Here is a 72,089-nt window from a genome sequence, read left to right as displayed (position 1 = left end):
GCTTAATTTCACAAAGCAGTTTATGCACATCCTTGTCGGTATGCAAATGAGGAGACTGATGACATCATCCACTCACTATTTCTTTTGTATTTTATTAGATACTGAATATTCTAATTTTAACCTCATTGTCAGGTGAAACAAAGATTTATTCCTCAAGTTGGCCCTTGTTGTCAAATCTGTAAGAAATGAAAAATTGTATAATTCAGACAATAGTGAGTGAGTGACATCATCGACTCACTCATTTTCATGTCACTAAGTTGTGCATATATTTATAACTGTTTTGTGAAAAATAAGCGAAACTTTAAAATGCCATAACTTTCTTATTTTACATTTTACATTTTGATCAAATTTTCAGCATTATGCTACATGTAGTTTGATTTTTCTCTCTTTATTCAAATCAACATTTTTCTAGGATGGACTTGACCTTTAACTTTCAGGCCACTCTTTCCTTCTCTTCTTGTTTCATTCGTTTTGGTGATGAAGTTGCTAGATTATTAGTCATTGTCTTTACCACTCCAAAGAGACTGAATCAGAAGACATTTTGTTTTCACCTGCACATACTTGAAACTAAACTTCTCTTTTACACAGGGCTGGCCTCTTAGGTTAGACCTGAGAAATAAGAAGATTAGACTGAGGAACTGGCAATTTTTTGTAATGTAAATTGATGCAACTGCATCAGAATCGTCACAAATAAAAACCAATAATAAATAACCAATCCTTTTTCATTGGTTTTAAAACAAAACACTACCTAGATTTGTATATAGTTTTTCACCAACTGTGAACAAGCACACACAAAAAGATGAGAAATCCCTTTTCCCCTGGACATGTTGCAGGGGCCTGCCTATACATTGATGTGCTTGTGTGATGATGAGATTAAGCGGAGCCGAAACATTGCCCTTTCGGCGATGGCGCTTGTGGGATGGGGCAGTTGGATTAATGCGCCTTTTCTTTGTGTGTGTGGTTAGGAGTGTTCATGTACACGTATACTGTGTGACACACTGAATGTATAATGAGGGGAAAGACAGGTGGAAAAACAAGATTAGTCAACCTGATGCATACTGTACTGAACATGAATTATTCAGTTATGCTTCATACAACACAATGAAGACTTTTTTTTTTTTTGAAGATAATGCCAGTTGTGGTGAAGATTTCAAAATGAGTTCATTTAGAATCCAATGAAATGAAAAATACTTTGTGGTGGGCTGATAAAACCGATATCTCAAAATTTAAAAATTTTAAGGGCAGCTTTATAGATAAGGCTATATTCTAAGAATTTAGCAATGGTGGCAGTCTCTTGTCTGAATAAAGTCTCCTGATACCTGTGAAGAACTCTTTCGAGGCAAAAGAAGGTTGCTACCCATTTCTTAACTATAAAATCTTGCTTATCATGATCTCTGTCTTTAAAATATTTAAATTTTGAGATATGAGGTTTTATCAGGCTCCCAGCCATGTATGTGCAAGAGGATTCTGGAAGATATTGTGTAAATTGCTGAGAAATTTGCAAAATAAGCTTGATATTCCGGCCAGATTTCAGGGCTGGTATTACAAGTATTTTACTTGGCTATTAAAGCAAAGTGCTAACCCTTTTTTTCTACTGGTCCGACCGAACCTAAAATTTACTGGTCTCAAAATAAGGAAAAATATGAAAAAGACTTCAAGTTTATTTTGCTGTCTTTTATTGCTTATTGTATACCCTCCCCCCCAAAAAACAGTACACACACACAACATAATTCACGAGAGCCATTTTTTGAGAAGCAGTTTGATCGTGATCATTTAAAACTCTTGTCAACAAATCAGAATTTTTAAAATATACATGTAGGTGTAAATAGTTGTAAAGCATGCACATGTATCTAGAGTTTTTTGTCAAGTGTAATACAGTATGACTACATGTGTACACTTGCTGCCTGAAGTTTTGAAAGTATTTATATTGTATACCCCTAAAACCCTTTCTCCAGAATGTTATGAGGTATTTCTGAGCAGTATTTGACTTGCAAGGGGTTGATTCTGCTAACCTCATTACCCATGATTCACTCTGATAAACTTGGGGTCAATGAACTGACTGCAAGTGAAACTATTATAGATTCAAAGGCAGGAAGCGATGATTACCTTGGATTCAAACCTATCACGTTTTCTATTTTGGTACAAGGTGCTTTCGTAATGTACAAAATATACTCTGATATAGGGCAACCTCCAAGTAGTCTGCAAGCGCAGACTCGTATTTGACACTTTAACCAATAACAGGTCTAGTGTAAAGACTACATGTAGATGCCAAAGGCTTGCCTCTGTCTGTGTCAGCCAGCCACAGTACATTGAATCTAGTCTCACTACTTCAAACTCATCATTATGCAGTATGTGATTTGAGAAAACAAAGGGTCTGTGCCTGCAGACTAGCCTCAAAGCACATACAGAATGACATCGTTCTCAATATACTTTCTTAAACTGGTTTACTGGAAACCGGTTCAGGAAACCAGTTTGGAAGATCGCTTTGCTAGCGTTCCCATATGATCACCTGTAAGTGGTTTTCAAAACCATTTCACGTACAATAAAGCGGACTTGTTGCTATACCTGGGAACACTCTTAGTGGGGCGTTATGTTCGCACAAAATTTGAAACCGCAGCGTAAACATTTCACATACAGTGTGGAGTAGCGCGCCGGCCCGTGCCCCCCCCCTTTTGAGAGGCACAGTTAAAATTTGTAATGTAAAAATGCCGTTAAAACAGAAGTGTGTCCCCCCTTTCGAAAGTGAAGACCTTTTTTTTTTGGCTTGTCACATTTTTCCTCGGTCAATGTGCCCCTACCCCTTCGAAAAATCCTGGATCCGCCCCTGACTGTACTGTACATGTATGAGCAAGTGATGTTCTCATCTGTATACCCTTTAAAGTGGAATTTTTGACAGCAGTGAAGGCTGTTTCTCACACAGTATTCTCATTGCAGATTTGTAAATTAATTACAATGGGTAGTAGCAAAGGCCTTATTCCAATCACCCAGTCACCCAGGCACAGCATTCTCCCTGACTACAGGCCTACATTACATGTACACTGTAGCACTATACTTCAATGCATCAGTATTTGAAAACTAAATGTGTCACTGACTCACCGTAAAGGAATATCTGTCTGTAATATAAAAGTGGAATGAAGCCCTGAAAAAAAATGGGACAGAAAATAATTGTTTAGTGTTTAAAAGAAATTACAGTACATGGAAAAAAAAGAAAGTATGTTTTTGTTAAGATCCAACCCTCAACGGGCTATCCTGTTTAGCATGTCTGAATTTTTCTCACGCAAGTCTTTTAATTCATAATTCCATGTAATAACATACAAAAAAAGTATTTACACTGTAAGTAGGGCATATGAAATCATCAGCTTGCCTATTAATTTCATTAAGACATTTATAAATAGAACTGTTTTAATACCGAAATAATGCAAAACTTGAAAATGTCATAACTTTGAACTGTTATTCCTTGTCCAATGTTGATGAAACTTTCAGGATTTTCTCTGTCCGATTTTACTTAAATCTGTTCAAATCATTATTTTAAGCCTGGAGTACCCCTTATGTGCTCAAAATGCACACATGGTCTGTATTGAATTCCTTGTCTGTTCTCTATCAGAGTGTGACAGTGAAAGGTCTTGATGGATTTTCTCAGCAAGATTCTCAAGATTTATATTGTCACAGTCTAGGACAAGATTGCAAAGTTTGTGATGAGTACCATAATTTATCATAATTTTGATTCAGTGCCACAGTAATAAGCTGATGATCATGCCTATGTCAAATTGCTTTCTGTTCTCATACTGTATTAGTATCAGGTTTCAGTTTGAAATGCTGTCAACTCTTTCCACAATGTACAGTATATAAATAATAGACAGCTCTTGTTGTAGCGCATATCATATGAATAACGTCTCTATGCACTTCCAAAGGACTTGGATATTATTACCCCGGCTGTAGCTCAAGCAGCCTTCCAGCGCTCAGTGCATTTCAAGGAATTAATTCCTGCCAGGTACACATTCACCTCACCTGAGTTTAGTGCGGCACAATGTGGATAAATTTCTTTTCCTGAAGGAAACTAAGCCATGGCTGGGATTTGAACCCACGACCCTCGCTTTCAAAGTGCGGAGACTAATCCAGTGGGCCACACCGCTCCACTGGTTTTAAAATTGTTTAGATTCCTTGCATTCTGCTCACAAACTGCAACAGACACCCAGCATGCCATAGCCTGATCAAGACAATTAAAAATTGCTTTAAAAATGAAATTCTAAAGGCAAGATTTTGTTTTTGCAGGATAAACAAGGTGAATAAAAAAAAGATAAGAACATACAAGTTTGTCTGTGCCATATACATGTCTACTTGCCATACAAAGGCAAACATCCGAACAAAGTTTAAGTCCATACATGTACATGTACCTGTATGTGTGTTGATATCAGGAAGAAATAAACAATTGCAAAAAATATATTATTTAAAATAATACATGGCAAACAGTTGCATATATTGTAATATTTTTAAGGTCTACACAAGTCAACCTTCTACAAGTTGAAGAATACATTACCAGAAGTAAACAAGCAAATTTTCAGTCCATTTCTGTATGTCTGCAGGTATTTGCTTTATAGAATTTCTATAATTTTTTCAAACAACTTTGGAACAGAAATTTTGAATCTCTGAATATTTTTACGCCAAAAAAATGACCAGCCCTGGATTCATGTTTTGTTTGTGTATAAAGAAACCATTCATTTTCCCACTCTTGATTAATAGTACTTGATTACGTAGAAAGTGTGTTTTCAAGATCCAATTTAATTTGCATGCATAGATCTCCGTTTCAAGGGATGAGAGTTGAGAACTACTTCCAGACTGCTGCTTCATCTCTTAATCTTGGTCTCCGCTCCAATATGAGTCATGGATGAGGAGTGTGGTGGACTGCATGAGCTGGTATCTTGTCATTGACAATAATACAGAATCCATAGACCAGGCACTTTCATCTCAATAGGGCCGTCTGCACCATCCCAAGTTTTCAAATTAGCGCGCTATTTCTGATCCGGCAAATTATCCCGATCTGAACAATCTCGAGATTATTTGTAATGGAGACGCAATTATCGCGCTAGTTCGTAGGATTAATCTCTAGATTGCAATCCCAAGTCAACTTGGGATTATTTGCAAAATAGCGCGCTATTTCACGAATTATCGCGCTAATTCGTAGGTGCAGACGCACTCGGGATTATTTATTCACGGCGTCAGACCATAATGCATCGATGCCTCGCTCGAGCAGGAATTGCTCTTCTTGCGATGGTGGAGACGGGGTTTCTTGAATCTCGAGATTAATCGCGAAGAGGGCCGATCGGGCTAAAATATCGAGATAGAGCAAACTCGGGATGGTGCAGCACCGCCTATGATTCAGACTATAGAAAACCCCCCAAAACTGTACGATATGTAGGCCCAATTGTACATGTACATTACTGAACAAGAACTTTCTCTTTTAGAGTGAATGTACAGGTATAGTGTATAATCATAATATCAGGTTGTCTCTTTAATATCTTTTTGTTTGCCTGGAGGTACATCAGGGGAGTGTTTCATGAAAGGACATGTCGGACGTTTTATCCGACAAGTCCCATTTTATCCGACAGTTACCATAGTTGCAGTGCTTGTCAGCCAATCAGAATAAAGGAAAGATGTCAGATCTGACAACTTGTCAGACAAAAATGTTGATGAAACGCTCCCCTGGGGTGTGAGAGTTCAGATTTTTATCTGATTTCAGTTTATTTTTTTCCAGCTTTATAATTCCAGCTTATTTTTGGCCTTCCTCTGTACAAAAAGTATGGGAGCTCTTTCTATTTCAGACTTTTTCAACACTCTTCAGCTTTTTTCAGATCTTTTTATTTGTGACCACTCACACCCCTGAGGTACATGTAGATGTAAAAAAAGCAAACATAATCACTGCAATACTTGCCCCCTGGCATCTGTATTAACTGGTTGGGAATTAATGTTATGCAGGGAGATTGCAACAGGATTTAAACAAAAGGTTTAAATCCTGTTGCAGTACTGTTGCTGTTGTAGTACTGTCTTTAGTCCTACATTTAGAGTGAGCAGAGGTGTTGATTATCCTCTCCAATTGGCCTCTATTTCACATCCTATCCAAAAGATATTGTGCAGACTATTATATATGTACATGTGCCCAGTACTGTATTCCTTAATAGTGTGAATACATGTACATGTGATCAGTACTGTATTCCTTAATACTAGTGTGAATACATGCACATGTAGGCTACTGGCTACATGGGATTAATGAAAATGGGCCTGGCTGTCATATTAGTTGATCTCTCGTGCTATGGTTATTCCGTCATCTTTGATGGATGATGTGACGGGTTGACTGCATGCATCAGCCATCATGTGCATCAATGTTTAAGTGTAGATTATACCACGCACTTCTATGATGTAACGCTCGCATGATGTTGCTACTGACTGGATAGAAAAATGTTTGAAATGTGGATCGGGACCAGTTCAGAATACATGTATACAAGTACAAGGAGCAAATTATTGAGGAACATCGAACTTGTATCTTTTACACTTGACAGCATGTATATCCTGTCTGGGGATTCCCCATCGTTACGAATGGCCAGGGGCCTGCCCCACAAAGAGTTGCGGTTGATCCAATGAATTATTTATAACTCGAGATCCACTAGATATTAAGGCATATATCTTGTAAAATCAATTTACTGCATAATTTTTTTTCAACATCCTGATTTTCATCATTCTGTCTATGAAAGGCTGCATCTTATAGATATGCTGCAAGCATAGCATTTCAGGAAGATTACACATCTATCCATTAATCACTTTACAAAAAAATCTAAAGCTTTCTCCTCCCTTTCCCGACAAGAGCAGCCGTTGACTATACAGTATGCGAGTTATGCTAGGCAGGCAATATTGAGATGCAGGTCGCGCTACCGTGACGAGTGACATATTGATTGATGTGATGTGATTGATTATTCTCCTTGCCGTGACCTCATCGGGGAAAGGTCAAGATTGTTTATGTCTCATGTTACTGTCTGCTATGTGAGGGACGGCAAGCTTGCCATTGAGGAATGATGCCTTAGCCGGGAATGATGACTAATGCATTAGTATTACCCCCTCCCTATGAGTTACATGTACATGTACTTACATAAGTTGTAGGCAGCAGAGGAAATTAGTTAGGGCAATGCCGCGATGGGCCATTTGGCCCTCATGACAGCCAAAATTGCCCCTAAAATTTGCAAAATTTTGATTTGGGGTGATCATCTTTCTAAATTTGCCCCACTATATATGCCACAAACATAAAACATTCAAAAAATCAATTTTCTATGCTCAGAATCCTCAGATACATGTACATGTACAGCAGAATTATGGGATGTGTTTTTACAGCATTATTGGTCGCTAAGCAAAGAAAGAAGTAGCCCTTGAAAAAGCCCCCTACAATCACCCCAATGTGTAAAAAATCAACCTCTTAAAAATAAAACCAATTTCCTACCTGGCTTGTTATTGTAGCCATGTACGTACATGTACATGTAGACCCCATTTCATATTCACTGCTGAAATGGGGTCATATCCATGAAGCACATGCTTCTTATACATGTAGTTTATAGCGTTCATATTTAAAGAACCAGCCATGTTGTATGGTCCATGGTGTTGGTGTTCACATCCAATGTGGTCTACATAACATAGATCAAGGGAAACTACTGTACTGTACATACACAGGAGGTTAGGTGTACTTGGAGGCTTTTAATGTCATGTGTATTAAACTTTGTGATTTGGACTGTAATGCTGCCGCTTGAATTATTAAAGCTTTCATTAAAATTCGTTTTCCTTGTGGACGCAAAAAGTTATTGGATACCTACGGGGAAAAGTTGATGCACCAATTTTTTTTTTTGGGGGAGGGGGGATAAGGAGATCTAAAAATATATGTTGGGTGGTATTCCTCTAAAATTGCATTAAGAGCTCCTTTAAATTACATTCATGTGTACAAGGATGTTCCAAATAAGTGGCTGTTTTGAGGCGATATATCATGCAAAAAAAAAGGAGATCACTTTTCATTTTGCAAAAATATTGCATTCACCACGAGTGTGTGTTGGATCCTGGCACCTGCCTCTGGTTTTATCATGTTAAACATCCGAATTGAAAGGTTTGCTGATAGTCATTGCTAGTCTAATATCAACAAAGCTTTATTTATGGAAGTTTGGTAGTGAGTCATTTCTCCCTTTCAGGACAGGCAACTTTCAGTGGTGTTGACAGTTAATCAACTGTACACAAACACACATTTGTTTTCATGATGAAAGAATGATCAATGATTTACATGTACATACAGGGACAACATACATGTACATGTATACTTGGGAAGAGAAATATTGGTTGAATCATGTACAATTATCATTACATGTAGCCATTCCAGTTTTGACTTGCATGACAATATGAAAATGATACAGGTTCATTATTTGAAAAGTAAACTAGATAGATTGGAAAATTTTGGAAAATTGATGGCTACTTCATGGATGTAAAGATATGAAATGTGACATTTCAGCAACTTTTGGGAAAGGTTTTACTTTATCTTTTTTAAATAACGTTTATATGTTTTTCAAAATAAACATAATGACTCTGGGCCTAGGGTATATATATTTCTTATTGAAGATTATTCACTTAATTTCATTGTGATTCATGTGATACAATCATGCAGTACAGGAATCCTGACCTTTCACTCGACTGGGTGTTTTGGAAAAAACTGGCCATATTGGCTGACAATATTCTGGGTTGATTTTCAGACAATCAGACAACATACTGTACTAAAAAACAAATTCTTCTTGGATTCTACAAATACAATCCAAGTGAATGATTGCCCCCCCCCCCATTTAAAGTGTGACTTGCAATGATATTTTAGTGTCAATTATCTTGATTATGGTAATGATGATTTTACACGTTCATTGAAGCATCAGAACAAGTTTTCATATTTTGAAGGAGTTATTTTAAGTTTAAAAAAGACACCATTCTCACTACCCTCCTAAAACTAGTTTACTGGAAACTAGTTTAACGTGTAGTGAGAAGGGTCGAAGCGATCTTGGAAGCGATCTTCCAAACCTGTTCAGAAAACCACCACGCGATGTACATGTAGTTTTCAGGATCGCTTTGCCTTGTTAAACTGGTTTTAACGTAAGTGAGGACATCAACCGTTCTTCCGGAAGTGATCTTCACACATTTTGAGCGCGCTACTCCACACGACAGGTGTAGAATGCCTACGCTGCGTTTTTGAATTTCGCGCGAAACGTGTCACCCCACATAGCAACAAGATCACTTTACATGAAGTGATGTTGAAAACCACTTTCGTGTGATCAAGCGGGAACGCTAGCAAAGCGATCTTCCAAACTGGTTTCCTGAATCGGTTGCCAGTAAAATAATTGTAGAGAGCGTAATTGAGAAAGGCCTCAAATACTACATACATGGAGGCCTTACTGTAAAACAGGAGAAATAGAATCATTGAGACTATGACGTCAGCAATTCCCTAGTTTACCCACTATCACAAGTTTTGTGTGTGTATCCTTGTTTTATTTTTTCTCCATTCATTCCAAGCAAGTCTTTGTTGCAGTGAACCTGACATACATGTAGACATTGTTTCTATACATGTAGGTCCAGATGCCTTCTGTGTAGGTCGACTTACAAGTGGTCAATTCCAGCGTAACGGACATGACGTTCAGACAAATTTTTGTAATTCAAAGGTTTATACAGTAGAATTAGCAGTCTTTTGATAATCGCTACTGAGCTTATCAGACACATTTAAGTATCAGTTACATACACATGAAATTTCAAATCATTTCGTTGAACAGTTGCGGAGAAATTGCACTCTTTGTGAGCGTAACGGACATGACACGAAATGGACGAAGCATTTTTACCTCCTATTGGTTATCAAAATTCCTGTGAATTCTTAGATTGCATGCACCTGATGTTGGTGTTAACTTAACCTTCAGATCATGCTCTATCCATAAAATGGTATTTAACAACAGTTTTGCAGTGCATTCTGTATTCATAGCTCAAAATGTAGCGTAACGGACATGACACATGACGTGTAACGGACATGACAGTTTCGTCCACTTTTTGTAAGCGAATATAATTATTTTATTACAAGATATGGTACAAGTCTAATTGTTTACATGTTAAGGCTAGAGGTTGGAGACACACATCATAACTGGTAATCTGTAATATCTCCTATTATTTTGCAATTTGAGAGAGGGGCTTTTCGTACAATATTTATAAAATCAAAAAATATGTAGAAAAATTTATTTTACACCAGTTAACAACAGTTAATGAGTATTTTCCAGTTACACCATCCGCCACACCTAATTAAAAGAGAAAAAGTTGATTGTAAAGATGATTTTTTATTCATGGCTTACTATATGACAATATACACTAGCGTAACGGACATGACACCCTTACGAAGTGAACTTCATCAGCACTTCTTAGTATCAAAATGAAAGAAATATGAATAATGAATGTAGTTATGTAACAGCAAAGTACCTTTTCTAACATTCTTAGGAAAAACATGTATATATTATTAGCAGTATTATTAATTTAATAGCTATATCCTACATGATAATTTTATATAGAATACAATGCTTATAGTACCACTACGGCACACTGAGAAGACCAAATCTCATTTTTTGTGAGAAGAAAACAAAATGTACCAGACCTGTATAAAAATCCAAGATGAACATATGAAATGTACTTTATGATAAAGAATATGTACTTAGTATTAATGTCAGTTTTAAGATTTTAAAAAATAATATTAAAAAGTATTTTTAAATTCAATAGCAGTACCTGGAAACCAGTTATTCATTATAGATTATGTATAAGTTAAAAGGTAATCGGAATGTTTGTAAATCGACTCTGAGATTTTTTTTCATTCAAAATAAATATCCTGAGTATAAATTTATAATCATCCTTTCATCAAATCTTGGATGTTCTAAATCTTACGATTTTGCATGCTGACAAATGTGGCTGTATCTAATTTCGTTGCATTGTCCGCGCTGCTTGTGTACAAATGAAGATACATGTACATCATTCAAATCGTGATTATGGCTGACCAAAATACTATGATGACATAATTTATTGATCGTGCCACATTCCTTCCACAGCCCCTTTGCTTTGTGATATTGCAAAGAAGTGCCACTGTAGATTCATGGATTCATAGAGCTACATCATGTAACACAGATATCTGAATACAAACTTATTTTTAAATGCCATCACTGAAGAAGTTGAGGTTGGTGATCTGACTACTTTGAAGCAATATCATCAATGATCTCATGAATTCACAAGTTGGAATTTTATCATGCTCCAAAGTGTCAGTGCAAGCACCTAGATAATCAATTGTATTGTTCAAACACAAATGATGCAGATTGTGATCTGAGTATGTTGCCAGATCTAGCTGCATCTTATCCTAATATTATATGGCATACCGTTAATTCTCAGAAAAATATACCAGAACAAGAGCTGAACTTTCATCATTCACCAACTTCTAAAAATAGCTTGAATGACATGCAAATTCTAGGAGTTATTACATCCAGCTATCCTCAAGCATTTGAGAGTGACCTCAGTCTGTGACACTGAGCCTAATATTTTGTTTTTGTGAATGCTGCCTTTTGTTATATATAAGGCGTCATGTCCGTTACGCAAAGTGTCATGTCCGTTACGCCATTTTTATGAAAATGAGAAGTGGTAAGGGAAAATGATTGCTACACATGGTAGGGGGTTTAATTCTAACATAGAATCTGAATCTGCAGTACCTTCAGACAAATTTCCTGTAAGCTGTGAAAACTTTAAGTGAAAAACGTAACGGACATGACATTGATAATGGTAAAGAAATCACACAAACCTGAAGATCAATTTCTCTAAAATTGATGAATGGCATAAAATTTAACTATGATTTTCTGTTAATGTAAACATTAATCAACTATTCAAAAGTTAAAAGAGACCTCTGGGACCTTATTTGCTTTTAGTAGAGACAGGAAAGACAAGTTGTTTAAAAATAGCCACATTTTTTAGATTTTGCAATTTACTGTTATATTTTTTTTATGATGGAAAAAACTACAAAATTTTATCAATATTGCGATTTTTCTATTGGAAATTGAAACTTTATAGAATACTTTTTCAGAAAATTTGACTGCCTAAGTGAAATCTGAAACTTCATTTTTTCTCTAAAGTGAACATTTTCCATGGAATTGCCCAAGTACCTTTACGTGTATGTTGGCTGGTAAATTCAAAGTTGTTGATTGTGCTGCCTCTATTTTTGTCCTTCATTTGCATGGATATATGTATGTCTTAACCCCCTCCCTCTCATCATTTCAAAATATTCAGTATTATATGGTGGTATACCAAAGCTTGAATTTATTATTCAAAATGAATATTTATTTTCCTCTGCAGCTAATGAACCTACAAGGTCACTAAGCGGTCTTATCCTCAAAAACAATGTGAAGGCTCACTTCCACAACTTCCCGAAAGAGGTCACGGAATTCATCAAGTCGGAATGTCTCGCAAACATCGGCGACCCATCACCCCTCATCAGGGCGACCATTGGTATCCTCATCACTACCATAGCAACCAGAGGCGAGCTACAGAACTGGCCCATCCTCCTCCCGACGCTCTGCCAACTCCTGGACTCGGAAGACTACAACACCTGTGAGGTATGGCAAACTTGAAGTTCTTGTTGAAACATCTTTGTCGTTGAAACATCTTTGTCGTATTAGTATTACTACATGTAGATGTAATAAATCTGGTTCCCAACTGTTTCCGTTTGGACATGTTTGGAAATGATATGATTATGTCAGAACTGGTGCAAAAAAAAGGAAATCTAAATCAGTTTGAGCTAATTAATTTACACTATTAACATTAAAATGCTCATATATAAAAATGAACTAGTACCGCTGTAAATAAACTGTGGCCCAATCTTAGAATTTACATACAAGTTTACACTTCTCAGCATGCTGTACATGTACATGTATATGTATGAAGATAAATTGACCAACTGGGGCAACTTAATTCTTTTTTAGATTCTGGAGGTCTGGGTGAGATGGTCGTGATTTGTGTTATTTAAAAAGCTAAATGTGATATCAAAATATGTGATTCAGATAAAGCTCCGCCCTCCACACACGTTTAGTTGTTTTTAAAGACCAGTTAAGTATAATCTCGAAGGAATGATTGGAAGCACTACAGGACCACCTACTTCTTCCGTACAACGATGATGATGATATGTAGACTGCATTTTCACAAAAAACTGCTGCCCATATACTGTACTGTTTTGCTATTATCCAAAGATATTTCAGTTATCTGTTCTTCTACATTAGCTACATGTACATGCTCATTAATGCATGGGCATTGAGGTTGGGACAGATAGAAAAAAAAATGCATTTCTCAAAGTCCTGCTATAGAGAGAGCGAGAGAGACAGAAGGTGGTTTCAAACCATCTCTATCACAAGAATCCCTGTTAAATTACAAGAACTCTTTAAGGCAAGGAAATACCTGTTAGTTATTCCCACATTCACACCGCCCCGAAACATACCCTTCGGGATAGGTTCCTGAAGTTACGAGCATGCGCAGTATACAGTCTGATAAGCAAGCAAGGTGCGAGATTCAAAATCGCTAGCTCAGCAGCCACCCACGGCAAGTACCTACTATTTAGGGGGTATTTTCTTTCGGGGAGATTACGCGTAAAGTGCTTTCACATTTCCAAAATAACCTGGTATTTTCTGATCGGGATAAATTTCCTGATCAGAAAATACCTGGAACTGACGAACTTCGAGACGGTCTGAAACCACCTAGAGAGAGTGTGAGTGCACTGCTAAAGGCTAAAGCTTTCAAGATATTTTGATATCTCCTAAACTCCCCGGTGGGCTGAAGGGTGGTTTGAGTAAGTGATCAGTCTGTGATGGTTCACATCTTTAAGAGTGCTTTTCAGTAAACTGCTGGAGGCAATTTGAAGATGACAATGGCCAGTGGTAGCCTGAAATCATTGCAGATCGTCTTGAGATTGAGAATTGATGATCAACCCAAATCATTTTATGTACAAGTAGAACTCTTTAAATTTTGATTCCAGAACCATCTTTGATTTAATCAGGATAGGTATCGTGAAAGGAGGTAAAAGTATAAATAAAATGAAGTATTTGCAATGACCAAGTTTTGGTGGAGACTTTATATCTTCAATCAAGCCCAGCTGTGTTCTGAAGATTTGAAAGCACTATCAAAATAATAAATTCAATACAATACCTGCTATCAATGCTTGTCTTGTGATAAAGGCTAATAGCATTTCTGAAGCACTAATTCTTTATTTATTCCTAGATGTATCAGACCTTCATTTTTGAGGAGCACGGTCGCGCCGGCGCTCAAAAAAAAAAATAAGGAGAACAAAAAATCGCGCTCCTAAAAAAAAAAAAAAAAAAAAAAAGCTAAAATTTCACATTTTACATCTTTAAATCCATGAAATGGCCATCTATTTTCTATAATTCCTTGAAATTATTTTGATTTACTTGAAAACTATCACAAAAATGAAGAATATTCACCTCTTTCCCGACTCTGATTTGAACTTACACTCGGTAAATATTGTAGACTTCAGTGGTGTTGCCATGAAAATCTACATACATATGGGACTACAACATTTACCGAGTTTAAATTCAAATCAGAGTCAGGAAAGAGGTGAATATTCTTCATTTTTGTGATAGTTTTCAACTAAATCAAAATAATTTCAAGGAATTATGGAAATAGATGGCCATTTCTTGGATTTAAAGATGTAAAATGTGAAATTATAGCAATTTTTTTAAAAAAAATTTAAATTTTTTTTAGCAGTAGCACGATATTTTGTAAACGTATTGACCCAGGCCTACTTTCACCACAGATTAATTAATAGCTACAAAGCTATTGCATATACGATGTTAAGAAAAATCTACAATTTATCATACATGTACATGTATTGTATCGAATTGATTTGAGCTCCTCAAGGAGAGCCATTCTGAGGAGCTCAATTGAGCTCCTCAAAAAAATAAGGAGAGCGATTTATTGAGCTCCACGAAATTATAAACGTGAAGGACTGATGTATTAAAAAAATGTACAGAAATGTAGGCAATACATGGAATATTCAGGACAGCAGTGTACCTTGAAATCTTGAGTACTGCTGATTCTACATGTATTTCCGAAGCACTAATTCCTTTATTTTTTCTTAGATGTAAAAAAAAATGTACAGAAATGTAGGCAATACATGGAATATTCAGGGGCCCGTAACACAAAGATTAGCAATGATCGTAGAACATTTTTCTACGATTGATTCCATTGGCTACAATGTACAATCAATCGTAGAAATCAAGCGTATGATTATCGCTAACCTTTGTGTTACGGGACCCTGGACAGCAGTGTACCCTGAAATCCTTAGTACTGCTGATTCTATTGCATATCCTGCATGCATATGCACCAAGGAAGTGTTGTCAAATCAGTTTATTTTGCAGATGAATCAACAATGTAGATACAAGAAAAACATGAATTACACATATTGCTCATGCATTTGTGCTTTTGACAACTAATGAATTTTCAGCCTGGGGTACGGGATAGGAAGATCATAGACTGTCCTATCAATTATTTACATGTATGTATTTGTAGGGTTCTTGAGGGTTTTCTGTTTTTGCCCCTTCTTGCTTCTTGATCGACGGCAGGTGGAATTGTTACTGAGCACAATGCAAGTGTGTGCGTTGACCTACGTGTGTAATAATCTCTGCCGACTTTACAACTTCTAATGCAAGAACAGAACCATGGAGTGAATTGATTAAGATACATACATGTACTATTAAGTGAGGGCAGTGTCCTGTCTTACAAGGAGTTGTGATTGATCTGGACAATGAACCTAAACTGTATGGAAATCCATAATTGTCATGTTTTTTCATACAAGAAATGTGCACATTGTCCTTTTGTAAACAAAGAGGAGCATACTGCATTGTCAAAAACAAATGAATTTATATCATATCTAGAAAACAATCTGAACAAACATGCATTTGATGTGTTGATGGTTGCTGGCTTTCAATAGTTGTGGTTGATCGGATCAGTTACAAGACGGGGCCTTGTATCTTAAAATAATAGAAATGGAAGAAAATAATGTATGAATGAATGAATGAAAAAAGATTTAGCTCAAATAAGGTGAATTCTTTACATTATCATTTACAGAATTTTCTAATACAATACATGTGTATGCAAGGAGATATTCCCATAATGCCAACTTAAAGATAAATTCCAGTTTTGGTAACGATCTAAAAATGACTTTTTACAGAATCTAATATAATGACCACCTAAGTGTCTGTTTGTATGAATAAAAAATATGTGCCAAAGGATTCTGGAAGAAATTGTGTGATTGCTGAGAAATAAGCAAAATAAGCGCGGATTCGGTCACTTCCGTCGGGTCTTTATTTTAGCAATAATAATACACTGTCCCACGTGTGCCTATCTGTGTTGGTGATCTTCAGTGTGAACATTTTTCAGCGTAGATTTCAAGATTTCACAAAGTTCAGTTTATGTAACTGTACCAGATCTAGATCCTCGATGATATACTGACAATTAAGCCTTGTTTTACAGACTTTCTCATGAAATCAGTGTTTACTGCAAATACTGGAATTTCTCTTTAAATTTATCATGATGGCCATTACAATTTTGGTTTCATCAAGCTTAAATTGGAAAACAAAACAATTTTTTTTTCAACTACAGTGAAGAGTTTACTGACCTATATTTTCTTTGAATACATAAGTTTTGACGAAAATCAAGATGAAACGGCTGTATAGAAGAATAAAATCAAAATGCATTGAAGGGTTAATGTGTAATCAAGGTTTCAAGTGAAGAGCAGTGATCTCCACTCCCATGTTGATGACACCAGCTCCCCCTTCTGGTAATGCATTGGTTGTGCAATATAACGAGGATGGGATGGAATATTGGAAGCAGTAAATGTCAAAGTTCATTCTCTGCCTGTAGGCCGGTGTGTGCCGAATGGAGTTTCAACATCCTCTGTGGCACTTCTCCGAGGCAGTACATTCATTAGCTAGTCGAGGAGGAGGAGGCAGATGAAATAGAATTACCCAAAGACACTGACAGTCTCCTAAAGCTACATGCGCTTTACCATAAGGATGTACTTGTATAATTTATCCATGTAATTCATGGCAAGGTTTAATAGGGGAAAGGTTTGTTGTTTTTGACAGAGAGAGGGGGAGGGAAGAGAGAGAGAGAGATTTTGGATGGGGGGGGGGGGATGGGAGAGAGAGGAGATGGGGAAGAGGGAGGTGTGGGGGAGGGGGTGGTTATAGTCTGACACTGTTGAATGTTACAAGTTTTCGTCACAGATTTGCAGAGAGGGAGGAAGAAATTAGGGGAGGGGTGGTGAGCGAGGGAGGGAGAGGGTTAAAAGTCTTACACTGTTGAATATTCGAAGAAGTATTCATCTCAGATTCACTGACAGATTGAGAGAGATGGGGGAAGGAAGGGAGGGAGGGGGAGGGATAGAGCCTAACTTTGTTGAATGTTTTGAAGAAGTATTCATGGCAGATTCACAGAGCGATTGAGAGATTCCATCCATCCATATTTTATTGTTCGAAATAGACCTGAAATGAAATACTCAGCAGCCGTTGTGCAGCGCCAGATCGAAGAGGCTCTATCCCTATACCATAATCAGAACACCAAACAGTATAGCAGCAACTCCCATTTTTAACGTCTTATGGTCTGATGCGGCCGGGGCTTGAACTCCCGACCTCTCGGTTGTGAGACGGACACTCAACAAACTGAGCCAACACACCAGTTAGGTTACTGGATGGGGAGTAAGGGAGGTAGGGGAGAGATAAAGCCTAACACTGTTGAATATTAAAAGAAGTATTCATCAAAGATTCACAGAGCATGAAATGCAAGAAGCTGAATCCCATAGGAGATGCAAGTGTGAATCTTGGATTAATAATTTCTGAGAGGGAGTCGGTCAGATTAAGTTTTCAGAGCATACTGAATACCATGGACGTGAATGGCACATGCAGCAAACATTCAACTCTTTACATGTACATACTCTGCTTGATTCTATATGGTGAAATAATTTCATTTCAAATGTTAATCACTTTTTTAGGCCTTATAATTCTAGGGCACAGTCACATTCCGAAAGGCAGCGCGCGACACTGGCACTGGTCCGATGGTCCCAGTTCAGTAAAAATTAGTGTCGGGCCAGTAACTTTTCAGAAAAAGCCGGATTTACTGGTCCGACATGACCAGTAAGATTATGTCTAACTGATACAATATATATTTTCTTCTCTTTAGTAAATTATTAAAATGGCTCTGGCATCTAAAAAAATGGCTCTCATGAATTATGTCGTATGTGTATACTCTTTGTTTGTTGGTTTTTTTTTTTTTTGGGGGGGGGGGGTAACAATAAGCAATAAAAGACAGCAAAATAAACTCAAGTCTTTTTGATATTTTTCTTTATTTTTGGGGACCAGTAAATTTTAGGTTCGGTCCAGTAAAAAATGGAAAAACTGGTTATGTACTGGTCCGACATGATCAGGTCCGACCAGTAGAAAAAAAGGATTAGTGTGGAGCCCTGCGAAAGGGTACACTTGAAATTATTTAGTGCAAACAAAAATTATATAAAAAATTGAAAAGGGAACAAAAAATAACCAAGGCCTATGAAAGGCATAATGAGGTCAGTTTAATACTAGCCATCCATGACCATGGCTGCAGAAGGCCTTGGATTAATATATGCCCTGCTTTTGTTTGTATATCCTATAATCCAGTTTAGAAATGACATATTATTTGAACTCCAATATTTTTGTTCAAACATTAAAAAACATTGAATAAAAGTAGAGATTTCTGAAATAGGGCTTGTATTTTGAGCCCTTTTAAATGTTTTATCATAAACCCCTATTGGCCATGTTGGTTCCTATTAAATGAGAAGAAACTGATCAGACAGTACCTCGCAGGCAACTGGATACATAGTCACCTGACTCATGAATTCATTTGCATTTTCTCTGTGTCAGGAACAGTTTCCTACTCCGTGCACCTGTCTCATTCGCCACCGGTTGATTGATACATACTTGATGTGAAGACGAGAGTGTTAACTCTTTTTATGCCAAACTACTCTAACACCGTTCTCACTACAATCCTAAACCTAGTTTACTGGAAACTAGTTTTGTGGGAACTAGTTAAACATGTAATGAGAACGGTCGAAGAGGTCTTTGAAGCAATCTTCCAAACCGGTTCAGAAAACCACCTCGCTATGTAGTTTTCAAGATCGCTTTGCCTTGTAAAACTGGTTTTAGCGTACATGTGAGGACACAACTCTTCTTCTGGAAGCGATCTTCGCACATTTCGAGCATGCTACTCTACACACTGTGTGTGGAATGCCTACGCTGCGGTTTCAAATTTTGCACGAAATATTTCACCCCACTGAGAGTGTTCCCATAGCAACAAGATCGCTTTACGTGAAGTGGTTATGAAAAACACGTGGGTTATCAAATGAATGCTAGCAATGCGATCTTCAAACTGGTTTCCTGAACCGGTTTCCAGTAAACCAGTTATAGAAAGTGGTATGAGAATGTTGTCTATTTCTCAGTCTTTTTGGGATTCATGTATTTCATGAGAGGTTCAGATTGTCAGCTTTATGAAAGACATGCATACAGAAGAGAAAATTTATATATTTTCTTTCCATGGCTACTTTTTGAGTTTACAAGCCAGATTTGCTAGATTATATAACATACATGTAATGGACTGGAAGAAAATTTTAGGGGCTTTTTTTTCCTCCAGATTTCCAGGGCTTTGAGGGAATTTAGGAAGTGAAAGTGCCCCTCTAATTTTCCCTGATTGTATGACCATTTAAAATTGGTTTAAAGATAAATAAAATGAAAGTAGTTTTTATACATAACACTGATTTTATGAGAAAGCTAGAAAAACCAAGGTTAATTGTCATCATATCATCTTAATAGATCTAGTACGACTTTTCATATACATTGAACTTTGTGTAATCATGAAATCTAGACTGAAAAATTATCACACTGAATATCACCAACACAGATAAGCACATCTGGGACAGTGTTTTTTTATTTCATTGCTTTGAAATAGACATTTAGATGGAATACCATACTTAAAACTCAGCAATTACAAATATTCTTCCAGTATCCTTTGATGCATACATTCTTTTATTCAAACATCTGACACTTGGATTTGTCATTTAACTATATTCTGTACAAAACTCATTTTGAAATCATTACCACATCTGGCATTCATTCTTTATAAATCAAGCTGAATAGTGACAGAAGCAGATTTATGAAGATGTTGTGAAAATCATCAAGAATAACAGAGTTCTGGAATTTTCAAGTTTTGGTTTTGTGATGTCACTTTGCATGCAGCTTCCCTGTTTGTTGTGTGATATCAAGTTCCATAAAATGTCATTTTCTCAGAAGATTGAAAACGATATCTGTGCATGCATTAGTAAAGTATATAATCAGACACATTTTTAATATCACAGAAGCATAAACTTATGAAATTATTTACTAAAAATGATAAATATTTAAAATTATTTGTATAGCGCTTATCACAAAACATGTCTCTATAAAGCGCCTACTGCATGCTTCTGTGAAAAAAAAGTATGGAACTAGAAACCAGGTTTCTTCCTTCAAATTGTATTCATTGGAATGCAGTCTTTCAGAAAGAGAAGTTCTGTTTATTAAATGATGTACAGAAATATGAAAAATTCAAAACTTTGAATACCTCAATCCTGACAAGGAAGATATTAAACGAAGAGGGAAGGAGAATAAAAGGTTGGGAAGGACTTGAGCGAAGACTGGGGTAAACCTGTGGCTTTGCCTAAGGGTTTGTTACTATCGAAGAGAAGAGCAATGAACCTAGATTAAACTACATTTATTCTGATCTGCGCCATCCAGACCATACATGTACAAGTAAAAATGAGGCTTTGCTGGCCGACGATGGGAAATGTCAAAGGCAGCTGGTCGTAAGCAAGATGTGACTTGGGGTGTGTTCCCACTCATGAGTGTGTGGGAGGCATGGTTCGAATTTGGACCTGTGCAATGCCTGGGCCCGTTTATCGATGACAACTTTGCCATTATTGCAACTTCTACATGTATGGTACATGTAACAGGTGAGCAGCCAATCAGAATCAAGGTTTCCATGGTAGTTGCCATAAGGAAAAAAGTTGCCATAGTTGTGGCTCTTTGTGAAACAGGGCTCGTAATATGTTTTGTTTGGTACGGTTACTGTGGTTCAAGCAGGCTTGTTCACACCGGTATCACATGCATTTCAATGTATGCTATTGAAGGTGGAAGGGTGTATTTCATGGAAAAAAATTACATGGGGGCTCCGGGCGATTTTGCCCTTGAATGCTCAAAAGAGCCCTGGAAAATGCAACTAAAACTTTTCCAATGTTGCAGATTAAAGAAATTTTTTTGCCTGGTGTATTTTCACAGGAAAGGGTTTACTGTTATTGTGAGAGGTGGAGAAATGCATGTATGTAGATATGGCAAGCCAACCATACAATATAAAGTTAATAAACACTTCACAAAGAAGCAGTGATTATCACTCGAAAAACATAGTTTAAAAAAATAATTTTTGTTTTTCAAGTGATACATGTAGACATTGATTTTCACGATGTACATTTTTTTGCATTTATAAAACAGTGTTTATTAAAAAAAAGTTTATGACTGCCTTATGCAGTAAAGCTTTTTTTGTTGAATGAGAGCAGGTTGTGTATATGAAAAATTCATGGTCCAAATGAATATTACATGAATATGGTTAACACTTGAATAGGGTGTCCTATTGTGCTTGTGTTGCCTTTCTTTCAAGATCGTCCATGCTGGATACACATAATGCATAAAGCCCACTCTTTCTAGGAAAAAATTCCCAGCAGTTACCAATTTCCTATCAATGGTTGGGAGAGACAGTTCAGTTGTCAAGCTTGTCTTTTATAAAGTGTAAGAAGAACCCATTTTGATTCTGGGTTTAGATGGTAGAGGAGAGCCAGACTGATTGTTAGTGTACTGTACTATATTTAATCTCTGAACCTCTCTACGCAGGAGAAAAGTAAAAGTTTTCCTTTAAAATTATAGTTAGAAATGTTACATTCTTCCTTGATGCTCTTGATTGTTTATTCCCTTTTAATATCTTGCTATGTTTACATTACTGTGACGTATAATCTGTGTATGTTCCCAGTCATAAAATGTTTTGTATTGTAGGGATCATTCAGGGCCTTGCAGAAGATCTGTTAGGATTCATCTGCGATATATTGTGATATATTTTTGTCATTTTACATTCTTCTAGACCTGATTAACAGTTCACTCCTTTGTTTTTCTCATTTAATTTGTAATGTTCACATTATTGCAACTTTAATTTTATTGTAATGTTGCAGGGATCATTTGGGGTCTTTGCAGAAGATTTGTTAGGATTCAGACTGTCTGGATAGCGATATATTCAGTCATTCTACCTTCTCAGACATTTTAAGAGATCCACTCAGTTGTTTTCCCAATTGAATTTGGAATGTAATGTTCACATTATTGCAATGTTTATGTTTCTTATCGTGACGTTGTTTGGTAATCTGTTGCAGGGATCATTTGGGGCCTTGCAGAAGATCTGTGAGGATTCGGCCGATGTCCTGGATAGCGACGCTCTTGATCGCCCACTCAACTTTCTCATTCCAAAACTGCTGGATTACTTCAAGCATGCCTCCCCCAAGATCAGGTATGCTCGCCTCTTCCTCCTCGAGAAATCCATTTTTAGAAATACATGGATCAGGATGTTTAGGGGATGTGTAGTCTTCACTTCAGACCCTTATTTGATTCTTCCTTCATGCTCAAGACATACCAACACAGCTGACTCCAGACTGATCACAGCTATTGCATTATTTTGAGTCATATCAAAAGTTGTGGTATAACTATGGAAAGCCAGTTGTGACATTAATCTCCCTTACAGTAGAGGTTCAATGTATCAGCTCATTTGACTCCCAAAACAATATTAACTGCCTGGGAAGGATAATATAAGTATGACAGTTGCCTTCACCATTTAAGAATTAGGAAAGAGCACAGTAAACATGACAAACAAAAATTTTGACTCGTTTGGCTTCCCATAATTTTAACAAGTTAAACCATGGTCTACATTTAATCTGATTTCAGAATGTGGGTCAGTGAGTTCATATATGCCACAAGACCCAGGCCCTATTGACATGGTGTCCCATTATTTATAAATGCAATGACTTTAAATCCAGTCTGCTTGTTGGGTAAAAAGTTGCTTCATTTGATGATTTCTTGTAGCTGTCATGAAGACGGGTATGCCTGTATTTTGAATCTGTGGCCACCGCACACCTTACGACTGGTCTGCAAATCAATTTCGGAATGCGAACATTGACACATTTATAGCATATCTTACTGTTTAAAGGTCTGATTCATCGTACGGATATTTATGTTGTAATCTGTGACTATGCTACCATTCTCATTGGAATAAAAGCGAAATGAATATCTAATCGTAATGACGTCGTAGCAATCCTACAACCAGCTACATGTACGATTTGAAACCTAAATAAAGGCTTGTATTATCCAAATTGTTATATTAGTAATCTTAAGGTTGATTTGCACCTAAAATAAGAGTTTAATTTTCATTCACATTTTCATGTAATAAACCAAATGCGATTTGTTCCAAAATCGGATCGAGGACCAGTCGTAAGGTGTGCAAAGGCCTTTCAGGAAAGTCAATGTGTATTTATAATTTGCTTTTCTTTCTCTTTATCGTTTAGGTCCCATGCTATTGCATGTGTAAACCAGTTCATCATCAGCAAAACACAAGCCCTTATGCTACATATAGATCCCTTTATGAATGTAAGTATTGTCACCAACCGTCATCAAGAAGTGCGGAAGTTGAGTAATTATGAACACCTACGATCAGATTATCACTCCTTTATTGTTCCTACATGTACAGTGACAAGTTTGATGATAGCTATTAGCATTTTTTAAAAATGGATTTGTTATACCGAATATACAATGCAAGAAGGAATAAAGTGAGAAAGTTGTCTAGGCATTCTGTTAGGAAGCTCAATTCGCTTCTCCATAAAAGTAATGACTAGCGGAGAAGTCAAGTGATGGGAGTCCTTTGTATAGATCTATATGTATGAACCCTGCACTGAATAGCAAGTCAATTGTCTCTGTGGCCCAGACAGGTGAAAAGTGCATTCAGTGTAATCTATGAAGTTGGGACAGAGTTCATCCATAATACATGGTACCGCAGGCTTGGCATGTGTCCAGATGATTTCCAATGTGAGAAATAATATGTCAGGCAATAAAACTGTTGGTTCAGCTCCAACGTGGGTTTGTATGAGAATTATCTGTTGGTCACTGGTGCAAGTAGATTATTAGAGTACAATGCATGTACCTGTATACTGTAAACTGTACTAAGATATGAAAGATTTGCTTTTTAAAACAAGTAACTCTGCCAGAATCAACTCACTTCAGCCCACACAAATCTGTTCGACTTAAATGAAAGTCAATAGATGAAAGTCAAATTACAATTGATAAATAATACATGTTAGGCAATATATGATTGAATAGTAGCTTGCCTTAGTATTAATTTTACTTTTTCTTTTCCAAATATTTCACCACAGTATCTTGATAAATGTTTTGATTTTCTTCCACATGAGAAATTTCTTTCATACATGTAGACACATCTTGCTGTATCATTCTTTGAAGCAGGAATGAAATAATCTTTTTTGCTTGTAAATTTTTATAATTTTTTATGACATGTGCATTGAGAGGATAACAGACAATTTTGTTTGAAAGACATATTCCGACTCTAGCCACCTTATTTTATGAAATAAAATCATTAAGACAAAAAACCCCTAATAAAACAGAGAGATTCCTTTTGACAACTTAGGGTGATACAATTGATACAAATTTAATTTGTGAGGTTTGTTTGACAAGCACTCAAGGAGAAGCTTCAGAGTGCTTTTATTCAGTGTATTTCACCACTTCAAATTTAATCTTCCATCCCTGATAGTCTTGTTTCTCCTTTCCTTCCAGAATCTATTTGAATTAGCATCCGACGAAGACACCGAAGTGCGGAAGAATGTATGCAGAGCATTGGTGATGCTCCTGGAAGTGAGACTAGATAGGCTCATCCCACATATGCAGAACATTATAGAGGTAGAGTTTGTTTTCTTTGTCATCAGAAATCTTCCATCTTCCTCATGCGTTGATATCGGAGATGGGGATAATGAGAGTTATAGAAGCAAATTCAGGAAGGACTGGTCGCAAAGTATACCAAAAATAGGTTGAACATTCTTCCTTGTTTATATGCTCTTATATCCATGCCCTTTCTTCCTTTTCTTTTTCTTTCTCTTTCTAGGCCAAGTTACATGAGAGCTTTATACTGTCAAATTCTTATATTTTGTTTTTTTGTAAAAAGTTTAACACCCCAATTATGGTCTATGTTTTTAAACAGAGAGAAGCCCTCGTTACATTCTGACATTTAAATTCTGAATTAAAATGCTACAGTATCCAACTTATTCAATTAAATTCTATGTACAAATGACTCGATTATCAGGTAAATTGAAAATTAGTTGATCCAACCGTAGCCTGAATATTAGATGAATTACATCTGATCCCACCATGAAGTAGCGTTCTTTTCTGTAAAATTTACAGGGATTTTCTAGCTTATGATTCCTAATTCTTTTGTACCATGCTAAATGGCTGATTTACAGTAGCGGTATGCTTTTTGGAGGGAAATGTTTCTGAGAGCGTGTGTGCTTGCTTGTAAACGTGTTTGCACTTTTTTGTAGAGGGGAGATGCTCATAATTAATCAGGAAGGTCAGGAGAATCTATTCTCTCCACTAATCAAATTAGTGCGCTGGAATGTCAATGCCATTGACTGAGGTGGACGTATGTAGGCCGTGGTATTTTATTCTTTTCTATGTTTGTCTAGACGAGGAGCAATGATGAGTTTACCAGACTTGTTTTTAGGGGGTTGATGGAGTAGGGATGTTTTGTTGCCGGTGTACTTGGAGATATGTTGTATGAACTCTTGGTCTCATTTGGACGGTCACTGCAGGGTAGATGCTGGAATGGAAAAATAGGGGCAAATATTTTCAAGATCATCTGTGGGAATTTTTTGTGATTAAAAATGATGCCATGCAGGTCATGCCATGGAGCATTATGTGTTGGTACACTGACAAAAATAACTCACTTATTTTGCTAGTTTGATATGTTTTGGTAACCTTTATTTCTGGATTCTAATTAAGAGATAATTTTACTCTAATATTCATGGATTTTTTCCCCCTTTGTTTAAAGAGAAAGCCAACTCGTTTTTGCATGTTAAAGAAAAAAAATAGACAAACCCATTCCAGTCTAGACTCATAATTTGCGCATTAGCTCTTTCTCATTACGATGAACAATTTAAAGCATGGAATAATATACAAATAGAAATAATGCAATGCACAAATTTTCCAACTATGAAAATACTTTGAAGGTCCACCTTTTCCCCCCACAACCTTAATTCTATGGTAGTATTTTCTCCTCTGTTATGTAATGATTTGTTAATCTTTTTATTGAAATCGTTATCTTGCATTGGGAACTGTAAACTGCTCAGGTCAGCTCCTGACTAGAAGACCTTAAAAATACTTAAATACAGTGGTGCTCAAAAGTTAGTGAACCCCACTAGAAAATATACTCCTTCAAGCTCAGTGTTGAATGTAGACAACAAAACTACAATGTTCTGCAAGCCCAGATAAACAATCTTTATTGAATTTAATAGTAATACCTGACTTCACAACTACCATGCCAGAACTTAACCCTAATTCTCCCGGGGGGGGGGCCATTATGGCCCCCCCCTCGACAATTTTCGCGATATATCTGCTGCGCAAAATTTTTTGACCTCGCCGCTCACTGACTTTTTACTTTCAAGTCTCGCGCAAATTTTGAGCCCAAATTTGTGACGCCCGAGTACACGGTTACGACATTACGCAACATTATGTAAGTGCATGTCAGACCCAAAATTGCTCATAAACGTGATTTCATTTACAAATCCAATGCAAATTGTGTATTTAGCCAAAATTCATAAATGTATCATTATTTCTACTTTTACTGATTAAACTTAATTAATTTTGCCTTGTTTATGATCAGAATTAAGTCTGGAACAATTTCCATTGAAAAAACAATAAAAAACAAAAAGTAAAAAAACAAAGAAATACATAAGAAATTCATAAAACAATAAAATACATAAGAAATTAATTTCCAAACTGAAGTTTTTTTTAATTGCGATTGTTAAGAATGCTACAAAGAATATTTTTACCAAAAATTAGCATTCTAGAAGCTTTATTTAGTGAATTAGAGCAAAAAGTATGATTTATGCATAAATTTGCATAATTAATTCATATAAAATAAAATCTCATTATTTTGGAAAATTTTACCATACAGCCTTGTAGATTACATCGCACACTACCAGCGTGCAAATTTTTGCGTCGCTCGCGCGATCGGCGGCCGAGATCTTAAGGGGGGGCCATAATGGCCCCCCCCCCCGGGAAGGACAAGAATAAAAATACCCCGGGAGAGTTAGAGTTAAACACTTAAAGTATGTTCATTTTCTGTTGGGGTTCACTTACTTTTGAGTACCTCTGTATACCAGGGACTCGATTTTAAGGCGCGCGAGAGCGATCGCGCGCTACATGCGCGCCTTAATCCATTTTTGGTAGCGCGATTAATAGCGCGCCTCGCGATAGCTGACCTGCGCGAAAATGCCTAAAGTCGCCCTCGAAATCACCCAAAATCATGCTTTCGGGGGCGACATAAAATCTGAATGTCGCCCCCGAAATTATTGCCGAGTGATAACAACTCAACGGCCCACTAGTGCCATATGCTCGAGCTCCGCTTACCATTTAAAAACCATCCAAAATCCACACACAAAATCACGAATAAGCCTTAAAAGTAGCGAGTAGCGCAGTTTCAAATTCCGAAGTTGCGTTATTTTTTCTGTACCACGTATTTCCATACACATGGTACCAGGTATGGAAAAAAAAAATCAACGCAACGGTCGAGAAAGAGTTGCATGTATAGGGGTCCATTATGACTACCACCGTGTGCCATTTCGAATGCACATGTTTCCCCTACAGATATCACAATTCTGTGATAAAATAATTCGAATTACACAGGAAATAAATCCCAGAGTCTAGTAACCTAGCATTGGTGAGTTGTCATTCGGCTTTGCTTTTCAAAACGGCTTATTAACTTCCAAAATAAGTTATCTAATTTATCAATTATAACTAAAAAATCATTTGTTTTCTTTTTCTAGGGGATGAGGTATTATATCAGACAATAAATCATCAAACAAAGCTCCATCTTTTTTACAAGGACGGCGGCAGGCTCACGCATTGGCGCTTTTACTAGCTAGCCAGTTGGAGCTCTGTCTCTCTGCCAGAGCTCTGGGGGACAATTCGCTCAGTAAAGGCCTCAATGATGGTGATTTTCTGTTTCAGACAGAGTTTACATTTCAGGAATATTATTCAAAACTGCCAATAAAGTTTGATGATTTCTTCATTGTCATGTATATTTAAGTTCTTAATGAATACATTCTCACCAAATTTAGACTCCCCCATAAAGAAATTAAATTTTCATGGAGATCTGCGTTTTCAAAGAACTTCAGGAAAAGTTAGGGTAAGTGGGCCTTTATTACATGTACATGGCTGACTAGGGTATTGTACTGGAATAAATGGAGTAGAAATTAGATATTGAATTCATTTATATCCAAGTCCAACTCACAGTCACACACACACGCACACACCCACACACACCCACCCATCCACACACACCCACATCCAAGATTCTAAACATGATAAATAACTTTAAAAATCATACAATATTAAACAAAAAGTAATAATTCCTTAATAAGTGAACAGGTATTCCTCAAAATACAAAAAAGTAGCATTTAAAAAGAGCCCCCGAAATTTGACAAAAAAATTAAAATGGAGCCCCCGGAAAAAAAAAAAAAATTGTCAGTGACTTAACTTTTAGCCAAAGTCAAAACCTAACTAAAACAGGTTTTACAACACACAATCTAATTACAATACATTGTAAAACAATTATAAATACTTCCTTTGGTTGTTGATTGTAATTTTATAGTACATGTATACATTTCCTCCATCCATTTTGTTAATTGGGCAAAAAGCTCCCCTTGTATGTTGAAGAAGAGCTTTTTGAAGTGCTCCTCTACCGCTCTCCTTAAAAGTTCTAGGAGAGCTTTTTATTGCTCCCCTTATAATTATAAAACCGAGTCCCTGGTATACATGCTTTTTACATGTACATGTACCTCACAAGTATTTTTTATCTGTTGGTACATTCTATTGAAGACCCATGATCGTGATGTCACTGCTGCTGTAGAAGCCTGTGGTCTGAATTCACAAAGGATTTCTTTTGATTCTGTGGTTCGGAACCATGCTCCATGCATATTTCATGCATCAATTACATTTAATTCAGCATTTATAATGGGAAATGAAACGGTTTCATTCGCACAATGAAACCATGCTTCAATCACAGGTGGTAACTTGATGCTTGTTACTGAAGTTTAATAATCATTAATGAACCCACAGTTTTGAATGAATAATAATAATAATAATAATATAGAGTATTTCTAAAGCGCCAAATCCACATTGATTATGTGCTCAAGGCGCTGAAATATACTTGGTATATCATTATTACCCCGGCTGTAGCTGAGCGGCCATATAGGCGCTAAAGCATTCAAGGAATAAATCCTACCGGGTACCCATTCAGCTCACCTGGGTCGAGTGCAGCACAATGTGGATAAATTTCTTGCCGAAGGAAATTACGCCATGGCTGAGATTCGAACCCACGACCCACTCTTCATGATGAGTATTTTGCATTTAACAGTTGCTTCATTTATGCTGTAACAGTTGTAACAAAAGATTCAATTCAGTGCGCTGTGACAAAAGCGAGCATTTCTGATTGGACCACTATCTCACTGTACACTGAATTATGTTTGATCAGTGCATGATGATTGATGTCTCTATTAATCATGGTTTCGAACCACAGATTCAAAACCACCATTTTGTGTGTGTAGGCCTGTGACTTCTGCTTGACTTTGGCAGAAAAGAATCCCTGTGATACCATGGGTTAGAACATCTTGGATATAGATGATGGTGATGATGGTGATGATGATGGTGATGATAGTGATGATGATGATGTTGATGATTATGATGATGATGATGATGATGATGATGGTGATGATGATGATGATAGTGACGATGATGGTGATGATGATGATGATGATTGATGATGATGATTGATGATGATGGTGATGATGATGATGATGATGATGATTGATGATGATGATGATGATGATGATGATGATGATGATGATGATGATGATGATGATGATGATGATGATGATGATGATGATGATGATGATGATGATGATGATGATGATGATGATGATGATGATGATTGATGATGATGGTGATGATGATGATGATGATGATTGATGATGATGATGATGATGATGATGATGATGATGGTGATGATGATGATGGTGATGATGATGATGATGATGATGATTGATGATGATGATGATGATGATGATTGATGATGATGATGATTGATGATGATGATGATGATGATGATGGTGATGATGATGATGATGATGATGATGATGATGATGATGATGATGATGATGATGATGATAATGAGAATGTGATAAATGTAATAAAAAAACATTGATATTTAATAATGATAGCAACATTTGTAGTGCATTTTATACAGGTGTTTTAAAGGGTGACATGCTAGATGTAAGTAATTATTATTAATTTAATAACCAGAATGGAATATCTGTAAAGTGCTTGCAGACGTCATTCCAGTGTAATAAAGTGCTGTATAAAAGAATATTACTATTATTAAATTACCTTGTATTTTTCATCAATCAGTACATTCTGTTACGGACCCAGGACGGCGATGAGGCTGTTGCCTTAGAAGCATGTGAGTTCTGGTTGACATTGGCAGAGCAGAGCATCTGTAAAGATATCCTAGCTCCACATTTACCAAGGTAAGTTATATCTCCTGTAATGAGTTGGCCATACTGAAATCCTAACGGTTCATTAGTATAGAAATAATGCACATTAGTGTTTGGCAGAATAGAGCATTTGTAAGGACCTATTTGCTCTTCATTTACCAAGGTAAATCATGTCTCTTGTAATGAATGGGTCTTCTATTAATCTCAAAAGGTGTAATAGTATTCAGATAATGTACATCATTGAGGGCATTAGTATCAATTATTCATACAGGGTATCTTTGGAAAGGTTCAAACGTGTGTTGGACTGTTTTAAAGACATCCTAGCTGTACATTTACCAAGGTAAATAATGTTTCTTGTAATAAGCGGGTTTCCTTAATGATTTGAAATATTTTCTTGATTTCCCCTTGAAGTGTGTTTTTCCAAATAATTCTGGTATTAGTAAATTTTGCAGGGCTTTTTTTTATTTCATTGGATTGGTCTTTTAAGGGTAAAACTAGAAAAAAAAGGAAGATACTACATGTAGGATATACTGTATTGGATTTTTTGCCTCAAACATGATCCTCCTTTTTTTTTTCACCCAGGTTAATTCCAATCTTGATCAAGGGTATGAAGTATTCTGAGATTGACATCATCTTGTTGAAAGGAGATGTTGAAGAGGACGAAATGATTCCAGACAATGAGCAGGATATCAAACCAAGATTCCACAAGTCCAAGACGCACGCTCAGCAGCATTCATTTGAAGAGGAAGAGGTAAAGTTGTGGCTCTGTCAAGCAATCAAAGAAGATCTTTAACTTCTCAAAGGTCACTGATGAATGGCATGGATATAATACAAAAAATGCAAAAGACTGTCATCTCCCCTAACCAAGAGTCTCATCTTTTAAAAACTCAACTTAATTACAAGGACCTCGAATCTGGAATTATGTTTCTGTAAATCTACATATCAAACAATCAGTTTCATTCAAAATATATCACATCTAGGAAATCTGTTTTTAACAGACAATCATCATGTTCGTTTGTTTAAATTTGATATAGGAATTAACAGCACCCCATTCTTTCCTTATGTTGTAGTTTAGTTAATTTCTTTTTGTCGTTATCATGAAATCTATATATTATATTGTAGGGGGAGATAATCACAAGGCTTGCTCCTTTCTTGCTGTCCCTCTCATATTCAATCCAATGTACAGTTGTGAATTTTACTCTTTGTATTTTATAGATTTGAAATTGAAATTTAAGTTGAAGTTGGAATTGGAATTGGAAGTGGAAGTGGAATAGAAATAGAAATTGAAATTGAAATTCAAATTGAAATTCAAATGGAAATGAAGTTGAAAATCCTTCCAACAAGCTTCTTTTGCAATCTTGGCACAATTCATTGGTTTCATTATACATTGGCTATAAGTGAATGTTCAGTAACATGAGAGGCCTGGGGAGTGTTTCATGATAGGACATGTCAGACGTTTTATCCGACAGTTACCATAGGAACAGTGCCTCTCAGCCCATCAAGGAAAGATGTTAGATCTGACAATTTGTCCGACAAAATTTTTTGATGAAACACTCCCCAGTTTTACGAAAGAGATACAAAATAGCTTGGGCTGCGAATGAGAAAATTTAAAGGATCAGTTTGATGATGAATCCTATTTACAGAGAAGAATACGGATTGATCAGTAGAAGAAGTAGTGCTATCCAAGAAAAACTAGTGTTGAAATTGAGTTTTTAGTCACTTTGAACGACAAACACTGTGATCGAGTACACTGTGGTTTACCAATCTCTCAAGATTAATGCTCAGGGGTGACATCACAATAAGGTAGCAGTTTGCATTCATGTTTCTATAAAAAAACAAGTTTGGAAATATTTTGAGATAAGCAAAGCCAGCTGCTGTTGATAAAACCCATGCCCCGGAATGCAATCTCAAGTATATTCTTAAAATCATTAAGTTCTGTTCTTTTAATGCATTGATAATTAAGATGTTTTTGTGATTATTGTAAAGTAATTGTTTCCTTATCATGTTTCCTACAGGGAGATTCAGCATCTGATTACGGCATGGACGACGATGATGCACTATCGGACTGGAATCTTAGTAAGTAAAAAGATTCAAATAGTGATCAAAGAGCAATGACCAAGGCTAGCAATTTGCTACCATATTGCTGCCATTTATCTGAAACCAGTATGCATTGTGAGAAAAGTTCTTTGTTTGGGGGGGGGGGGGGTCGCCTTACGGTATTATTAGAATTATATATGAATAATTATAGTAATAATAATTATTACTATTATTATTATTATTATTAACATTACCATTATTTCATCTAGGGAAATGTTCAGCAGCTGCTCTTGACATGCTTGCCAATGTCTTCAGAGATGAGCTGATGCCTGTGCTCCTACCAATCTTGAAAGAAACTCTCTTCAGTTCGGACTGGGAGGTGAAGGAGTCTGGCATTCTGGTGCTAGGAGCCATTGCAGAAGGTGAGTCATTGGACCAACATGGAATGGGATGTATGGGACTGAAGTAAAGAGAGTGCTATTGAACTGTTATAGGAACAGGTTACCGAGGTGTTAAAGCTACTGCACACCTTGCGATTGGTCAGCGACCACATTTTGGAATAGAAAGTAACATGACACAAATATTGAGACTAATTCATTCACTATTCTAATTCATTAAGTATCTTTAAATCTGCTATCCCCTTATAAGAATGAAAGTGAATTTGATATCTAATTGTAATGTCACAGCAATAGTATGATTGGCTATGATTTGAAACAAATTTGGTCTTTACTCCAAAATAAAGGCTTGAAATTATTCAAATATCAATATAAATACCCTTACATTCTTACATTTAAACTGAACCTCTATATAAGATCCTGTTCATTAATATCTTTATTAGAAAAAAAACAAAATCAAATGGCAATTCGTTCTAAAATTAGGTCGTAGACTAGTCTTAAGGTGTGCGATGGCCCAAGGCTACTGCAGAACCTTCAGTAGTTATGGAAAGACTATTAATTGATACAGAATTTTACCAGAAAGCAGATCATATATTACGAAGTTCTCATGAATATAAAGCACATTCTAACTTTATGCAGTGATTAGAATTATGCACTTATTATGATGTATATTAAGGGAAATGATTGATTTTCTTGGCCGTGGATTATTACATTAGGGTAAATGAAAAAGAGGAAATGTTTTATATTTTAATGTTACAAAGTGTTATGTTGCTATATTGCACTGCAGAATTCAGGCAAGACTGCATTCCACTTGTTTGTTATGAACAAAAAAATGATAGGGCATGAACAATAGTAAATGCATTATTGGCCTGGTTCTAAATGTTATGTACCAGGCCAATAATACATTGACTTCAGTAGGGCTAATTATGTATTCATGAGGTCATATTTCCGGGCCCCATGGACCGACCCCCACCCATCATGCCCCACAGAGTTATGGCATAAAAAAAACGCTGAAATTCCCCCAAACCACCCAAAACATTGTGACGTCATATTTTTTGTTACTCTAATAACAGCTAGTCATAAAATATGCCTTTCGAGATAAATATTTGTACATAGAATTAAATTAGCCTTTAATTTCATTGTACATGTATATGGAAACGGAAATGTTTTTGAGTGATAAAGTACCTTTTCTGCCACTTGGTAACATAATTGCTTATGAATATATTGAGAAGTGAATGTGTATGTTATCATTCAAGTGGGCCTGTGTTCCAAGACTACACTGCTTAGAATGTTGCATTATGGGTAATGAACCTGGCCAGATATGAGTAGTTAAGGACTGTTGGGGCTGCTGCTTTGTATGCCCTGTGAAACATTTCCCTGTATTACCTATCAAGTCAAACGTGTCACTGTCACCGCAGGTGTCACAATTGGTATTGATTCAGGTTGCGTGAATGCGATGAGCATGCATCTGCCGGAGTTGGTTCCGTTCCTCATCAACTGCCTGTCGGAGAAGAAAGCCCTGGTACGTTCCATCACCTGCTGGACGCTCAGCAGATACTCCCATTGGGTCATCAACCAACCTCATCATCTCTACTTCCAGAAGCTCATGCAAGAGGTAAGATATAGGGGGGTAAATATACCCTACGCATATGACATCATAATCTCATAGCGCCCTCACTCAGAGGATATAGGAATAAGAATAAATGGAGTTGTCAGATATATGTCAGCCACAGATTGCCAGCTTTAGCCTCCAAGATGGTGGCGCGATAATGTCAATGCGTAAGGTCTATCGCCACTTGGTCTATTTTTTTTTTGGGGGGGAATTTTTTTGTTGTTGTATGTTTTATCAAAATAAATCAACATAAGAACACATTTACAAGATTCTTTTGTTTGAAGCAGTGTATCTTATGGTACCTATCAATTTGCATGATTTAGTTTTGTCCTTACCATCAATCATGTCTAGAGAAGCCACAAAAATGAATTGATGAGTGATCCTCTACCAGCATAGTGTGTGATATGAATGATCGTGAAATTAGACCCCCTCTACCATATGGTAACTAACATGGTAGATTATACTGAAGTTATATACAGAAAGTTAATTACTAATTTTCTTTTGTGTGTAGACTTATAACTTGGGACAAGAAAGAATAAAAGAAAAGTAAGGGTTGGAGATTGATGAAAGAATGAAAGAGAGAAAAAAAAGGTGATAAGTGGTGAAGAAGTTGAATCCTGCCCCCATTCTGGCACAAAAGCATTTTGAGGAATTGATATTCATGCCAGGTTTCCATTTCATACACCTGGGTCACATGCAGCACGATGTGGATGAATATCTTGCCAATGGAGAAGAACTGCATTGTAGGGATTTGAACCTGTGACCTTCTGGTGGGAGGTGAAAGTCCCCTAGACACCTGTGCTTTTGTGTACTTAGTTCATTCATGACAGTTGGTTATTTGTTGTAGGAATTGTCTCGTCTTGTCTGTGCAAGCCTTTACGGGGGGTCCAACCTATTAGAAATAATCATAACAAGAATGACAGGAACAGCTCCTTGTTACAAGTTACAACTGAGAGATCTAAGAAATTAAAAAGTTATAATAATTCAATAGTAATACTTTGTAGCATTCATACAGCACTCTCGTTCTTTTGCAAGGCATTTATCTACACTTGCTTCTCCCCACCCAGATTTAGTAAATGGTTGCCTTGTAGAAAGAAATTTCTTTAATGCTTGAGCACTCAGGGTAGCTGTGCCAATGCAGGTATAATGTAAATAAAATCATCATTTTAAGTAGGTCCCGCAGGAAGAATATTTTTTTAAATTGAAGTAGCTACCCTTGGTAAATATGATATGTTTATTATTATGATCTCTCATTTTTTTTTATACCTTTGACAGCTTCTGAGGCGAATCCTAGACAGCAACAAGCGAGTCCAGGAGGCAGCCTGCAGTGCGTTTGCAACCCTGGAGGAAGAAGCATGCACAGAACTCGTGCCGTACCTACCAAACATCCTGGAGACGTTGGTGTATGCTTTCAATAAATACCAGCACAAGAATCTCCTGATCCTCTACGATGCCATTGGTACACTGGCAGACTCCGTAGGCCATCATCTCAACAAGGAGGTTTGTATTGGTGTATGGTTTATGATGAATTGTAATTATGAAAGAACCATTCTGATTGGTTCCTGGTCATTGTTTTGGACAAAGTGTGCATGCGACAATGATCTTGATTGGTCATTAGCATGCTGATGCCACTTCTGATTGCCAATTGGAACTCCTTGAAGAACGAAGACAAAGATCCGTTCCCACTGCTAGAGTTAGTTACCAAACCAATCTTGCTTGTATGGTATATTTGTATCTGTCTACCTAGGGGCATATAGATATCCTGGGGAGCATTTCATGAAAGGACTTATCAGACATTTTATCAGTTACCATGGCAAAAGTGGTTCTCAGCCAATCAAATTCAGAAGAAGTTGACAGGCTGGACAAAAATCTTGATGAAACGCTTCCCAGATGCCGCCTCTAACTGCCAAGTGGAACTCCTTGAATGAAGACAAGGATCTGTTCCCACTGTCACAATTTGTCAAACTAATATTTTATACGTTTTATCTCTCTTGCCCAGGAGCATATAGACATCCTGATGCCGCCTCTAATTGCCAAGTGGAACCAGTTGAAGGATGAAGACAAGGATCTGTTCCCACTGCTAGAGTGTCTGTCATCGGTAGCTACAGCACTTCAGTCCGGTTTCCTTCCTTACAGCCAGCCAGTGTTCCAGAGGTGTGTCTCCCTGACGGAGAAGACACTGGCACAGATCATGGTAGGCTATGTCTATACAGTGCATCCTAAAGAGTTAGATATCACAATCATTGCTTTTATGTTTAGATCATGAATTCAACATTAATAGTAAGAATGAAATCTCCCCTTCGATTTGAGACCAAATACTTTGTGAAATGTTAATGCATTATGAAGCAAAACCAATAAATACTGAGGCATGTTTGAAACGAATTTGTGCAGAAACTCACATGTGAATCTGCATCCGCTCTCGGGACTAGTGAAAGAAACTTAACATAGCATACAAAAGGTATGCTAATGAACCATCCCTTTTCCTGGGCACTTTGGTTTTGCATCAAATTTTCAAAATCTTCTTGCTCAGTTATGCGTAAACTATTCATATCATATTTTATATCAAAATGGAGAAGAGAAGCTGAATTCTATGATTATGTAAAGGAAACATCATAATTACTTAGTTATGTTAAAAAAAATACCTGGGACACAGGTTCCTTTTTTTACAGGACGCACTGTATGTGTGAAATGTCTATTGCAAGTAATGTGGTTTTCTTTCGTATAGGGCGATTACTTTTTGCAATTATTGGCTACTGTAGTAGTAGTTGAAGTAAACCAACATTTTTTACGCACATTGGTCCCCATGGACAGGGGGAACCTACTTTATACTCATAGCACTTCATTGGATTCACAATCGATTACTGCAGACAGGCTAATATAACAATAACAACGTGACTACAAGGGCTATGTAAGGTTTGATGTCATATGCCGATTTTTGAAGCAAAATAACACATAATCTGTGCCAACCACAAAATTTTACAAATCTTCATTTCTCTGTTATACAGGCATCCAACATGAACCCAGAGATTGAGCCTCCCGACAAGGACTTCATGATCGTGGCCCTGGATCTGTTGAGTGGTTTAGCGGAAGGGCTAGAAGGTCACATATCTCAGCATGTAGCGAGCAGCAACATCATGGGCCTTCTCTTTCAATGTATGCAGGTAGGTTCAGAGGCATTTGGAGATGTCGCATCATATCAAGAATTCTCTGAAAATAATACATAATTTTGCTCTGCCAACACTTAATGTTTAATTTTTTTAAATGTACATTTATTTATGTCCACGTTTGCAATTTTATATCGATTTCTCATGTGGAGAGGAAATATTTCTATATGTATCATAGACTGAAATTGAATTAAATTGTATTGAATTTGTACTTTGTGGTCCGAATCCCTAAGTGCTGAAGTATAAAAAATGTGGATTATGTATATTTTCATGCTTCATTATTGTATACATGTTGGTAAAGGGTCCGATAATGCAAACTAGTATGATATTGGGCCCATATGATTAATTGTATATAATTTTTTTTCAACAGGACAAGATGCCTGAGGTTAGGCAAAGTTCATTTGCTTTGCTTGGTGATCTAACTAAAGCTTGCTTTCAATTGGTCAAGCCGTGCATCAGTAAGTTAAAATTGTATTCATATAATTTCCTGCCACTTGTTTCTAGTCTCAGTGTCAAACACTACAATTTGATTGCGTCTAGCATGTTGTGGAAGCGCCTTGGTGTAGCGGTTCTGACTCTCGCCTTGTAATCAGAGGGTCGTGTGTTCGAATCCCACTATGGTCTAGCGTCCTTTGGCAAGGCGTCAATCCACAATTTGCCACTCTCCACCCAGGTGTTAGATGGGTACCCGGTAGGATGCGAAAGCCTATGTAGTATGCCTAGCAATTGAGTCTTGGAACTCTTGTTGGAATGCTCCCCAGGGAGTGGAGATGGTGCATACATTGTATGCGGGCATGCAAGGATCCGATGACCGGGGTAATAATATATCTGTAAAGCGCTTAGAGACGTCGTTCCGATGTGTAAAGCGCTATATAAATGCGGATTATTATTATTATTTTGTCTCGCCTGCATAGCTGAGCGAGACTATAGGCGCCGTTTTTCCGACGGTAACGGCGATGGAGGCGTCATCGACACTGAAATCTTAACCAAGGTTAAGTTTTTGAAATATCATAACTTGAAAAGTATATGGACCTAGTTCATGAAACTTACACATAAAGGTAATGAAGGTATTACTGAACATCCTGCTAGAGTTTCAGGTCACATGACCAAGGTCAATGGTCATTTAGGGTCAATGAACTTTGGCCTTGATGGGGGGTATTTGTTGAATTTCCATCATATCTTTTAAAGTTTATGGATCTAGTTCATAAAACTTGGACATGAAAGTAATCAATTATCACTGAACATCCTGTGCTAGTCTCAGGTCACATGACCAAGGTCGAAGGTCATTTAAGGTCGATGAACTTTGGCCAAGTTGTAGGTAATTGTTGAATTGCAATCGTAACTTTGAAAGTTTATGGATATAGTTAATGAAATGTGGACGAATGGGTATTCCAGTATCGTTGCTCATCTTACAAGTTGTAGGTCACTTGATCAAGGTCAAATGTCATTTAGGGTCAATGAACGTAGCAGCATATTATATGAATGGTGTTTTTTTGGTGAATATTTATTTTATAGTCATTTGCAAAGTCAGCACTGCTGCTATATTGAATCGCGTAATGCAGGCGAGACTGCCAGAGGCGCTCCACTTGTTTTCTCTTTGAAAACAACATAGGATAAGTAAACATGCCATATCCATCCTCTGTTAATGGCTTTTGTTGTAATATAGACTTACAATCAATCTTGTCCAATATCAATATATGTATGTTAAAGGGGAATCCAACCCAAATAAAAATTTGTTTTTATAAGGAAAAGAAAAATCAGACTAGTTGATAGGTGAAACTTTGAACAATATTGGACATACAACAAGAAAGTTATGAATTTTTAAAAGTTGTAAATATTGGTAATCACTATACCCATGGAGACTTCAAATTGGCCGCATATGGGATGTCACAGTGATGTAAGGCAAGGACTACTCTTCCATGTACTCCAATACATATTATGGCTAAAATGTAATTTTTCCCAAAAGTTTTATTTCAAATTATATTTTTCTTTCATGAGGACATAAAACAATATACTAGCTGGGTTATGTATTTAGAATACTGCCCCAGGGGAATGGGTACTTAGGAGAAAACCACAAATCCCTGATAATAAAGTACATGGCCTATGGGAAAGTTGTCCTTGCCCCTTGTCATAATTTACTTACCCAGTTGCCAATTTGAAATCTACATAATATTAGTAATCTCAATTTTAAAGCAGCTATAACTTTCTTATTGCTTGTCCGATTTCTTTCAAACTTTCACCATTCTGTTTAATTTATTTTTCTCCTTCCCAACACAACATTTTATGGCCAAGGCTGGATTCCCCTTTAAGTCTCAATTGTTTCACTAATTGCAAAACATGAATTTCATTCAAGGATGTGAGAGTCCAGCTTTTGAGCTGATCTTGGCTATTTTTATACGCCCATCCTACGGGACGTATTATAGTATCGCGCTTGGTGTCCATCCTCCGTCCGTCCGTTAACTTTTCCTTGTAAACGCGATAACTTCAGTTTAACTTGACCTAAGCTCATATAATTTGGTGTGTATGATACTAGCATGGATCCCAGGAAGCCTATTGATTTTGAGGTCAAAAGGTCAAAGGTAAAGATCACAGTGACATATTTTCATCTTACCCTCTGAAGTCCTTGTAAGCGCGATAACTGTAGTTTAACTTAATGTAAGCTCAGATAATTTGGTGTGTAAGATACTAGCATAGATCCCAGGAATTCTATCGATTTTGAGGTCAGAAGGTCAAAGGTAAAGTCGCCACCTTCCACTTTTCTTGCATGACCAATAACGCCATTTTCTGCGTTGCAGGCGGCGTATTATGTGCTGGCCTTAGCGACACTCTTGTTTCTTAATTTCAGCTTATTTTCAACTTTTTTTTACTTTGTCTACAAAAGTCTAGGAGATTCTTAAATTTCAGCTTTTGTTTACATTTGTGGTACTTATACACCCCTTTTTGTTTTCTTGCAACAAATTATTGTATTCCTTACCATTCCTCTTCTACCTCTTCTTCATTCACTTTGATGTGAAACTGTACTTCCTTATTAGACCTTTTTGAGACTTTATTAAAGACCCATTTTTTATGTTTAGATATTTTTTTTTTTTGGGGGGGTTTATCTATTAAGATTAGATTTTTATTTTTACAACCATGGTAATTGTTAATAGTCAGAAAATTGAGCGCTTAGAAACATCTGTATCAAGCACCTTACAAATATTATAATTATGATGAATTTTTATTATTTTTATTTCCTCTGTATAGATGACTTTCTACCAATCTTGAGTCAGAATCTCAATCCTGAGTTCATCTCTGTTTGTAACAATGCTACATGGGCTATAGGAGAAATCTCTATTCAAATGGGTAAGTCATATGTTCCTTTCAAGCCCGGCGCTCACCATACACAATCCAGCTATGATGCGATTTCTAAAGTTTCAGTTTTATGTGTTGTCCTGTGGTATTTCTTTTAAAATCCGGATTTCCTCACCAGACTTTGCTGATTTTCAGCTTTTAAAATACTGAAATATTCTTGTTCGGGTCGGCTGCTCTGCTTAGCCCGAATTTGGCAATAATCGGTTCAGTGGACCTGATATATGACAACATGAATACCTGTTTAGCCCCATTGACGTCAATGCATTAATGGTCTGTTACTTATGACATCACACCTTGGTACTCTATGGAAAACCATATCGAAATGGTAAACTGCTATTGTCTATTGCCACCTCGTCCACTCATCACATGGTCTAACTTCATGTTGTCTAATGCCATTCTGTCCATCAACATTTCGTCTTGCAGCCACTTGGTCCAATTATCACTTTGTGTAATCACCAGTTGGTCTAATACCCAATTTTCATTAATTTTGCCCCATTAACACTTAGTTGAATTCAATCTAGTGGTTTATAGATAAATGGCTAATGGACCAACTGGTTATTAGACGAAATGGTGATTGGATGAAATTGCAATAAGACCATGTGAATAGTGGATGAACTGATGGTAGACAGAATGAGAGTAGACGAGTTGGTGATTGGACGCATTGGGATTGGACCAATTAGAAATAAACCACAGAAACAATAGGTCGTTGCCACAGGCAGACAGAAAAACTGTAAAGACCTGTGTTTAAAAACCATGATAAATCATTGTAGGTTTTCCCATTGCTATGTCCTCCACTGTTACATCATCTGAAATTATTCTATCGATGATATAGGGCTGCAAGCTGAAATTGGGTTTAATTTAAACTCTAGTGAAGGTTGCGGCTCAATTATGGATAGCCAACGTGAAACTAATCTTTAACTGTACAGGTTCAAATTTATCAGCTTATCAGTTAATCAGATAATTCACAACTGTCGGGGAATAATAACTGAATCAGTTTTATTCCCCATCAAGGGATAATGAAAGAGCTCTGTAAACAGGAGAAACATACAATGTAAACAAAATTGAGACATTTTTGGCTTCCCATAATTTCAGCCTAGACCATGGTCTAAGAGACATTTTTTGCTTCCCATAATATCAGCCTAGACCATGGTCTACGTTAAACCCGACTTAAGAATATGGGCCATAACCCATAAAGTTGATATTTTTTCCCCCCCTATTGATGTTGATCAGGTCCTGCCATGGAAGAATTCATTCCTGGGGTTCTGTCACAGTTAACTGAGATCATCAACAGACCAAACACCCCCAAGACCCTGCTAGAAAACACTGGTAAGTCACCGTCTTGAGCAGCAGTCATGATTTTCAAACGTTTTGTATATGCTCTTGGGGGATGTTTTACAAAGATTTAAGTAGAACTTATAGACGCGTACATGATATGCAACGCGCAATCTTATTGATCAATATGGAGTAGTGCGCGTCCTCTTGTCATAATCGGAACAATGCGGACATGCCTTTTATACCACACGCTACTAGGCATTTAAGTGCGACTACAAGTCATGCTTAAATTTTTGTGAAACACCCCCCAGTTTGATATCGTCTTTTCGGCTGGCGCGATTGGATTTGAGATTCTCGAGTTGAATTTTTTAAAAATGAAGAAATATTTTATGAGGTATTGAATATGAAGATTTATATTTTGTTACCAGTGAATTCGTATTCAGGCACTTTGAAAAGTAGTATGCATTCATGATAATATCATATAGAAAATGATGCATTGCTCTTTTAGGAGAATTTTTGTTCCAGTCAAGTAACAACCACACACAGTAATTTTATGTATATTCAGTGTTGATATATTTCCGTTCATATATGCACCAAATGAGCTAGTTTATCTATTTGTCTTCGGTTTCCAAGGTGATGGAAATGTATGCATATATATTCATATGATCAAACCCTTATTGAGTTGGTGCTTTCTAGCATTTAGTTTAGTAGTTATTTGATGGAAATGTGCCAATTTGTGAGAAATGTGACCCGATGATGTGATGTTGATGTACTGGTATTTGACATTGTTCCATGCATCAACAATTCTTGTTCTTCACTGCATGATCTTATTCAATGTTCCAGCTATTTTGAAATGTTTTTATTTTTGTATCATAATGTATAATGTGAGAGAGTTATCATCGAGAAATCAGATACTTGTTCATAAGAACAGATATATTTCATTTTTTGATGGTAAATTTCATGTTTTTAGCATTTCAACTGTTTCTCTATGTGAATTGATGGTTTTTGAAATAATGTGATTTTTATAACAAAACTGATTTGAATATGTTGCATACATTCCGAAAAGCTACAGACGTGCTGTTATTTTTTTGAAGCAAAAAATTTTACCAATTCTGGAATTCCTGTACATTATAAAGGATGTAATTTCATTTTCTAAATTTTTCTGAATAATCACTGCTAAATACTTTGATTGACGTATAATACCTGGTCTGATGTAGTAAATAAATCTCAATTTAATTTTATCAGAGAACCAATAAATAAATGGAGTAGAATCTTAAACTTAAACTTGTGAAATCTTAAGCCAGGATGATTTTATTTAGCATCGAGCACAGGCATGCATTATATTTGTTTTCCATTCTGAATGCATTTTGGTTATGCATTAACATTTAACATTTGGTTTTATTGTGAAAAGCATGGGAGGGATAAAAAAAAAATACAGAGAAATCACAAATTGAGATGCGTATGCCCCATAGAATGATTTTGTTTTGAATATGTGATATTTACGTTAATGTCATTTTTTTTCTCCATGCTGTTAGTAATGTTGATTTTATTATTTCCCTTTTGTCCTCTTTCAATCCAATTCACCCTTCCCCATATCTTTCTCTTCCCCCCTCTCTCCTCCCCTTCATTCTCGTTATACTCTCTCTCTCTCCCCCGTGCTGATTGGTCATCTGTACGTTGCCTGTGATGTCTTCGTCCAATCACAATGTAGCTATCACGATAGGGCGGCTTGGCTTGGTATGTCCTGCTGCAGTGGCCCCCATGCTTTCGCAGTTTATCCGACAGTGGTGTGTACTCACAGTCTCTCCTTTCTTTAAATCCTTTCAGTTTTGAGTTCATATTAAGTGTATGGTATCCTTAAGATACAAAATTTATTTTGAATTAGAGAGATATCCGAAGTCTTTCAAACTGGGCATTCTTAGTCCAAATTCAGTTCCAAACGTAGATTCTTTATCCCCTTGAATCTTTCATATTTGGATACCATGTACTTTCCTTTTAATAAAGTAATTTGGAACACTAATCTGAAAGCAATTTTATTATGTGTAGAAAGGGGGAGGGGTTGTAAATCTGTTACCCTATTATTTTATTAATAGAAACTTTAATAGCGGCTTTTGATTTCAGGCAAGGGTATGAAATACATATGTCAGAATTGAAGGGAATTTTCAGCCTCATGTTCAGTCTTATTTAGAAATGCAAATTGGATGTAATAAAACAATTTTATTACCCTCTAGTTGGGCTGTGGGGTGACCCAAGCCTTTGTTTTTTCCTTATCAGTGTGATCAGAATCATAGATGTAGTATAAATTTATATTCATTATTCAGAGTATTTATTTCTGACACTTCTCCGGAACATTTTTTTTCTAACAAGATAATTTTTTTTTTTACAATGTTATGATACTTAAGAATTATCATTTAAGAAGCAAAAAAAAACAGAACGAACCCCCCCCCCAAACAAACAAAGAAAATAGTAACTGCTTTGAGGTGTAACATCTTTTAGCTGCCATTTTTGTTATGTTGAGAAAAGGGTACCTCTTTGTAATATGGAATTGTTATCAAGTGTTTTTTCTTCAATGGCTTGTGATATTTGTAGTAAATACATAAATATGTAAACTTTTCTGTGTATTAATGGCAAGAAAACAATGTAATTTTCCCTTTATAAAGTATGATAACAGTTACTGGTTTTGGTAATTCTTTGGTAAGTCAAGTCACAAGCTAAATCCATTTATTTTTCTTGATAAAAGGTAGGCTCAACCTCTATATTTGAACCTTCCAAGGGAATCGACATTCGTGTCGTATTAAATGGATTTTTACACATGTTTTACAGAGCAATTATAATGTGGTGTTTGCAGTGTATGTGCAAAATCAAAATATCATATGTGTAAAATTATCTTGTTGCAAAGTTTATACAGAAAACGGCAACAATAACAACAGTATACACTTCTCAGTTTAGATAATGAAGTTGAGTCAATTATACCCCTGTAGTTTGTCTCACAAATGTCATAAAGCTTCTGTATCAGTCCATCACATTTATATCATGTTAATGTGCATTATGCATGCATGTAACTTTAGCATTGCTACATATGACATTTTGCCAGGGATTTTTCTCTTTTTTTTGGTGTAACTATTTCAAAATTTCTTTTGAATGCCTGACCAGTATATTTTTGTTATTGTTGTTTTATGGTGATCAAATCGTACATTATGAAATAAAACTTGGAAACATGAATCAGTGAATAAATGAATCAATATTACGATTTATAATAACAACATCAATGATAATGTTGATAATGATTATGATGACAATAATAATAATAATAACAATGATAATGATAATAGTAATAATGATAGTAGTTATGATAGTGATAAAGATAATAATTAGTAAAAAAAAAAAAAAAAAAACTAGGTCGGGACTCGTCTGGCTTCTATAGCAATAAATTGAATTCAAGACTCTTTATATCATGGCTCTTACATGTATGAATATACAACATTAAAACTATTTTAGGATCAATTATCTTATGTTTTAAAATTGACAAGCATCACTTGTTTGCCTTGCAGGTGTACATCATTGCGTAACATCCGTGACAATGAAGAGAAGGACTCAGCATTCCGAGGCATCTGTGCCATGATTACCATCAACCCATCCGGCGTAGTCCAGGTAACATCATATTGTCCATAGTTGGCATTCTTTTTGATATTTTCATCTAGCCATGTAACATCTGACAGGACCTTCTGGAAGGGGATACACTTTTATAGTTCTAATTAAATAACAAAAAATATCTTATCCTTTGATTATTTTCTTTTTCTAATATTGATGATTTTTTTTATTATTGATGATTTTGTTGCATTTTTATTCACTCTGTATGTGTGTAACGGAAAGTTGTGATTCTAAATCTCTTGAACTGGTACAATTTCCAAAAATACCTCCCAAAGGAGATATACTTTTTGTGAAATATACTTTCTAGGCTGATCATTTTATATTGCTAATGTTTGATTTTAATTTCTAATTACCCTGATAGGAAAGCAAAATAAAAAAGTCAAAAGATTAATTTTCATGACTAATGCATTTTCATTAAATACAAATAAGTTTATCTGAAAATTGTTTTTATTTTTTTGTGTGTAATTCTTTAATTCATGAGTTGAGAAATAAAAATAGTTACCATGCATATTAACAGTTGAGTGATATAGATTCAATCTCTCCTATTAAAATCAGTAAAAGCTGAATAATTGGATCTGAAAACAATTTATTGTTCATTTGGTAAGAGAAGATAAACAATTGATTTTGATTTATTTTTCTTTTGACTTTCAGGATTTCATCTTTTTCTGTGACGCAGTGGCATCATGGCAAAACCCCAAGCCAAACTTGAAGGAGATGTTTGCAAAGGTAAGTTATGAAAAAAATCTTGTGAAATAAAAAGTAAAAAAAGAAATGAGGGTTTACGAGAAAATCAGTTAACTCCATTTATATCTATCAGGAAAAAAAACCCAAACAATATTCATAGCCCTGTATATTCAGGGACTGTTTCATGAAAGTTTTCAGCACAGACTAAATAGTCAGCTCTGCTTTAGTGAAATCCTTGGTTATGCTTGGCTGATAAGTGCTGTTTCTGACTGTTGCTATGGTAACTCAGTGACAACTTTCATGAAACGGTGCCCAGGTCTTGAAATGAAATCCTCATTGTTGTCTTCATCATCATCATCATCATCATCATCACTATCATCATCATCACTATCATCGTCATCATTGTCACCATCATCATCACTGTCGTCGTTGTCGTCGTCGTCATGGTCAGAACTGACAAATGCACGTCTGATTTTCATGGGACAATTACTTTATGTGAATATGGCAGAATTATTCAGGTAATTGTGTTAGCAATGTGGACCACCATTGCCATCACTTCCATCATTATCATCACAATCATCATCACCTTCATCTTCTTCACTGCCACAAACAAAATACCACCACTACCACTACCATCACTGCCACTATCACCATCACAACCATCAGTGGTACTACCATCACCACCATCATAATTACTATCACTTACACCGCCACCACCATTATTACCACAACCACCACTACCACTACCACCACCACCAACGTCATCATCAACACTTCCATGACCACCTCCACCACCTCACAATCACCACTATGACCTTACTACCACCACCACTACCACTACCACTACCCCATCACTACCACTACCACTACCCCACCACTACCACCACCACTACCACTACCACTACCCCATCACTACCACTACCACTACCCCACCACTACCACTACCACTACCCCATCACTACCACTACCACTACCCCACCACTACCACTACCACTACCCCATCACTACCACTACCACTACCCCACCACTACCACTACCCCACCACTACCACTACCACTACCCCATCACTACCACTACCACTACCCCACCACTACCACTACCCCACCACTACCACTACCCCACCACTACCACTACCCCACCACTACCACTACCACTACCCCATCACTACCACTACCCCACCACTACCACTACCACTACCCCATCACTACCACTACCACTACCCCACCACTACCACTACCACTACCCCATCACTACCACTACCACTACCCCACCACTACCACTACCCCACCACTACCACTACCACTACCCCATCACTACCACTACCACTACCCCACCACTACCACTACCCCACCACTACCACTACCCCACCACTACCACTACCACTACCCCATCACTACCACTACCACTACCCCACCACTACCACTACCACTACCCCATCACTACCACTACCACTACCCCACCACTACCACTACCCCACCACTACCACTACCACTACCCCATCACTACCACTACCACTACCCCACCACTACCACTACCCCACCACTACCACTACCCCACCACTACCACTACCCCACCACTACCCCACCACTACCACTACCACTAGCATCCTCATCCCCTCCACCACTGCCACTATCACCATCACAAGGATCTTCATCACTTTTGAAGCATTGTGGATGTTTTTTTTTATTCCGTTCTCCAGATCTTACATGGTTTCAAGAACGAGGTTGGTGAGGAGCAATGGCAGCCATTCTCTGCTCAATTCCCACCTCCGCTAAGACAGATATTAGCCATGCAGTACCACCTCTAACATCTACTAAGGTACGTTTCCTATAGGTGTCACACCTGTAAACATTTCCCCGTAGACATACATGTGTGTTAAAATAGCAAGACATACATGTGTGTTAAAATAGCACTTTTTGAGAATTTCATAAAAATGGATGGAACATGGATTACTGTTTGCTACCAGTGGATAAGAAATACATCTGACATTTCATATCCGATCAGAAAAGGTATGCCAACGGGCTCATTTCGGAAATGAATCATATCTGTAAACGATTCCCCATATACCAGGCATGATATTTTCCCGACTATAAACGGAATTCCGATTTTTTTAAATGATTTTTTTTTTTAATGAGAAATCCTTTGCCCAAGAACATTCCCATGCCGTTTTTTACAGCATTTTCAAGTCGAATGATAAAGCTATTATGCTGACTTACCTTGAAAAATCACTTTCGATTTCTTTACTATGCGAGAGCTTGTAACCTTAACTGGGGCGTCTCAGAACTTGGCAGGGACCCTTGGCTACTTTTTAGATTTTTTTTTCAGAGGGGAATATTATCTGATATACATGTCTGTAAAAATAGCACTTTTGAGACTTTCATTAAAAAAGGATGAAACGTGGAGTAATGATTACTACCAGTGGATAGGAAATATATCTGACTTTTCGCATCTGATCAGGGTATTTCAACCTCATTTCGGAAATAAATTGACATTCAATGAAACATCATGTGAGGAGATCTATTTCATCACTCGAAACTGTTAAAAAGCCCTTATTCTTCTGCCAGTCAGATTTCCCCATTTGGGAAAAGGAAGTTCAGTGATCGCCCTTCCTAGACTCGGTGTTAGATGGCGAATCATATGCATACACTTAATCAGCCATATCAAATTAACAATCTTGAGAACGAGTTGGGTTGAATGAATATCTTTCGCCTTCCTGTTGTAATTAGGCTTGTGAAACCTGTGATTGCCTTTAATAATTTTACTATGTGATGATGATACTAATGAATAGCCGGATTCATATAGTGCCTTGCCAGAGGATACAAAGTGGAAAGTACAACAATTATTACCCTAGCTTTAGCTTGTGTCCTGTTGCTTACTACGTTGATCCTGCTAGGGGGTACCCATGCACCTCACCTGGGTTGAGTTTGCCCATTACACACTAGCAAAAAAAAAAAAAAATTTCTTTGATAAATCTCATTTTTCAGTTAGTATTTTTTGCATAATTAACCCTATCTAGGCGGGGGGGGGGGGGGGGCCTCGGAGGCCCACCCTCAACGATTCGCGCAATATTTTTGCCGCGCGAAATTTTTTGACCACGCCGCTCGCTGACTTTTTACTTTCAAGTCTTGCGCAACTTTTGAGTCCAATTTTGCGTCACCCGGGTACGTGGTTTCGAAATTCCGCAACCTTATGTAAGTGCATGTCAGACCAAAAATTGCTCAAAAACTTGATTTTGTGTACAAAGTCAATGCAAATTGTGTTTTCAACCAAAAATCATAAATGTATGATTATTTTTAATTTTGCTGGTCTAAATGTATTTATTTTATGCTTTTTATGATCTCAGAAGAGTCCTCAACAATTTTCATTGAAAAAACAATAAAAAACAAAAGGTAAAAAAAACAGAGAAATACATAAGAAATTGCAAAAAACAATATAATACATAAGAAAATGATTTGATATTACAATTTTGTTCATGTACACTTGCTAATAACACCACAAAGAGTTTCTATACCAAAAATTAGAACATTTGGAGCTTTATTCAGGGAGTTAGAGGAAAAAGTATGATTTTGCATACTAATTACGCATAAATTAGTATAATCACTTAATAGCAATTGGTATGAAATAAATTACTATGCAATTTTGTAGATCATGTCCCAGACAACGCGCATGCCAATTTTCGGCACGATCGTGCGGTCGAGATCTCAAGGGGGGGCCTGGGAGGCCCCCCCCCCCGCCATATGAACTCCCAAAATACCCCGGCCTAGATAGGGTTAACCCTAAATAGACTGGGCTATTTTGATGCGTAAGAAGACTGGGGGGGGGGGGGGGCTGATTCAGCCCCCCCCCTATGATCTCGGTCCAGGGTAGGAATTAATTTTTTTTTGTTAGGGGCCACTTTTTTTTTTACATTGGGGCTACCACTGAATATCTTGGGGCTATTTTCTAATTCATGGGGCTACTTTTTTTATCGCATATCAGCAATTAACTTTTGACATTCCGAGACTCAATGTGATGCCTAAAAGCTCAGAACATTTTTAACTGTAATTACTGTAGGCTACAGGCCTTACAATAAACAACAGTGATCCCACCAGAGCAGTGGCGTACCTAGGATTTTTCACAGGGGGGGCAAATTCGTCCGCCCAAAAATGTGACAAGCAAAAAAAAAAAAGAGGCTTCAACCACAAATATAAGATTTCGTACCAGAAAAAAATTGAAAAAAAAAAAAAAAAAGTGCATGGGTTGTGACTCGTCAGGGGGGCAGACTGCCCCCCCCCCTCCGTAGGCGTAGGTACGCTAGTGCACCAGAGCTTCAGCTTCACACACTTCAGATTCGAGCCAATCGAGGCCCCAAGACTTTCTTGCCGATTGTCTCTGTACAGTACTGTTTCTTTTTCTGTTTCTTTTTTGGCTTATCCTTCTCAACAGTATATCGCCACCGGAGAACGTAATTATGTGAAGTATTTTTTACATTGTCGATGGTATTTTATTGGGGCGATTCTGAAATAAAAAGTCGCCCCAAAGCATTGGGTTTTGAGAATTTTTAGGGGCGATTTGGGCTGTCATGGGGGCAAAATCGCCCGTCGCCCCCATGTAATTCCGACCCTGTCTCGGTCGTCGACCGCGCGATCGCTACGAAAATTGGCACTTGCATTACCCATAGCATAATCTCCAAGACTAGGATAAAATTTTCCGAAAAATCTCAATTCATTAATTATGCTAATTTATGCGTAATATCAAAGATTTGCTCTAATTAACTAAATAAGGCCTCTAAACTGCTAATTTTTTTTATTTACAGACTCGTTGAAGGATTCTGATCAAATCTACTTTAAAAAAAATCAATATCACAATTCTTTTCTTATGTATTTTATTGTTTTTAAAATTTCTTATGTATTTCTTTGTTTTTCGACTTTTTGTTTTTTATTGTTTTTTCAAAGGAAATCGTCCGCTACTTTATTCTGACCATAAACAAGATGAAATTAATTGAGTTTGATTAGTAAAATTGAAAATAATGATACATTTATGAATTTTGGCTAAAAACACAATTTGCATTAGATTTGTACACAAATTCACGTTTTTTAAAGCAATTTCGGGTCGACATGCACTTACAAAATAATGCGTAATTTCGGAACCACGTACCCGGGCGTCGCAAATTTGGTCTCAAAAGTTGCGCAAGACTTGAAAGAAAAAAGTCGTGGAACGGCACGGCGCCAGCTTTTCACGTTACAGATTTATCGTGAAAAATGTCGAGGGGAAGCTAAATCAGCCCCCCCAGTCTTTATAGGGTTAAGAGAAAAATCATCTTTGAAACAATAAATAAAGGGTAAAAAGCCTGAAAAGATATGAGTTTGTTATTGAAAGTAATATATGTTAACAATACATTGATGGTAATGAGTATTTTAATTTGTGTGTTGTTTTGCAGAGATAAATTATGGGAATCCACCACCACCACAAGAGAGGGGATGTCAACACCCTCCTTGGAGGGTAGCGGGAGGGGCCACGCAACGAGGGAGGGCCACCAGCACCAGGGAAGGCACAGGAGGGGGCAACCACTACCACCTGTAGGGGACCAGAGGGGTGCAACCCAGAAGGGTGCAAAACCCACAGGGGTGCAAAACCCACATCGGGGTAGGAATGATGTGGGCCTTGGTAGGGAAGGGGTACAAGCGTGCACCCGGTCGTAATGGGAGGACAGCTCTCGATAGACTCTTAGGAGCTTCGGAGCAACGGGAGGGAGGAAGATCAATAGATAGGGTATGATTTCATCAGAGAGAATCGCATCATCAAGCGGTAAATGCTAAATGATGGCAAAGCAGCTCTCTGTCAGATCACCATCATTATATCTCTCTAAGATTCAACAATGTCTGTTTATTCGAAGCTGTTGAATATTCAGTTCTGCCGTAGTCTTCGGCGAATGTTAATGATTATATTGCATATAATATCGGCATGTAATGCAGTGATTACTTCAAAAGATGTACCAGAATAGCGTATATTTATCTATCACAAATTTCTTGCAGTGTGACGAATAAGAATTGATTAATTGAGAATCAATCGCCTTTGGTCAGTAATCATTGAAAACGTAATCTCTATATCTTCATCATTTCCATCACAGGCTATACGTGTATATGTTGCGGTAGAAATATATATACTGTGTTGGCAGTATTGAACACTTATGTTAGGCAGGCATTCTAACTCTGTGTGTTGTAGAGAATAGTAGATCATATTTCAGTAAGGTTTATATATATATCTATCATATTGAGAAACTAATACTTCAGGGATAATCTCCATTCATATTTTTGTGTCATAATGATATTTGCAAGTCAAGTTGCACGTAGTAAATTGGACAAATTCCTCAACTTTTTTAACTATTAGTTTTCAAGATCCAACTTGTAGAAATTCTGTAGCATCTGCATTTGAATTAAATTTCATCACAGTAAGTCTCAATTTATTCAACATTGAGTTTAAGTAAATAGTTGATTGATTGAAAAAAAGTTAGTTTGATACATACCATCAATATATTAACCATTGCTTTATGTAAGTTTCTTCTTTTTTTTATAGAAAGGATAGAAAAGGAAACTAGATATTTTAATACGGACATGAGGTGTTCAGATATTCTCTTTGGTAAACTACTTTGCAGACATATGTACTTGCAGTGAAAACAAAATATTTTATGTGCTCGGACAACTAAGAGTTTGGTGTTGCATATCACGGAAATAAATTACCAGATAAGTGTTTGAGCTAGTAATGTGAATAGTGTTGTGACAAGTATCTATGTGATATGGTTTCCCACAACATATACACTTTCCATGTCTTATGAAATTGTTTTGATTTTATTTTGGTGAAGATTTTTACAGAATGCAGTGGTGCTAAAACGTTCGTGAACCCCACAAGAAAATACACTCTTTCATGCTGAATGTTGAATGTAAAAGACAACTCTGCAATATCTCAAGAGTCCAGAGAAACAAACTTTATTGATTGTGATATTTTATCGATTCACAATTAAATATCTAAAACATGGCAGAACCTGAACACTTTTAAAATATGTTCATTTTCTGGTGGGGTTCATTCAGTTTCTAGCACCACTGTATATTCATATGATTTAGATAGGTTGTATGCATTGTTCTCTACAGCCTTTAATTTGACATATGGCTAGTACACCAGTTGAAGCTTAGCTAAGCTGCACTGTTCGTTTTTACTTAGTTCAAATAATTGTCCAGCATGACACACTACGTTTCGCTCTTACTCTTAGATCTTAAAACATTTATTATTTCTGTGCATATACTAGACAAATCGTCTCTATTTTGAAATGGTGCAGAAATTGTAATCTCGCACCTTTATTACTTTCAGTTTTCGGTATTAGTTTTGCTCCTTTTCATTCATCTCATTTGCTTCATATAAAGCAGCAATAATCAAGTAAGTTCTAGTATGATGTGTAGGGTCATGTATATGCATAATGTTCATACTGTAGTTCCTTTATAAGAATGTGAGCTGGATGGAAGAAAATGGTTGGGAAGTGGGATTGAATAATTTACTTCTCCAGAGATATTTTACTATGTTTATTAAGAAAGAAGTGCTTCAGGAGAGGTTGGTTACTTTATACGATACACTGCCTATTGGTTTTACATTGGCTATCAAGCACTTGATAATTTAGCTTCACGAGTTCCCTAATATTGCTTGGATAGAACGTCGGTCTGTTGTGTAAAAGTGATGGGGTTACAATGTAGTATGAACGCATCATTATTCAAATCATGTGAAACGCCCACTGTAGTCTTGAATACAAGGAAGCATAAACCAGTAATAGGTTAGTGGTGATTGTCTTGCGCTTTGATTGTAGTATTTTAAGTCTGGCTCCTGTGCAGCGTGTGAACGCACGTGGTGTTAGTGTGGAAGTCACATCTGGATTTCCTGGTTATTATCGTAAGATGTACTTATTTCTAATTTTGCCTGTCGTATGAATACACGTTGTTGCCTGATGTTTAGTGCATGTTGGATCGCATCTCTCAGAAAAACAAGCATGATGGACTAAAGTCCCTTTTCTCGTAAGTCTGTAGGTATGAATGTGGTAGGAGCATGATGGACGCATGTCCCTTTCTTTCATAAGTATGGCTATGTATCTTTATGATGGTTGCATCTTCAAGGAGATCAAACCGCTGTGGGTAGGAAGATGTAAGGTAGTATTTTTAAGGTAAGATCATCTTGTAAGCTTATTTCAGATTTATGTTAGTGTTTAGGAGACCAAAGAGGAAGATTGAATTAGGATATTTGAAAAGTGTGTTGCTCGTCATTCCGTCGGATCAGGCAGCTTGATTAAAGAACAGCGGCGGCCTTTTCCGGCTTTCAGAGTTTTTCCTTTCTTTTGTACCAGTAAGTTGAAAAACAAAACAGAAATATACTGTGTGCAAAGGAATACATTCATCCGCAACTGTGCTGAGCACGTTGTGTGACTATTCAGCGAATGAAAGTATGATTATGCCCGTTACTGAGGAGGGGTCCAAATTGTAAAGAAAATTGGACTAAAAATATTCTAATGTATCTGATGTTTTAAGTACTTCAAGTATTCCAGGTTTATTGTGTATTTAAGAATTTAGTGATGTAGGGTGACAAGGATGTATGTATTTTTTTAAAAAAGACGTTATTATTATCATTTGAAATGATAGGGCAACTCGTTAGCACAAAAATAGTATTTGATGATGATGAGTGACTTTAAGGATATACCTCTTTGTAATGTTGTAACTACTACAAATATAGCTGCATTTTTAACTACGAAGCATTAATTAAGTTTGTAGGTATTCATATTATAACGGGGGTGATGTGAGGATGCAGTGAATGCTGGGAATGAATGATCTTTATTGCATGTTGATGATTGTATGCAACTTTCAAAGAAAAATTACTAGAATGCACGTATGCATGTGTCTTGCAAATGTCTTGGAAAATTTTCAAGCCAAAAAAAAAAAATCGAAAAAAAAAATCGAAAAAATTATGCGTACCGCATTTTGTAAGGATACCATAGCTATAACATTCTTGAAAAGAATAGAGTTATTGGGTGCTTTTATTTCATTATTATTTTCGGTGATCGATGTTGCGTCAGGTGGGTGTGGGCTGTGATAATACTATGATGTATTTAAAATGCTAGGGCAATATTCACATGCAATATACATACTTAATGTGTGACAGTGTGCATTACTACTTTAGAAATTTTCGAGACAAAAAAATAATTATGTTAGGTGTAGTGTTAATGCACAGCAAATGCGTATAAGGGATAAGATCCAGCTTTGATTGGACCTTAAATGATCACCATTCTGACTCTCCAATGCAAGATTTTTCAATTAAAATTCAACCACCCTTTCAAGACAAAGAAACGATCCAAGTATGATACTGAACACAAGCAGAGCTCTTGGTAACCCGGACACAATTGAAACAGTAAAATGAGAGCTTTGAGAATCAATATTTCATCAAATTTAAATACCTTTTTTCCCCCACTATCTCCATCAAAGATAGTGCCTAAAGTAGTATTTGTTACTCTCTAAGAAATCTGAAGAAGATAGTGATTATATTATGTTTTCAAGAGTCCAGCCACACATCAATTTGTAACAAAGAATCTCATCCTCTCCCATGAGTTCTATCTTAAGAAGGACTACGCGAAGAAGCACAGTTGCTCTTCACAGACTCCCCCCGAGACATGATGTACATGATTTTAATATAACATGAAGTATGTAGTTGATTCCTTGTGTTATAAAATGTATGGTAAAATGATAAGAATGGTGTACCTTATGGTTTCTCTGTTGGACTATCTTCGTGAAGACCTCATCCCAAAGTTAATTACTAGGAGTGTACATAGCCATGAATGATATAGAATATGATTTTATCCCTCGTATAGACGGGCAGATTAATTTACCAGCATGTATGATAAATACAGCCATCTAAAGGCGACCGCACACCTTACGACTGGTCTGCGACCCGATTTAGGAACAAATCGCATTTTGCTCATTTTCTGAAGATGTGAATGGAACATATCATTTTATTTGAGGTTGAAATTAATTGAAATAATAATATTATAACAATTTTGAAAGATTGCAAACCCTTATTTTGGAGTAAAGTCCAAATTAGGTTCAAATCGTAGCCAATCGTAAGACTGCTATGACGTCATTACGACTAGATATTAAATTCGCTTTTATTCTAAGAAGGATGATACATGTAGCATAGTCACAAATTTGATCATAGGTATTCGTACGATGATTTTGAACATTACACAGTAAGATATTCCAAGTCTCAATATTAGCATCAAATTCTATTACATTTTATTCTGAAATCGGGTCGCAGACCAGTCGTAAGGTGTGCGGTGGCTTTAAAGATCAAATTGTTTCAGAAGCTATAACATCTAACAAGTCCTTCTCCATTTCGGTACAAGAATAGGAAATGGTTCAAGACTCCACCAAAAGGGGATTGAATTGAAACAAAATCACGTATGAAGATAAGCTGTCTGGTTTCTAAACTTCATTGGGGATGCACTGAGCAATCTGCCCCTAAAAAGCCCCGTAGCAAAGACCTTATTGTTTTTGTAATTGAAGCTCTATTTTTCTTCAATAGAGATAGCATTGGTGCAGGTAAAAGCATGGCTGATTTTAAATGGAGGCCTTGTCGGAGGCAACACATTTATTGAAAATGAGAAGGGTAGCCAATAATAACACCAAGTTAAGCAGGGGGAAAAAATCAATTTGATGAATTCTTCATGGCTATGTAAATTTGGGTTGCAGTCTCACTCACTGGAGTAGTCTTGTATGTTTATATGTATGGGGTTACACAGGGTACTAGTCGGAATCAGGATTGAATAATTATTTAGGAATCGTATTGTTAAGGTGCTAGGATTTATGTATATTGAAATAAGAATACGATAAGCTTTATATCATATCAATGTATCAGGGCTTTCTATATATGTATTTTTTAATTGCCAGGTTTCTTCTATTTGCCATGTAATTGCAGCTCTTAAGATTTTCGCTCTTTTTTTTAAATTGTAATTTTTGTAATTGATTCTTTAGGTAATATCAGTTATGGTTTTCCAATTTTCATTTTTTTGCATTTGATATTTCTAGGCATTTGCGGTCATAATTTTATGTCGAAATCTCCGGCATCTCTCACGATTGGGGAGTGCATTTAAAATGTGACATGGATCTGTGAAATCCTGAACGGGCAAGTTATGGAGAGTTTGCTTCCTAAAGCAAGTTCATGAAGCAAACTGACTCTTAATATTTGTTGAATCCGTCTGGTTCCAATGAGGATGTCGACCAATATTTAAATGGTTTTGCATCGTTTGCCTGTTGTATCATCGAGGGGCTTACTTTTCAAGAAGCCAGATATTCAAATTACACTCTGTTTTGAACTTATGGATGAACAACATTTGTTATACCTGTATGTATCATACATAATTAATTCACTTAAAGTGTAAGAAGTACAGTAAGTGTAGAAAGCAGAACTGTCATATTGCAAACATAGGAAATAACTTTTTTGAGTGGGTTATTTGTATTTATCGCAAAGAAAGCAGAACTACTATCTGATAATAAGTTAGACTGACTTAAATCAATACTTCTAACCATCAGTGCTACTTGATGTCATTCTGAAAATAGTGAGCTCTATTATGGGCTTGTGCGTTGGAAATTCACCTTTTTGAATAAATTTACATATATGGTCTAATTCACTTATTTTGGTAATATTATATGCATCCTTTCGGATCAGTTATAATTTCTATTTTTCATGATAGATGTCTAATACTTTCAAGCTTTAATGATATCTACCATATATTTTATTTTTTGTGATGCAAGGCATTCATTTTTTTTTTATATACGTAATGGGGAGCTAGGAATAGGCCTTATTTTTTATGAGTAAGTAAGTAAGTTTTATTACTTAAGCTATCAGTATTTCTAAGTGCATTGATGAATGCCATTATTGTACAGTATTTTCTAGAGTTATGTACATTCAGTAACGTTATTTATTTCAGAGATGGGACTCGCCATGTTTTTCAGGTCTTATGAATTGTTTCTGTTGATTTTTCCCACGTGTGATGCTAGATGTAGATCTTCCTTGAGAAGGGAGGCCCCTTGACACAAAGCGTAGCGATAGATCGTAAAACTAATCTTCACGATGGATTCCACTGACATCAGTGTATAATCAGTCATAAAAATCAATCATATAATACGGTTGCTTACTTTGAGTAACCAATACCAGCTCTATGCTTGTGGACGTCTTCAAATTAAATTAAATTTCTTCATGTTTAAACATGAAATACAAGGTCACTATTTTTTTTTATCAATCTCCCCCTTCTTGCTCTATTTCTTCTAAGAAAAAAACAACAAAAACTCCCACTTTAAGACAAAAGTGTTTTTATCTGAAGATAAATCATCACTGGCTCATGCTAACCCTTTCTGCGTCCATTTCACAAGAAAATGCAGGTTTTGGTGTTTGTAATGATTTATGATTCCTCTCTTATGACTTTCAGACAAGTTTGAACGCAGTCTTTCTGTTAGTAATCTATCTATTCTGGTATATAAAACTGATCATGCAAGCCATGTGATTGAATAATGTATGTTATTATTTATGTTACGCGTGAAAGAATGGTTTCAAACGACGGACCCTATGTAGCTTTAGTATTCGTACCAAATACTGGCATTTTGTAGTGTATGATGTAAGGTGCTGAGAAAATAATTATGAAGGCTTTTCAATTTGATTTTCGTTTATTTTTTTCAATGAGAAATGATAATTGATGTGGCTATCTGTTCTTTTTTAGATTAAGGTCTTGAGTTACGGTGAAAAACTGCATACATGTAACATTGATGAGTGAATTTTGAAATCCCTGATTACTTAGATTTTCCTGGTAATTTAAAAAAAGTTAAATCAAGGTCACCATTTTCATTGCAAAGGGATGCATAAAATCAAATATGAAATTATGAAATCAAACTTTCACCAAATAAAGGAGAATACTTGTACGTCTGGGTCACCTTTACCAAATAAGACAACTTGACCATATTGTTGGTTTGCAGTTTTGGAAAGACTAGCCAATTGTCCTATTTAAAAAGGACATACTGATTTTGAGGAATACATGACACCCCTTGTGTCCATACAAATGCAAATAAAGCAACATCCATACATGTTTCTTTGTTAAACCTTCTTTTAAAGGTGACCGCACACCTTACCACTGGTCTGCGACCCGATTTTGGAACAAATCGCATTTTGCTCATTTTTTGAAGATGTGAATGGAACATATCATTTTATTTGAGGTTAAAATTAATTGAAATAATAATATTATAACCATTTGGAAAGATTGCAAGCCCTTATTTTGGAGTAAAGTCCAAATTAGTTTCAAATCGTAACCAATCGTACGACTGCTATGACGTCATTACGACTAGATATCAAATTCGCTTTTATTCTAAGAAGGATGATAGCATAGTCACAAATTTGATCATAGGTATTCGTACGATGATTTAGAACATTACACAGTAAGATATTCCAAGTCTTAATATTAGCATCAAATACTACTACATTTTATTCTAAAATCGGGTCGCAGACCAGTCGTAAGGTGTGCGGTGGCCTTAAGAGTAAATATGTATTGAGTACCGTATAAATCTAGATTGGCATGGGAAATCAGGAATGTAACTCTCTTCGAATGCACTCTGTTTTGTTGATGTATTATTAAGTTAATTTATTTCCAGCATTGTATGATTAGATCCTTAACTTGTCCTATGCTTACTTGGGTATGATGTTGAATGAAAGCAGCTGTATCTGCATATTTTTCCTTCTAACGTCGGGGTAATCAGCTCAGATATTGTGCAGTATATGATAATATAGGGAACATTTCAGGTTGTTTAACGGTAGGTGTGCAATTTAATCTTGTCTACAGATTTACAACTCATTGTCTAGTGGAAATTATTAGGAGAATGATATTTCATTTATGATGGACAATTGAATGTTATGTTAGATTATGCAATAAAACAATTATGAACTTCACTGATAAAAGCTGCATGTTTACAATGTAAAATGGAATTCGGGCTGAAAATTTCTGAAATTTTATAGCACATAGTTATTCATCTCTGTTTATAATGGAAAATTTGCATTATCATTTTATTAATTTCTATTTCAGAGTATCTATAATTTTCAGATGGAATTTACCTTGCAAACTTTTTGTTTTGATATATGTACACTGTACTATCATCTTCCAGTTATTCAGATCTCACAATTTTCAAAATAGTTGATGTTTTATGAAACATTTCTATAGTCTGTCATGATTGCTCTATTTCCCACCGTATATTGATCTCTGAATATTTTATCAGCTATGTGTAAAGGTTTGTTTTGGTACATTAGATTAAAACATCACACAAAATGAAATAAAATGGATAATGCAAAATTACATTTTCCCCTTTTTTTACTTTTAAATCATTTTGTCAAAGGATTTTTTTCAAGAACCCCCCCCCCAAATACCAATAAAAAAGGGAAAAAATAAGAATAGTGATTCTGTTCATGTAAAAGACTACTCTAAGCAGGAGTTACTTTCTGCATATGCACAGTCATGAGTAATTACGAGAAATGAAAAAAAAATCCATTATCAGTCTTTATTTCCTTATAAAAAAATATTGGTACTTGTGGTTGTTGTATCTGAACAAGCCTTGCATTTTAATCGTTCACCCCCCATAGAGAATCTGAATGGAAGTCATATTTTTCAGTGTCTTATGTCCATTTCCACAATGCGAAATAACATGTAACTTTGGTTATAAAACTTGATGATTATTTAATGCCTCTTGGATAACCATAGAAGATAGGATCTTATGTAATGTGTCATTTCTTTTCATGGTCACACTCTATCTATGTGAATGTTTATATCACTCTGGATAGTTTTGATTTCAAGTCATCCACTTTAATAATTGATAAATATTTCATCTTGCTCTTCCAACCTTTAATGACGATGTGCCTTTAGAGGTGCGCATGTCACTTAGAAGGTTCCGTATGTTACAGAAAGATGTTGGTTTGTGTCGCCCAAGATTGTTTTGTCCTGCGTGTCCAACCAGGAAACTTGCTGTTGTGGGTAGATCTTTGAAAAAACCTTGAGGAAAGCTTACGGCTCTCTGGAACTATTTCAATACTTGGAAATAAGAATATCCTCTATAAATGTAAAATGGGCTACTTTTTTAAAGATATATTGTGGAAAATAATCAGCTATTTTCCTCCAATTTTTTCGGTCCCCTGTTATCTTTTCTCTATTTCCTTCCTTCCATCTCTTGATAAGACTCTGGCTTTCTGCAAGAAGGTTGTATGTGCTCTGTAATGTGATGGCAATAAGAAATTTCCAGGGCCCAACCAATTTCTCTCCCATGCCTATCTTGAATATTGTATTGACCAGGGCCCTGATACACCAAGCTTAATGATTGATCGTAAAGCTGATTGCTACGATTGATTACATTAATTAATGTGTTTTATCAGTCGTAAAATGAGCCCCACAATCAATCGCTGAGCTTCATGCTACCGGGCCCAACTGTTTTGACTTTCAATTATCAGTGTGTTTCTGAGCAGAGATCTTTCCTCGAGAAATCTAACGTAATTTATTCCAATGCACGAGGTTTTCCATCGATAGTATTATGGTATGTATGGCTAGAAAACGTCTTTTACTCTTGCAACGATTAAGTATTTTCTTGCCTGCTACAAAATGGCGAAAGTGGCAAAAATTGTGTGTACGTTGTTGAATTTTCTTTGAAAAAAAAGTAAGCTCGTTATGTTAATGTTCTGTTGTATATGCATCTATGGAAATACTGTACAGGGGCCACAGTAATTAATTTTTGTATTGATAAGATATAAGATATCTAAGCTGTAATTACTTGTAAACTAGGATATTTATGTATTTCTAAGAAATTATGCCAGGGATTTAAGTATTACATGTAAGTGAGAGATGTATGTGTAATAAGTATATTGCTAAGGTTATGGTTTAGGATATTAAGCACACATAGGATTGTAATGGTTACAGCTTTAATGTAAGGATATAAACATCGTATGTGAATGCAGGCAGTTAAGTTGTACATCTGTAACTTAATGAGTTAAGTACTGTATGAGGAGGCAGCTATAGGGTGGTAATTAAACTACAACGTAAAGTACAGCAATCTTCATTAATTTTATGCTTTCCTTTTGCCTAGGTGAAGGATAAAAGGCCATGTCTGTGATGGAGAATTAGAAAGAGCTCGAGTGAAGTAATTGATGAAAGGCAGAATGGATAACCTTGAATTGACTTGAAGAGAGGATTGGAGGAGAGGGAGAGAGAGAGATGGGGGGGGGGGGGAGGGAGAGAGAAAAAATGAAATGTGGAGGAGATTAAGGGTAGCGGAAGACAAAATAAAAGGGGATGAGAGAGAGAGAGAGACGTGAGGTGGAAATGGAGATGAAGAAAACGAGAGAATGGGATGTGTATAGGGTGAACAAGAGATTTGAGGAGGGGAAAAAATGAAAGGGGAAAGAGAGAGAAAACAAAGAGAGATGTAGAGGGTGAACGAGAGAGGGGGGGGGGGAGGGAGAGATGGATGGATGGAAGGGGGTGAGTGAAAGAAAGGGGAATGAATGGTAGAGAGGGTAGAATCATGGTTGAAAAGGGAGAAAAAGACGTACATGTAGACAGGAGGGGGGGGGGTGTATGGATTGCAGAGGTGAAATTGGGTGAGATTGATAACGTGTAAAAATATGAAACAAACTTAGACAAAAAATGCATTACAATGAATATCATAAACAGTTCAGATAAGAATGACGTTGAGCACTTCGTCATCGAAGAAAAAGACCCCAAAATCCATACAATATGAATAAGAATGTCTTCCGTATGGAAAAATTGTCTTAGTATGCAATGGTAATTAGAAATTATGTGCTACAATCATGTAAATTGTTAGTTTTCAAATTGATTATCTGGAAAGAATCAGAATCGAAAATAACATTCACCACACTCTGTTTTCTTGATATCATGCTTATCATTGTAATGATATGTCCTGAGTAGTGAACATAGTTTAACAGCCTATCAGACCGAGAATGATTGATGAGGCAGGGGCCCCAACGTTTTGGGCCGGTGAACACATTATATCGGATGAGTAAAGATTAAACAAAAAATATACTTAGAAATTTCAAATTGCCTTAAAAAAACACTATGAATGATAGCATTATTCAATTGGACGTTTAAAACATCACTTTGCCCTTCATCATGTTGGTAACATATTGTGTTGAATGTGTCTATACCTAGATCAAAAGCATTAGTTGCAAGATTGTAACAATCAATTTACGCTGAATGGTGTGGACCATGCAGACAAAATCAACGCAGTATGCTAAAACAGGCCAGACAGACTCAACAGGGCATCTGTCCCGAAGCGATCGTTCTCGCTATAAAGAATAATAATTTATAAGAACACCGGATGACAGATAAAATGCCTTCATTATTGTTAAAACGATTTTCACTTTTTTTAGGTGTAACTTTCTTCATAGGCCTACTCACCTTGGCTGGCTAATATAGAACATTCATGTTCTCAGTGTTTCTGGTTGACTCTATTTTAGCATCCGAGCGATTGGTCCCTGTAGTTTATCAAATCTCAAAAGAGTAAATAATAATAATAATAATAATAATAATAAGCAGTTCTTAGAAACGCAAATACCATATAAATAGTCTCTATGCGTGTAGAAGAATTGTTGTTTTCTATAGGGCTAAGACATGTGTTTCTTAAAGAGATATGTTTTTAACACAGATTTGAATCTGTTGAAATCTGTTATCGATCTTATTATGAGGCAGATGAGGCAAATAGGATGAAGAGGGGGAAATATATGGAAATAGAGGAGAGTGAAGGAGTTATAGTGGATATAGTGGATACAGAGGGGCGAGAGTAGAAAGGAAAAAAAGAGGCAGAGAATATAAACAGTCGGAAATATCATAGATGTGTGTGCGTATAAAGGCCACCGCACACCTTACGACTGTTCGCGATCCGATTTTGGAACAAATCGCATTTTGCTCATTTTCTAAAAATGTGAATTGAACATATCATTTTATTTTAGGTTTAAATTAATAGAAAGAATACTAATATAACCATTTTCAAAGATTGCGAGCCTTTATTTTGGAGTAAAGGCAAAATTAGTATCAAATCGTAGCCAATCGTACGACTGCTATGACGTCATTACGACTAGATATTAAATTTGCTTTTTAGTCTGGTCTGTTAGCGGAATTATGTGGACACGGTGGACAAAAGCATGATTTTTTCTCCAGACTTTTGTTTATGTATGAGAATTAAAAATGGGGTATGCTCCAAAAAATCTGGCTGCAGGAACAGTGAAAAAATGGGTGAAAATGTCAAAATTTATGAGTTTAGATTGGTCTGATATATAGACTAACGCTAGTGCAAAACCCAATAGCAGTGCATTATTTTGCATTGGTTTAGTTCTTAAATTCAGACCCTTTTTGAACAGATATTCTGTTTGTCCTCACATCTCAATGCACTAAATATCTGAATGCAGATGCTAAACAAGCCGAAGGGTTGGTGGTGGAGGGGGTTGAATGTTGGTGTGTATGTACATATTTTGGTCTTGGGGTAAAGATGTGCAAGACACATTTTTTGCATGTGTTGGAAATTGTGTTGCCATGGTAACAGTGTATTATGGCAAAAATAAGGTACAAATCTTGCAGTTAGAACTACTTCCTCTGTTGTCATCCGATTCTCATGAAATTTGGCACACACATTGGTCTTGAGGTGAAGATGTCTAAGACACATTTTGTGTGTCTTTCAAAAATCTTGTTGCCATGGTAACAACATTATTTGCTGAAAATTGGGAAAAAAATTACAATTCAAACTGCTTCATCAGTTTTAAATCAATTCTCATGAAATTTGACACACACATTGGTATTAGAGTAAAGATGTACAAGGCACTTTTTGTATGAGTTTCAGAAATTGTGTTGCCATGGTAACAACATATTATATGGCAAAATTAAGGTAAAAACCTTGCAATTTGAACAACTTCATCAGTTTTGAACCATTTCTCATGAAATTTGGCTCATATATTTGCCTTGAGGTAAAGATGTGCAGGAACCATTTTTTGTGTGCATTTGTCAGAGAGTATATTGCCATGGTAACCACATATGATAGCCAGAAATGCAGGAAAACTCATTGTGGATCAAACAACTTCCCCCTTTTTTTTAGTCAGTGCTCATAAAAGTTGGAAGAAATATTCATCTTTGGGTAAAGATTCATATTAAATTCTAAACTGCATATGAGTGTGGGGGTATTTATCACCTTCAGTAATATTTCTAGGTTTTGGGGGAGGAGCGGAATTGGTCCTTAAAATCTGACATCAAAATAAAGGTTATAGGCGGTGTCCATGAACACTCTTGAAATAAGCATCCCCTCAAGGGCATAGGCTGGGGGTACACTGGGTGAATGTGAAACCTTCCGCTGTGGCAAAGGAGTTCTAACACTGGCAAGCAAAACAAAATGTCTACCCCTTCTACTTTCAACGGCTGATTTTCCAAACCTTAGTTCCACCTCCCCAAGATGTGCACCCCTCCCCGTACCACTTCTATCTCCCCATGCTCAACCAGTCTACGCCTTTGCCCCTCAGGGGTCTTTGTATTTTAAAGCGAGACATTACTCCCTTTTTTTTGGGGGGGGGGGGGGGTCTTTAGAAAATGACCTCATAAAAGTAAAAGTTAAAGGATTATGACTAGGAACTTAACCCCCCCCCCGAAAAAATAGGGGGCTGATATATTTTTTGAGCAGAAAAATGCCCCCCCCCCATTAAAAGGTAAGAAGAGTCATTTGCACTTCAGAGTTCAGACCATTCATTTGATGTTTAATGCATTCTGCTTTGGTAAAAAATTGTTTACAGTAGCCAATTAATCATTGTTTATTTATATTCTCCTACTCAGTCTTTTATTCATATTCCATTCCTACTCTTTCTTTTTTTTATTTTGAGCTTCACCATACCATCTTATGTTTCCTCTCTCCCTTTTTTACCCTCTCTCTCTCTCCAAGTATATTTTTTCTGACATATTATAAAGTGTACCTTTAATCATGCAACTAATTATAGAAATATATATATATATATATATATACAAAAATCTCTGCACTTGTTTTAGAAATTCACTTGCAAATCCATAACTCAATAACATACCATATCAAAAATATGCATATGTGCACAATAAATTTTTGCCTACTATTTTCTTTCATTTAATTTTTTCAGTATATTTCTGTGACAGCTAGCCCCTGCTTTATACATCCTACATCTCCAATTGTCAAAAAATGAATATTATGTTTCACTAGCCAAATTGTTGGATGCAAGATCTGACTGTCACAAAAATGCAAATAATTTTCCATTGGAGTAAGGACGAATATATTCACTGATTGAGCAAATAATGACTTTTATTTCTCTACATATATTCTAGTCATATCCCTTTCAGATGGTGGTAACTGCAGGAATGAGAAAACTCAGTGATATAACTAAAATTTTCACAGAGGATTTTCGGAAAACAACTAAATCCATTTTTTTTTCAAGCAACAGTTATTCCATTCTGAATGCTGCAACTATGAATTTGATGCACCTTTACCAAAATATATCATGACAGCCATTTCTTCAATTCTTTAAACTAGACATTAAATATAGCTAATAGTATTATTTAGGACAGAGTGTAGCCAAGATAGAGTTTAAAAGATTATGAAGAAAAGAATAAATGTCATGGTATTATATTTCAGTGTAGGTGTAAGCATTCAAAATGGAATAATTGTTGCTAGATAATAATGAATTAAAATAGCAAAGAAAAATGTACTTAGAGAGGTTTTTTTTCCCAATTATCACCAAATAATATGTTGTTACCATGGCAACAAAATTTCCGAAAGACACACAAAAATGTGTCTTAGACATCTTCACCTCAAGACCAATGTGTGTGCCAAATTTCATGAGAATCGGATGACAACAGAGGAAGTAGTTCTAACTGCAAGATTTGTACCTTATTTTTGCCATAATACACTGTTACCATGGCAACACAATTTCCAACACATGCAAAAAAGTGTCTTGCACATCTTTACCCCAAGACCAAAATATGTACATACACACCAACATTCAACCCCCTCCACCACCACCCTTCGGCTTGTTTAGCATCTGCATTCAGATATTTAGTGCATTGAGATGTGAGGACAAACAGAATATCTGTTCAAAAAGGGTCTGAATTTAAGAACTAAACCAATGCAAAATAATGCACTGCTATTGAGTTTTGCACTAGCGTTAGTCTATATATCAGACCAATCTAAACTCATAAATGTTGACATTTTCACCCATTTTTTCACTGTTCCTGCAGCCAGATTTTTTGGAGCATACCCCATTTTTAATTCTTATACATAAACAAAGGTCTGGAAAAAAAATCATGCTTTTGTCCACTGTGTCCACAAGTAGGGTGTTTTTTACGCTAACAGACCGGACTATTTATTCTAAGAAGGATGATAGCATAGTCACAGATTTGAACATAGGTATTCGTACTATGTTCTCGAACATTACACAGTAAGATATTCCATGTCTCCATATTAGCATCAAATTTTACTAGGTTTTATTCCAAAATCGGGTCGCAGACCAATCGTAAGGTGTGCGGTCTCCTTAAGGGTGTGGGCGCGCGCACGTGTGTGTGGGGGAGAGAGGAGGGAAAGAGAGGAACAGACGGGGCGTATTCTGAAATCCGGTTTGAGGCCGTGGTCTCAACTGTGCTAAAATAATGGTGGTGGGGGGGGGGGGGAAGGGGATATCAATCTTTCATTTGTTTACATTGAATGTTTCTTATGTTTACGGTGCCACTCCCTCATGGTATGAAAATTAATAGAACGATTTTGATTATTGCCCCTATAGACAATTGCGAATGCTTTTAAATTCAAAGTTATAACTGATAAACTTCACTTGTACAATTGAGATTTGTGTCACCATTGCCTATCCATGAATTTAAACTTCAGACCAGGGGTGAATTATAAACCCGAGTTTTGAATACAGGCACTAGCGTACCTACGGGGGGGGGGGGGGCAGAGGGGGCATACTGCCCCCCCTGACGAGTCCTGAAAACCTTTTCAATTTTTTTTGCTGGTACGAAATCGTTTATTTGTGGTTGAAGACCTTTTTATTATTTTTTATTTTTTTATTATTTTTTTTTTTTGCTTTGTCAAATTTTTTTTCTGGTACGAAATCCTTTATTTGTGGTTAAAGACCTTTTTATTTTCATCTTTTATTTATTAATTTTTTTTTCTGCATGTCAAATTTTTTTCTGGTACGAAATCCTTTATTTGTGCTTGAAGACCCTTTTTTTTTTTTTGCTTGTCAAATTTTTTTGCGGACGAATTTGCCCCCCTGTGGAAAATCCTAGGTACGCGACTGAATACAGGCCAGGGAGAGGTGGGTGCAAATTAAGGAAATTTTGTGGTACAGGGTTTCTCTGCCAGGAATAAAGGGGGGGGGGGGTGGCGGAAGACTTATCCGCACCCTGAAATTATCTTCCAGTACCCTGTCCAAGCTAGTGGAATCAAATAAAAAAAATCAATTACAATCCTAAACTTCTTCGACTCTCGACTTTTGTTTTGTCACGAGCCGTATTATGCTCTTAGTTCTCAGTTATCCTCCCCTCCGGCACCTGTTTGCTGGCGGATGTTGGTGTGCCCACCAAATCCACAACGCATTCACAACATTTAAGACGCCGCTATCCCTTTTCACTGTACGTGCTCGTGATTGGCTTGTCAAATTACGGTCGAAAATTTTCGCGCCTTTGCTTACGCAGACAGTCGAACTCATCGGTATTGTTTTATTAACCTTGCGGGCCTAAGAATTTCGAGCATATTGACGAACTTGCCTGTGTGATCGATTCGATATCGTGGAAGTCAAGTCTAGAGGGAGGAGTGTGAACTATCATCAGAATACATTCATCCTCACTGTGGATATTTGCTGTGATTTACCAGGCAAATGTTTGATTGATCGATCGATATCTACAGATTTTGAAAGAGATAGCGCTGAGGGCGAGTTCGATCACTGCCTGATTCGATTGATTGACGATTCAAATATATTTAGCCTCCGGTCTTGGATCTAAATTATAGGACACAGCCACCGTGCACTCTTGGAATATAACACGGAACATTTCCTTGGATTCATATAGATTGGAATTTAGCATTCGCAGTTTATTCTTTCATTGGATTAATATCAATCTTGTTGGAATGTCTGTCGTTACGCAGCGGCGAGAGAGGCGACACGGCACTGCCCAGAACCCCATCCCTCCCGGGAAAGAGGAGGACGGTGGATTCGGACTGGACGTGTGGCAGCCCCGCGAAAAGGTAGGAAATTCATTCCTTTCTAATTTTGAAGCCTTGCACCTGTCTCTGTCACACTAATTACTTTCTCATCTCTTATTGCAATAATTTCTCAACAGGTGTTATATCTCATTAATGTTGAATGTGTTTGTGAATTCATGTAGATTTTGTTAGGTCTAACGTCGATCTACACAACTGGGACTACCTGTACTTTAAATGGAATCAATCCAGCTATTCATGAAGTTTGAGCAAGTCCCACTGTCTACCATTTATGTGGAAGATTAAGGCGGCAGCCTCTTGTTGAAACTATTGCTCGAGTTTAAAGCAGAACACTGATTTATCAACAACTGAAACGGTGAATCAACCATTTAACATGTTTAAAATGGCATGCAGAGGAGAGTCCATAATTTATTTTCTAACAGTTAGCTTTAATCATACTTTTGAGAATGTTTGATTCAAGTCAATAATGAATAGATTTAGACTGATAAATCTATTCACTATTGAACAGTTGATTCTTCCGCACGAAAAAAATGATCTTACATTTTGAAAAGTGTCAACACATTCTTGGGTTACTACCCTTTTCCTCGACAATGTTGGAGGTGGATTGAATGAATACAAGCGTTTTCCGCTTGACCAATCGCATTTCGTGTACATACTAGATTTGTCAGTCTATGCTGGCGACACAATACATCTTTATGTTGAAATTTGTAAGAAACTCTTGTTTATTGCAACATTGCACCTTTAATCTTGTTGGCATTGATTCAAGAACGCGCTTCTTGCTGGTTTGAAATTTACGAAACAAAACAGGTGGCATGTTTATTTCACCGATGACCCAGTTGTAACTGTATCTTTCATTGTAGTTGTGATGACGAATATAGATCAACCCCATTAATGTTATTTGAAAGACGGTTTGTTTTGCGCAACTTGCTGTGTCTTTTTAAAGATTTATTAGTCTGCACTGTATTTTGTTCAACAATACACTAAGATGTGCTATTCATGTCAGTATTGTGTATTGTTTGAAAAAAAGGACATGATTTGGTCTGTCTATGTAGACCGATATTTTTTCTACTTTATCCAGGATAATTTATTTTGAGTGCTTCTTTGTTCTTTCGCTTTGCCATCTTCACCATGTTTACTATATTGACTTTTTTCATAAAAGAAGATTTGTGTAATATAATCAGGGGTGACGATGACGATGGGTGGAAATTAAAATGAGAATTATCTGCTGCAAGATGACCCAACCTAAATCAAGTTGATATATGGAATAATACGTGTTCTTCATTAAAAAAAGACTTTGTCTAGATGTAAATTATAGTGTTTGAAAGGCTCTCTGCATGTCCTGCATAACGTAAAATATGTGCCTGAACGACCGCTATATCTCTCGGTCGTCAAAACTCCTTTACCAAACTTGTTTACCCGTTTCTTGGGCTGGTCCGCGCTGGAAGGTATGCCTACATGTATGCACAACCTGACATTGATTCCACTTTGAAGATGGGCACTTATTGTGTGGTTCTTCCAATGTTGTATATCTAACTCTGATTATTTCAATTCCAATATATTGATGATGATTCAAAA

At 36.6% G+C, this 72,089-nt stretch overlaps 1 protein-coding gene across 2 annotated transcripts; it reads left to right on the top strand.

Moving 5' to 3' along the window:
• The first annotated feature begins 12,417 nt into the window (after nt 1–12,417).
• Nucleotides 12,418–55,979, top strand: LOC129270908 (transportin-1-like). Of its 2 annotated transcripts, XM_064106896.1 has the most exons (20): nt 12,418–12,674; nt 22,595–22,728; nt 23,777–23,858; nt 25,053–25,175; nt 30,957–31,075; nt 31,625–31,793; nt 33,058–33,118; nt 33,349–33,501; nt 34,893–35,089; nt 36,362–36,586; nt 37,086–37,280; nt 38,092–38,247; nt 38,621–38,708; nt 41,494–41,592; nt 42,832–42,927; nt 44,585–44,660; nt 46,425–46,524; nt 47,176–47,250; nt 48,908–49,026; nt 52,628–55,979. In XM_064106896.1, exons 3-19 carry the CDS (start codon nt 23,832–23,834, stop codon nt 49,013–49,015), a joined length of 2,067 nt encoding a protein of 688 aa, XP_063962966.1. In that variant the 5' UTR covers nt 12,418–12,674; nt 22,595–22,728; nt 23,777–23,831; the 3' UTR covers nt 49,016–49,026; nt 52,628–55,979. The 2 variants fall into 2 exon arrangements, with proteins under 2 accessions (XP_063962966.1, XP_063962965.1); XM_064106895.1 differs by lacking the exons at nt 12,418–12,674; nt 22,595–22,728 and having other exon boundaries at nt 23,825–23,858; nt 34,917–35,089.
• Nucleotides 55,980–72,089: the final 16,110 nt, after the last annotated feature.

Source organism: Lytechinus pictus, chromosome 11 (genome assembly GCF_037042905.1).
Source record: "Lytechinus pictus isolate F3 Inbred chromosome 11, Lp3.0, whole genome shotgun sequence".
Taxonomy (NCBI): domain Eukaryota; kingdom Metazoa; phylum Echinodermata; class Echinoidea; order Temnopleuroida; family Toxopneustidae; genus Lytechinus; species Lytechinus pictus.
This window is presented reverse-complemented; position numbering and strand designations above follow the sequence as displayed.

Coding starts and splice junctions, on each gene's coding strand:
- LOC129270908 (XM_064106896.1), top strand. CDS start 23,832: ATGCTACATATAGATCCCTTTATGAAT. Junction 25,176..30,956: donor ATATGCAGAACATTATAGAG/GTAGAGTTTGTT, acceptor TTCATCAATCAG/TACATTCTGTTACGGACCCA. Junction 33,502..34,892: donor GCTAGGAGCCATTGCAGAAG/GTGAGTCATTGG, acceptor CTGTCACCGCAG/GTGTCACAATTGGTATTGAT.